The 70,859-nt window shown below is 48.7% G+C and overlaps 1 protein-coding gene and 1 long non-coding RNA gene across 12 annotated transcripts; one reads left to right on the top strand and one right to left on the bottom strand.

The window, feature by feature from the left end:
- Nucleotides 1–16,893: 16,893 nt before the first annotated feature.
- On the bottom strand, nt 16,894–33,732 carry LOC134758069 (uncharacterized). Of its 3 annotated transcripts, none has more exons than XR_010132878.1 (5): nt 33,156–33,732; nt 32,368–32,580; nt 25,863–26,001; nt 18,146–21,187; nt 16,894–17,013 (listed from the first exon to the last, which is right to left on the bottom strand). It is a non-coding gene; the product is annotated as an uncharacterized lncRNA (long non-coding RNA). The 3 variants fall into 3 exon arrangements; XR_010132877.1 differs by lacking the exons at nt 16,894–17,013; nt 18,146–21,187 and adding exons at nt 21,210–24,175; nt 29,652–29,713; XR_010132876.1 differs by lacking the exons at nt 16,894–17,013; nt 18,146–21,187 and adding an exon at nt 21,210–24,175.
- A 621-nt stretch (nt 33,733–34,353) lies between these two features.
- On the top strand, nt 34,354–47,927 carry LOC115934341 (protein-lysine N-methyltransferase EEF2KMT-like). 9 transcript variants are annotated; one of them, XM_063703926.1, is made up of 9 exons: nt 34,354–34,507; nt 36,696–36,758; nt 38,648–38,728; nt 40,323–40,424; nt 41,621–41,754; nt 41,837–42,102; nt 42,930–43,079; nt 43,425–43,500; nt 46,428–46,538. In XM_063703926.1, the coding sequence occupies exons 1-8, from the start codon at nt 34,412–34,414 to the stop codon at nt 43,472–43,474; spliced, it is 942 nt and encodes a 313-aa protein (XP_063559996.1). In that variant the 5' UTR covers nt 34,354–34,411; the 3' UTR covers nt 43,475–43,500; nt 46,428–46,538. The 9 variants fall into 9 exon arrangements, with proteins under 9 accessions (XP_063559996.1, XP_055237156.2, XP_055237157.2 ...); XM_055381181.2 differs by lacking the exons at nt 43,425–43,500; nt 46,428–46,538 and adding an exon at nt 46,782–47,927 and having other exon boundaries at nt 34,355–34,507; XM_031010476.3 differs by lacking the exon at nt 43,425–43,500 and having other exon boundaries at nt 34,358–34,507; nt 46,428–47,927.
- Nucleotides 47,928–70,859: the final 22,932 nt, after the last annotated feature.

The raw sequence follows: 70,859 nt of genomic DNA, 5'->3' as shown, positions 1-70,859 counted from the left end.
TAAGGACACTTGTCTTTAGATGTACAGCCTACCGAAAATACTCCAGGATAATCTCAAGATCCTTAACTTAATTACATCTGCAAAGACTCTTTTTCCAAATAATGTCACCTCCACAGATTCTAGGCACAAGGATCTGGATATATCTTGTGCAAAGCCACCATTCAGCTCACTACACTAGAAAGAGGAAAAACAACGACGTAACAAAAGGCGCAGAAGAAAGAACAGATGCAGCTTGTGTGGCAGTGGCCATCAAGGCAGGCTGAGGTAAAACTGTGTCAACAGAAGCCCCAGGTGGAACTCAAGTGCGGCCGTCGGCTCCCAGCTACTCACAGAGAACATTTCTGTTTCTGACAGCAGAGTAAGAGAAGAGGTGAGAAGAGAGACAGCCCATTCTCTTTTGGCCTAATTCCTAAGGAATCATGCCTCTGCCTTCGGGCCATTCTCAAGTCTTGTCCAAGGATAAAATGATTTATTGATGGCCGTAATTAAAAAGCAATGCCAACGGAAGCAGCGTCAGCATTTTTCATTTGTACTTACACATGAGTGAGAGCAGTTTAGGGAAACGGGTGCCTTCAGGTTGTTTTCTCCATCTAGAAAAGGGCTGCCTTCATGGAATGCTGGTCCTGGGGAGAAGCCTCATTTCTATAGCAGGAATTGATACAGTTTTAAATTCTGATTGGTACACGGAGCTACCCATCCTCATTTCAAGCACTTCTGGTTTGTTCTGGGTTTAGTGGGTGAGCAATGAGTAGAATTCTGGGGAGAAGGATTTGGGGCGAGCGTGGTTTTGATACCCAGAGAGAGCTGTTTTTCCATCAGTGTCTTGACTGTGATTCGGAATGGGCTTCTCCGCTCAAGATGGGAGTACTGAGCTGATTTAAGGCGGGTGATTGACTTATTTTGGTGGCTATTTTTATACTAGCTGGTTAACGAGCTATTTTCTTCATTAGTTTCAGGCATGTGAGCTTAATGAAGCATTGGACCTCCCAAATTACAAGGAAAATAAAGATATAGCTTATATGGTAGGTTAGAAGGAGTTAGTGAACAAACACAGCAGGGCCACAAATTATTGTTAAAGACATGAATGCATGAAAGTGTATCTATGTCCAAATGGACTCTCTGCAACCATACTGTTCCACCTGAAAATTAGTAGATCGAAATTCAGCAAATGCTTGGACAGAGGATACTCTCAGAAGTATTCCAACTAAACAGCTTGGTTTCTTTTCATATCACTAAAGTAATTTCTTCCCAGATTGACTCTGGACTAAATCTTATGATACCTACTTGTTCTGATTGTACTTAGCCACCTGCAAATAAGGTGTGGGTAGTGGTAAGAGGAGCTGTTGAATGAAACTAAACATTTGTTGGATGCCTACTGAGGATAAAGCCCTGTGTTTTGTGCCAGGAAGATTCCAGAATAAATGAGGCACAGACCTACTCTCAGGAAGCTTTTGCAAACTAATGGAGAAAACACATTTGCAGGCAATGACTTATGGTATAAGAGGAAATGGGGCCAGGTACGGTGACTCACACCTGTAATCCCAGCACTTTGGGAGGCCAAGGTAGGTGGATCACTTGAGGTCAGGAGTTCAAGACCAGCCTGGCCAACATGGTGAAACCCTGTCTCTACTAAAAATACAAAAAAAAAAAAAAAAATGAGCCAGGCTTGATGGTGTGCACCCGCAATCCCAGCTACTTGGGAGGCTGAGGTACAAGAATTGCTTAAACCTGGGAGGTGGAAACTGTAGTGAGCTGAGATCCCACCACTGCACTCCAGCCTAGGAGACAGAGTGAGACTCTGTCAAAAAAAAAAAAAGAAAATAAGATTGATGTTGAATGGGAAATCTAAGCAGGATGGAATGGCAGGAGAGCGCCCACTTGCTCAGCTCCAATAACAATTTTGACAGCCATGACAATATTGCAGGGACGCCCATTCCTCATGGTATCTGAAGCCCCATGAAGGCTTGTGTCTGGAGGTTGGTTCAGTCTTGACTTTAAGATCAGGGGGTACAAGGAATGATTTTCATCTATCCCAAGCCAATAGTCCAGCCAAAAATCTAGGTCTGAGATGATGAGAAAAAGCAATCATGAACCATGTCAGCCATTTCATCATCATCATCATCATCATCATCATCATCATCATCATCAAAAACAAAAGACAGACCTGTAACCGTCTTGTGTGCCTGGCTCTTTTCTTAGTTCAAAATATAGAAGTAAATTCTATGGCCAGTGAACAATAACCAAAATAGCTCTCATCACTCTTGTCTGCCACCATGTAAGATGTGCCTTTTGCCTTCCACCATGATTTTAAGGCTTCTTCAGCCAAATGGAACTGTGAGCCCATTAAACCTCTTTTTCTTTATAAATTACCCAGTCTTGAGTAATAAAATAGTGGTTTGCCCACAACATCAATGAACGATGCTGTCACTTGTTACAAACGCGTGTCATTTAAGGGGTTTGGATAAACAACAACCTAAAATAAATAATCACTAAGCAAACTCAGGGCTACATAATCCCTGTGGTGAGGTAACTGACAATGGGTACAACTGGGACAGTTTACTATTAAATCACATCTATCTACATGTGCCCAAGCAGTGAGATACTTGGTTTTAATCCTAAAAAATCATGGTGTGCATTTACTCCTGCCTTCCAACTGGGCTCTAACGTCACCTCCTCAGAGAAGCCCTCTTTTCTGTGCTTCCACTCTGCTTTTTTTCAGCATTTAGTAGAGCATCAGTCACCATCCATATCTGGGAGCAATGATTGTAAGAAACAGAAACCCATTTGCATGAGCTGGAGGGAAAGGAGCACACCTTATCTCTAACAGGAAAACTCATGGGCACGAGAAACAAATGAGAGGCCATGAGAGAATAGAAACTGCAGTTACAGAAACCAAAATGCCTCTTTCTGGCTCTCAGAAGCCCATGGTCTCTTTTCTCTTTTTTTTTTTTTTTTTTTTTTTTTTGAGATGCAGTCTTGCTCTGTCACCCAGGCTGGAGTGTAGTTGTGCGATCTCAGCTTACTGCAAGCTCCACCTCCCGGGGTTCACGCCATTCTCCCACCTCAGCCTCCCAATTAGCTGGGACTACAGGCACCCGCCACCACACCTGGCTAATTTTTTGTATTTTTAGTAGAGATGGGATTTCACCGTGTAAGCCAGGATGGTCTCGATCTCCTGACCTCGTGATCCGCCTGTCTTGGCCTCCCAAAGTGCTGGGATTACAGGCATGAGCCACCATGTCCAGCAGCCCATGGTCTTTCTTATCAGCTCTGTGGACTTTCTTATCTCTGCTTCTCTCACTCACAAACAATTTTCCCCTTTTGCTGGTGGCCCATCATGGCAGCCAGCAGAGCCCACCACCAGCTGATCAGTCAGTTACTGGATATCTTGGAGAGGGAGGGAGGGAGACAGGGAGAGGGAGAGGGAGAGAGAGGGAGAGAGAGAGAGAGAGAATGACAATTGGGCTTCTGGCCAACCAATTGAGTATAGGGAGGGGAAGTACCATGGTACAAATATGGTGCCAAGACCTGCTTTCTAGCATGGCCAATGAGTAGGGAAATTGAGGGAAGGTACATGCAAACACAGCAGACATCTCAGAACATGCTCTCTGTTCTTAGTTCTCTCTCTCCTGCCTTCTCCTAGATTGTAAATATCACAAGACAATCTAGAATAGTACCTGGCTCAAAATATTTGAGAAAGAGAAAAAGGAAGGGATTGGATCAAACTCTAGACTTCATGGTTTCCTAAATTCACTCTGCAAGTTTTTGGGATTTTTGTTTTTTGAGACAGAGTCTCGCTCTGCTGCCCAGGCTGGAGTGCAATGGCATAATCTTGGCTCACTGCAACCTCCACCTCCCAGGTTCAAGCAAATCCCCTACCTCAGCCTCCTGAGTAGCTGGGATTACAGACACACACTGCTACACCAGTTAAGTTTTGTATTTTTAGTAGAGATGGGGTTTCACCATGTTGGCCAGGCTGGCCTTGAACTCTTGACCTCGTGATCCACCCACCTCTGCCTCCCAAAGTGCTGGGATTACAGGTGTGAGCCACCATGCCTGGCTGACTCTGCAAGTATTTAAGTGAATGAATGTCAGTCCCTGAGAATCAGAAGAAAGGCATTAAATCTCCATTAGGTTTAGTCATGGTCGGCAGCTGTGGGGTGTCCTGAGTTTGGGATCAGTGGGATGAGGAACAAGCAGGTTCTCCAAACCACCACGCAGGGAAGGGAGGTGTTAACTAGGCCAAAGATGATGGGCGGGGTACGTGCCTGGGTTTCAAACAGCTTACGCCAGGCTTAAAAACCGACGCTGAAGCAGAAACTGTATTAAGCAAATTGATGACACAATGGAGGGGGTCAAAAAGTTTAATATTGCTAAGAAGAATACAAATATTGATCATGCAATATGATATTGTTTCACACCATCTCCTGCTACACGCCAGGCTTCCTTTACCATGAGATAGAAGAGATTTGTGGATCTGACCTAACCCTCCAAATTGTAAGGTCCCTGAGAGTGGGCTCATGACATTCATGTTTTATAAATGTGGCATAAAGTCTCATGCTGGCTGCCATGTGGCCCAATCCCAGTTCGATGCTGCATTCATAGAACCATCATTCCAGCATGCAAGCATACTTAAAGGCAATTGAAATGTTTATCGCCGTCCCTCAAGACAAACACCAAAGAAATATTATTTTCAAAATGCATAGCAACACTTCTTAAAATCTTATTTTCCCATCTCTTTCTCTCTCTCTACCACATTCCCAGGAGTTTCTCAGGAGCAAAACTGTCATAAAGACCCAGGAGCAAAATGATTAATGATTTCACTATATCTGATTCTGATTTAGTTGGTTTAGAGTGGTGTCCGCGCATATGTATTTTTTAATATCTTGCTGGGCACAGTGGCACACACCTGTAGTCTCAGCTACTCGGGATACTGAGGCAGAAGAATCACTTGAGCCCAGGAGTTTGAGTCCAGCCTGGGCAACATAGAAAGACCCTGTCTCTGAAAAAAAAAAAAAAAAAAAGCAAAAACAAATCTCTCTCAGCTGCAGTCAGGGTTGATAACTAGTTGATCAAATAATTGTGGTAGCCAGCCTTTGCAATGGACCTTAATATTCCCACCTCCTGGTGTTATTCATTGTGGAATCTGTCTTAGCTAGTCCTCAATTGGGTCTGGTATCCAGGTCCCACCTTGAGAGGCTAGTCCCACTTCCTATCCCACACATGGTTTTACGCTTACTTTCAAGACTGGCCTAAAAATGTAAAATGTACTTGTTTTGACCTTGTTTCCAATGAGACAACTATTCTAAACACTCATTTAGGATGGTTTGGGAAATTTGAACACCGGCTAAATATTGAAGATATTTGCTTCAAAATAACCCAGCTTGGTAATGAGATGATGGTGGCTGAGGCTGGCGATAGGCACAGAGGGCTTCATTATCAAATAGAAACAAGTGGAAAAAACAGAATCTTTTCCATAATAAAAATGTAAGGTAAACACAAAAATGTATTGAGTGCATAAAAAGAACCTATGGTCTCACAGACATTAGCTTATAATTTGAACATCAAAAATAAAAGTAACGGCCAAGTGCAGTGGCTGATGCCTGTAATCCCAGCACTTTGGGAGACCGAGATGGATGGATCACTTGAGCCTAGGAATTTGAGACCAGCCTGAGCAACATAGTGAGACCCCCATCTCTAAAATAAATAAATATAAATAAAAGTGACTAGAATTGATTATAGAACACCAACTCTATTTGAGTCTATAAAGATTACTGGTGGAGAGGGGCAATGAGGAGAAGGAGAAAGAGAATATATATGTGACCTATATTATTTTCCTTAGTTTTGAGAGAATCTTCTGGTCTCCTGGGTCTTCTAGCCCAGTATTTATTTTTATTTTATTTATTTATTTATTTATTTATTTATTTATTTATTTATTTAGATGGAGTCTCACTCTGTCACCAGACTGGAGTGCAGTGGTGCGATCTCGGGCCACTGCAACTTCTGCCTCCCAGGTTCAATCGATTCTCCTGTCCCCATGTAGCTGGGACTACAGGTACCTGCCACTGCACCTGGCTAATTTTTGTATCTTTTGTAGAGGTGGTGTTTCACCATGTTGGTCCAGGCTGGTCTCCAACTCCTGACCTCAAGTGATCCATCCACCTTGGCCTCCCAAAATACAAGGATTACAGGCATAAGCCACCACACCCTGCCTATTTTCCTTAGTTTTCAAAGAACCTTTAGGTCCCCTGGGTGTTCTAGCCCAGTATATCTCAAACTTTGCTGCACTGAGGACCTTGTTGAAATGCAGGTTCTCATCTGGGAGGCTCAGTGGGCCAGCAAATCTGCATTGGTTTAGGAAGCTCACCCTGAGTAGCAAGCCTCAGTGAGGACCAGGCAGACCCCTGCCTGCCAACCCCCTCTCAGCTGGGCTTAACTCTGGCTCTCTCCCGCCAGGGTTCCTCCCCTCAAAATAGGAGATATTTTCAAAAAGTCTCTTGGAAAAAAGGCCCTGTTTTAAAATTGGGGTGTTTACCACGGGGTTTTAAGACCTTTGCCCAGACCCCCCGCAACCAACTTAGAACTGACATTTTTACTTTTGAAGGCCCCACTCGACACCGTATTAAATTCATTAAAATCAACCCCCATTACAGGAATATCTCAGGCATCATGCCCTCAGAACGGAGTTGCACCTGACCACTTGACAATGTTGCAAAGCATTAAACATGCATTCATTTCAGCCTTGCAGTTTTCACATTTAGGAGCCAACGGTCTTAGGTCTAAAGCATTCATGTCCAAGCATTGTTATGGGCCCCAGACACTATGCTTCCCAGCCTTCATGGCCTCTGCAATACTGGTTCCTACCGCCCCACCCCTGGGTTCTGGCCGGCTAGCCCACGCCACCTCACTGCTCCCCCACTCAAGTGTGCCTTAGATGTGTGGTTTCCAAACTCATCTACACTTTAGGGTCACATGGGATTTTCTAAGTGTTCCAAAACCCAGGCCACACCCCACCCCAGAATAATTAAACCTCAACCTCTGGAATGGTACATAGCATCTGTTTTTTGTTCTGTTTGGTTTTTGAGACAGAGCCTCACTCTGTTACCCAGGCTGAAGTGCAGTGGCACAATCATAGCTCACTACAGCCTCCAACTCCTGGGCTCAAGCAACCCTCCCACTTCAACCTCCAGGGTAGCTTGGATCACAGGTGGGCACTACTAAGCCTGGCTAATTTTTTAATTTTTTATAGATACAGTATCTCTCTATGTTCTCCAGGCTAGTCTCAAACTCCTGGGATCAGGTGATCCTGCCGCCTCAGCCTCCCAAATTGCTGGGATCACAGGTGTGAGCCACCATGACTGGCCATCAGCATCTGTATTTTTTGAAGCACAGACGAGTTTGGGAACTACTGCCCTAGACTGAGCTCAGTTTCCCAGCCCTGTCTGACGGTAGGATTCTGCTGGGCTGCTTCTGAAAACAGAGCTCCCCAGGCTCCTTCCCAGGTAATTCTGATTCATTAGGTCTGGGGTGGGCCCTGGAATGTGTTTTACCAAGTCCCTCTGGGTGAATCAGGCTAAAGCCAGTTTGGGATCTGAGACCTTGGCGCTCATTCCCCAGCTTCCCTCCTAACCCAGTTCCCAGCTTGGCCCACCTCACCCAGGCTGTGTCATGTCTGACTTCGCAGATTACACCTGAGAGGGAAGCCCCAGGCATCACGATGTGAGAACATGTTACAATGACGAGAAAATGCCAAATACATTTTAAAACTCATTCAGGATTAGCATTCACCTTAAACTTGACAGACTCTGAGAACGGGCTGGCCACGTGCTGTGCACAACCCTTAGTGCTCTTCTGCGACTAATATTTGGATAACTGATTGTTGGAAGCTCAGGAAGACTCTCTCTCTCTCTCTCCGAGGGGTTGAAGTTAACTTCCTTATTTCTGAAGTAGGGAAGAAAATGAGGATGCCCTGCCTTTTGCTAGACTGAATACTGTCCTCCAAAAATTCACATTCACCAGGAATCCCAGAATGTGACCTTATTAGAAAATAGGGGTGGGGCATGGTGGCTCATGCCTGTAATCTTAGCACTTTGGGAGGCTGAGGCAGAAGGATCACTTGAGGTCAGGAGTTCGAGACCAGCCAGGCTAGCATGGCCAAACCCTGTCTGTACTAAAAACACAAAAATTAGCTAGGCATGGTGGCATGCACCTGTAATCCCAGCTACTTCGGAGGCTGAGGCTGAAGAATCACTTGAACCCAGGAGGCAGAGTTGCAGCAAGCTGAGATTGTGCCACTGAACTCCAGCCCGGGCAACAGAGCAAGACTCCATCTCAGAAAAAGAAAAGAATATAGGGTCACTGCAGATCTAATTACAAAGAGGTCATACTGGAATAGTGTGGACCTTAAATGGAGTAATAATGGCTTCCTCATGGGAAGAGAAGAAGAGACAGAGACACACAGGGGAGAAGGCCACATGAGAATGAAGGAAGAGAATGGAATGATGTGGCCACAAGCCAAGGATTGCCAGCAACCAACAGAAGCCAGAAGAGGCGAGGAAGGATTCATCCCTGGAGACTTCAAAGGGAGCATGGCCCTGCCCGTTTCAGACATCAAGCTTCCAGAACTGGAGAGAATGACTTTCTGTTGTCCTGAGCCACCCATTTGGGGAACTTTGTTAGAACAGCCACAGCCAGCTCATGTGCTCCTGAATGTATTTCAGGCATTAATAAGTACTGTCTTGGCCGGGCAGGGTGGCTCACCCCTGTAATCCCAGCACCTTGGGAGGCTGAGATGGGTAGATCACCCGAGGTCAGGAGCTCGAGATCAGCCTGACCAACATGGAGAGACCCCATCTCTACTAAAAATACAAAAATTAGCTGGGCGTGGTGTTATGCACCTGTAATCCCAGCTACTTGGGAGGCTGAGGCAAAAGAATCACTTGAACCCTGGAGGCTGAAGTTGCAGTGAGCTGAGATTGCACCATTGCACTCCAGCCTGGGCAACAAGAGCGAAACTCCATCTCAAAAAAAATAATAAGTACTGTCTTGACTGTGGTCATCAAAAATATTTGGTTAAGGGTTAGCTAGAAAGCCTGATCCTTTCACAGATGGGCAGAAGGGCCAAAAGAAAATAGATTGTTTGCACTGGGGCAAGAAGGATAAGAATCCTATGGAAAAAAAAAAAAAAAAAAAAGAGGGATTGGTTTAGTGACAGCCGGGGAGAGACATTTGTTTTCTGGCTTAAAAAAGAAACACAGGTTGGGTGCGGTGGCTCAAGCCTTAATCCCAGCACTCTGGGACGCCAAGGTGGGTGGATCACCTAAGGTCAGGAGTTCGAGACCAGCCTGGCCAACACTGTGAAACCCCATCTCTACTAAAAAGACAAAAAGAAAAAGAAAGCAATTAGCCAGGCATGGTGGTGGGCGCCTGTAATCCCAGCTACTCGGGAGGCTGAGGCAGAGAATCACTTGAACCTGGGAGGCAGAGGTTGCAGTGAGCCAAGATGGTGTCATTGCTCTCCAGCCTAGGCAACAAGAGTGAAACTCTGTCTCAAACAAAAAAAAGAGAGTAAAAAAACATAGTTTTAAGTCCACTCAGTAGAGTTTAAAAATACATTCCCATTGTGCAGTGTTTTTGGAATCTTTTCTAAACTTCTGTTGCATATGATCTAATTTGATCTTCATAGCAACTCCCTGAGGTGGATAAGGCAGGCCTTTCTGAACACCTATTTTCTAGTTCACATTAAAAGAATGGAATTGGCTGGGACCAGTGGCTCATGCCTATAATCCCAGCACTTTGTGATACAGAAGGGAAGTGCTCGGAAGGGAAGAATGTGGTCCCTTTAAATGATATGGAAGTGAGGAAGGGAAGTACTGGGTAGAGGAGGGTGTGGTCGCTGGCTAGTGCTCCACCCCAGGGCCTGTGCCCAAGGACCTAGGTGAGGACAGGGATTTTTGTTTTCCTGACCAAATTTTCCATTTCCCAAGACCACCCTGGATGCCACACCCCCATTCTGTGCCTATAAAAACCCTGAGACCCTAGAAGGCAGACACACAGGCAGCTAGACTTCGAGAGGAGCACATCAGCAGAGGAACACATGGGCGCTGCATGTCAAGAGGAATGCACCAATGGGCACCGGCACACCGCAGGCCACTTACTGGCGCAACAAGCAGAGTTTGGCTGGGACAGTCAGAGAAGAGTTGGGCCACTCGCCTGACTCCAGGGGAAAACCATCTTCCTTCTGGCTCCCCCATCTGCTGAGAGCTACTTCCACTCAATAAAACCTTGCACTCTCACGCCTGTAATCCCAGCACTTTGGGAGGCCAAGGTGGGTGGATCACGAGGTCAGGAGATCGAGACCATCCTGGCTAACACGGTGAAACCCCATCTTTACTAAAAATACAAAAAAATTAGCTGGGCATGGTGGCGGGCACCTGTAGCCCCAGCCACTCGGGAGGCTGAGGCAGGAGAGAATGGTGTGAACCCGGGAGGCGGAGTTTGCAGTGAGTTGAGATCTCACCACTTCCGGTACACCAAGGCAAGAACCCCGGGACAAAGAGAGCCCTCTGTCTTTGCAATAAGGCGGGGGTCTAATTGAGCCGACTAACACAAGCTACCTACGGATGGCTAAACTAAAAGAGCACCCTGTAACACATGCCCACTGGGGCTTCAACTATAAACATTCACTCCTAGACACTGCCATGGGGCTCCCTGCCTGTCTTCATGCTCCCCTAGAGGTTTGAGCAGTGGGGCACTGATGAAGCGAACCACACCTCCATCGCATGCCCTTTGAGGGGGACAAGGGAACTTTTCCCATTTTATCTGAGAGGCCAAGGCAGGAGGATCACTTAAGCCCACGAGTTTGAGACCAGCCTGCACAACATAGCAAGACCCCATCTCTACAAAAACAAATAAGTAAACAAAAAAAAAACATTAAAAATTAGCCAGGTGTGGTGACACACACCTTTAGTCCCAGCTACTCAGGAGGCTGATGTGGAAGGACTGCTTGAGCCCAGGAGGTTGAGGCTGCAGCGAGCCAAGATTGAACCACTGCATTCCAGCCTGGGCGACAGAGTGACACCCTGTTTCAACAACAACAAAAAGAATTGAACAAAATAAATTCTCAAATAGCTAGCAGAGGCAGATCTGGTATTCAAATGCAGGTTTTCCAGGTTTCAATTCTTGTTTCTAGCAGTATTATGGAGAAACATGATCACTAATACATGAAGGAGAGGAGGTTTCAAGTTCTGATGAAAAGACGGTAAAGAGAGGAGTTAGTTGACTAGGAGTGACTAGGAATGGGGAGAAAACACATGACACTACTTACAGGAAAGAAGAAAAATAAGCATAGAGGTGACTGAGCGGACAGAAAGGACTTCGAAGAAGCGTGTTTGGCCCTGACTCTGCATTTCTTCCCTTGCATTAGTAACTTCCCTGATGACTTGGATGAATCTTCTCTTCCAGGGCATCCAGTGTTCCCTTTCTGTCCACTTCTCCTTTCCCAGGGCCCATACAGTCTGGGAAAGCATGCTATGCAGGCTTCTCATATCTTTCCTTCCTTAATCAGCCCCTAGCATCTCTATGTAACCCATACACACCTGGAGTTCCACATGTCCCAGTCTTTGCACTGCAGTGAATTCAAAGAAAGGTAGACTCTAGCTGGGCGCAGGGACTCACACCTGTAATCCCAGCACTTTGGGAGGCCGAGGCAGGCGGATCACTTGAGCCCAGGAGTTCAAGACCAGGCCTGGCCAACATGGTAAAACCCCATCTCTAGTAAAAACACAAAAATTAACTGGGCTTGGTGGTACATGCCCAGTAGTCCCAGCTACTGGGGAGGCTGAGGCAGAAGAATTGCTGGAACCCAGGAGGCAGAGGTTGCAGTGAGCTAAGATCATGCCACTGCACTCCAGCAGCCTAGACAACAGAAGAAGGCCCAGTCTCAAAAAAACACAAAGACAAAACTAAACCAAACACACACACACACACACACACACACACACAAAGGTTGACTCCAATAGGAAAAATTCAGTCAAAAGCAATTCAAATAATTACTCAGTCAACCCAGTTCTATCTCAGTTCTTTATTATATATATAAACTTATTCTGTCTAGATTCCCTAGTTTTCTTTTTATCTTTTTTGTTTTCTTTTGAGACAGGGCCTCACTCTGCCACCCAGGCAGGAGTATAGTGGCACGATCATGGCTCACTGCAGCCTCAGCCTCCTGGGATGAAGTAGTTCTCCCACCTCAGCCTCCCAAGTAACTGGGACTACAGGTGCATGCCACCATGCTCAGCAACCTTTTGTATTTTTTGTAGAAATGGGGTCTCACTATGTTGGCCAGGCTGGTCTTGAACTGCTGGACTCAAGAAGTCCACCTGCCTCAGCTTCCCAAAGTGCCAAGATCACAAGCATGAGCCACTGCACCTGGCTGAGTCCTTAGTTTTCTTTTTCTCTTTGCCCATTGCCTGGATTCCATAAGCAGAAGGAAAACCCGGGGGCTTTGTAGGCAAGACTCTTTCCTCTTCAAAACGTAAATTGGTTCAACTGGTACCAAAACTGAAACGTGTTTATAACTTAACATCTTTTCTTACTACCCCTTCAATCTCTTGAGCAATGAGAAAAGGCACTGGGCTCTTTCTTTAGTGACACACAGTCTGTGCCCTCAAAGAACACTGACACCCCGGCAACATCCATTCGAAGAGCTTATCCGTACCTCCCCACCTTTATCCCCAAGGTCACTGGGTCAGAGCTCACGGAGTCATTCACAACACGATGTCTAACACCGAGAGGCTCTGGAAGTGCTCCTTCAAGACTCAGAAGAAGACCCATTGCTGAGACAATCGTGTTCTCTCTCTCTCTGGATCACCGCCCAGAGACAAGGACTTCCGGAGACTCTGGCTTCCCCGGCTGCTGCCTCTCATTCCTGCACCTGTGGGATGAGAGTTCGAAGCTGTGCGACCTTGACCAAGTTACTTACCCTCTCTAAGCATATGTTTCCCTAAATGTGAAATAGGGATGATGGTGATGTGTTTATTTCACCGATTTGATAGAAGGATTAAATGAGAGATGCATCAAAAGCAGTGGGCACAGGGTCAATGCTCATTGAGCTTTCTCTTTTCTTATCAATAGACAGGTCTCCATGAGGACAGAGACTGGCTTCATCTCGACTGTAGCCTCAGGGCTGGCCACAGTGTCTGCACCCAGCAGGAATTCAGTAAATATCTGTTTATACACTATCCACAGACTTAGGCATAAAAGCCCTTTGGAAGAAAGTTGACCATTTCATGCACCTTCAGACTATGAAGAGCAGTGATGACAACTTTAGCTTGAGAGGGTCTCAGTGCCCATTCATCACCACTGTGAAAAGGCAGAAACCAGAACTGTGTGCTTAACTCCCAGCCCCAAAACCTGTCGGCTTTGCTTTATCACTATGAGCTTCCAATGGCATCCCTTTAGAATGGGGCCTCTCTCTTCTTCCCCAAGGCACCAGCCTTCGCCCCAGACCTATCCTTATTACCTGGTTCCTCCTCTCTGTACTCTGAGCCCATGCTGTACTCGTCAGATAGCAACATGGGAGAATACAACAGCCCAGAATGCAGGCTGCAGTGTTAGCTCCCTAGAAGAGGATCTCAGCCGGCTCCATCCTTCCTCAGCTGGGCGACCATGGCCAATGACTTGCTCTCTCTGCCTGAGTTGCTCCATCTGGGAAGTTAAGATTGTCATAGTCCCTGCTTCAAAGAGTCACTGAGAGGATTAACTGAGAAAGTGCAGGGAAAGTGCTTGGAACTAAATGCTCAAAAAAAGTCCATCTGGCCAGGTGCAGTGTCTCATGCCTGTAATCCCAGCACTTCGGGAGACCAAGGCAGGCGGATCACTTGAGGTCAGGAATTCAAGACCAGCCTGGTCAACATGGCAAAACCCCGACTCTACTAAAAATACAAAAATTAGCCAGGCATGGTGGCAGGCACCTGTAATTCCAGCTACTTGGGAGGCTGAGGCATGAGAATCACTTGAACCTGGGAGGCAGAGGTTGCAGTGAGCCAAGATGGTGCCACTGCACTCCAGCCTGGGCAACAAGAGTGAAACTCTGTCTCAAAAAAAAAAAAAAAAAAAAAAGTCCATCATTCTTACTAACGGAGGCCAAATCATCTCAGCGCTTCTTTGGCTGATCAGTATGCTCCAAGCCAGTGTTATCCAATAGACCAGAGGTCCCTAGTCCCCAGACCACGGACCAGTAGTGGTCCGTGGCCTGTTAGGAACTGGGTTGCACAGAAGGAGGTGAGCAGCAGGCTAGTGAGTGAAGCTTCATCTGTATTTACAGCTGATCCCCCTGGCTGAGCTCTGTCTCCTATCAGATCAGCAGTGGCATTAGATTCTCATAGGAGCACCAACCCTATTGTGAACTGCATGTGGAAGGGATCCAGGTTGTGTGCTCCTTATGAGAATCTAATGCCTGGTGATCTGTCACTGTCTCCCACCACCCTGAGATGGGATTATCTAGTTGCAGGAAAACAAGTTCAGGGCTCCCACTGATTCTACATTATGGTGAGTTGTATAATGATTTCATTATATATTATAATGTTCATAACAATAGAAATAAAGTACACAAAAAATTTAATGCACTTGAATCATCCCGAAACTTCCCCCCACAAATCCATGGAAACTGGTCCTTGGTGCTAAAAAAAATTGGGGACCACTGCATTAGACTATTCGGTCACGGTCCAATCAAACATTCTGCAATGGCAGACTTGCTCTACTCTGCATTGTCCAATATGGGAGCTGCTAGCCACCCACATGGGCTGTTGAGCCCTTGAAATGTGGCTGGTGAGAATGAAGAGCTGAATTTTCAATTTTCTCTTATTTTAACTAATTTTTTTTTTTTGAGACAGAATCTCACTCTATTCCCCAGGCTGGAGTGCGGTGGCACAACCTTGTCTCACTGCAACCTCCATCTCCCAGATTCAAGCAATTCTCCTGCCTCAGCCTCCTGAGTACCTAGGATTACAGGAACCCGCCATCATGCCCGGCTAATTTTTGTATTTTTGTAGAGACAGGATTTCACCATGTTGGCCAGGCTGATCTTGAACTCCTGACCTCAGGTGATATGCCCACCTTGGCCTCCCAAAGTGCTGGGATTACAGGTGTGAGCCACCATGTCCGGCCTTAATTCATTTCTAAAGCACAAAATCTAAACAACAAGTGGCTAGGAGCTACCATAGTTTACAAGGCAGCTGTAGAATCAGAGGAAATTGTCAATGACCCTGTCCTGCTTCAAGTTGACTTTTCCCCCTCATGGTGACACTCTAGATTCTTTCCTCTTCTCTCACATTTTTTAGATTTTCTGGCTTAGACCATGAAAATAAGTTCTGTCCTTCCAAGAAAATAACGTTCATAACACTTAGTGTATACCAGGCTGATTTCAGTGCTTTACATGTATTAATTTACAACAATTCTGAGGCAAGAGCTGTGATTATGCCCATTTAACAGATGAGAAAACTGAGGCACAAAGTGGTGTTGGAACTTCTCAAAGTCACAAAGGTTGCAGGAGGCAGAACTTGGATTTGAACTCACTTTGGGTTCAGCAACTCACAGCTCTCACTTATGACATAATATTACTTCTGTAGTCAAAACACTTAGACCTGGATTTCGCAGGAATCTTGTGCTTGCCTGGCTGCTAGGGAGGTTTTCATCATCTTCCTTATCTCACAGTTCAAAACCCAGGGCCTCCATGCTCTTGCTATGGTGGCCGTTCACTGGCAGGAGGCTTCTGGGAAGGTTCTTCTTTTCTGTCATTTTTCTTATTCGTGGTTTTTTGTCTCATTGGTGTTTATCTGCAGAACTTTGTTTCCTTCTGCTCAATTAATAATCAGAGTGCTTTTCCTCTTGGCTGAATTCATAAGTGTTTATGCAAAAAGAAGTTGGGCACAGAGCCAGGCGACTGACGACACCCGGCTCCTCTGGCAAGTGGATATCAAATTGTTGTATCTCGCTCTGCCATTTGCGGATCCTGCTGTGGGGCTGGGCCATCTGCCAGCTCTCCAAGGAGCTGGCAGGAAACAGCTGCAATCAGGGAACCCACGGCCCAGGTCAGCCTGCCTCGGCATAGCACTCCAGCTGGCCCCCAGTGCCTTTTGGGGACACACCTGCATTGCCAGGCAGGGCTGTGGGAGGGCCGCCTGCCTCCTGTCCATCACAAGGAAAACCTACCCTTGTCCTGCGTCCCTTCGAGGCAGCCTATGTGGAGATTGCTGCATTAACCTTTAATATGGCTATCATTTACCCTTCAATGACAGTAATGCTGCTAGAACCCATCCAGGTACCCAGGAACTAATGTGCCTTAGCAGATGATGCTGGAAAGATGGGATTCCCGGCAGCCTTTGCATCCCTTGTCCACAGCCCATGAGCATCTCCACCATCCAGCAGGGCTTCTCTCACGGTCAGGGCAGAAAGAGAGAGAGTCTATCTGGAACAGGCTCAGATTTTAAATGAGTGTCCCCAATAATTCAACATGATCAATGGCTGAGGTATTTCACCAAGTTCAGGAGTCCCAGTTCTCAGAGAGAGGCAGCCAGCCATGACTGTAAGACCTGGGCAAACCGTACAAAGAAGACGGCAGGTCTCACCCCTCCCCAGAGAGCTCCAGAGAGTATCAAAGAGTGAAACAGCAGAGGGATGGTCTGGGTGGGGTCATTGTGGCTGACAAGGGTCTGTGACAGCACCTTGTTAGGCTACCCCGAAGAGGAAATTTGGAGAGAGGGTGGGAGGGCAGCTCTCAGTGCAATCCAAGTCTCCTGGAAAATAACTTTCAAACTTGGGAGGATTGTGAGCAAGATGGGACCAGCAACTTCTACCTAAAAGAATGTTAATAGCAAGATAACTCATCCTAATATTGGTCCAAGCTAGGTCTTTATTATGCATCATAAAGGCTCTGAGAATAACAATGTAACCTCCAAAAGGGCTGGGGCTTTGAAGAATCTCAGGCAACTCGCTTCCTTCTGCTCAGTGACTCCCCTGGAGCAAAGCAAAGCAAGGAAACACTTAGAGCCAAGCTTGAGTTTTGAATTTCAAACACAGGGAGTCCATCTCTTTCTACCCAATTGTTCCCTAGAATCAGTAACTAACTCCTTCCCCTTAACGGCACGTACTTCCTACCAAAGCACAAGCACGATGGGCTGTCCATGAGCCTCCCCCAAACATGTGCATCTTGTGACATAAATTCTGTCAGCCAAAGACACCAGACTAAATGCAAAACCAAAGTGGAGCCTTTCCTTGAATTATAGGTTCTAAAGAGTTTTGGGCTCTCTACAAAACCCAAGAGTTAGGAATTGCCTGTAAGAAGCACCAGCCCTTGTTTTAAAGAGGCAATTTAAGAATAATAGCCACGCTGATGCCACACAAGGATAAGGGAGAATAATGAACCTAATAAAACTAGCGATTTTCCAATGCTTTTGCTGTTGGAAACACTGATTATGCTAATTAAAGGGTAGAATAGTAAATACTCACTCTTTTGCATCCAATTAAGTGTTCAGATTATTTCTCAGAAGTGTTTGTTGAAAATAGCACTTCTGATAATCGTGGGTCCCAAATAAACAGTCAATTGTGGTGTGGTACATGTGTGAGTGTGTGTGTGAGTGAGTGTGTGTGCATGTGCACACATGTGTCTTTCTGGAGCTCATTTTATGGAGATCCCGCATAGCTCCCCAAATTCCTATGAGACCAAATAAGAAAAATCACAGTTTCCTAAGACTACAGCTTGGGATATCTTTGGAAAAGGTGTGTATTGAGAACACAGCATACGGAAACTATTTCACATTGGCAATACCTGTGATTTAACATTGCAAACATCAGAAATACAACTGGTTCTTCAGAGCCACCTAAGTCCCTCATAATGGCAATATTAGCTTCTTCTAAATAATAAGTTAGCCAGTGAAACTATGTTCTACAGCATGTTAGAAGTTTCATCCTTCTAGTCAATGTCACATTTCAAGGCAAAGTCGATTGATGTGTAAGTTAACAAAAGTGCTGTCACTAAAAATTGAGAATTACGTCTAATGCCAATCAGAAATGGAATAAATAAGTATTAGAGGATTTGCAAGTAAAAGCAACCATAGAAATGCTTTTATCAGGAAGGAAAATGTATTACCTGCAGAGGTTACAGATAAGACGCTAGAACCCAGAAGAGAAAGCATCTCTGTAAATATTTCCATTAAGTTAATCAAGAGTGGCTGGGTACGGTGGCTCATGCCTGTAATTCCAGGACTTTGGGAGGCCAAAGCAGGCAGATCACGACGTCAGGAGTTCAAGACAAGCCTGCCCAACATGGCGAAACCCTGTCTCTATTAAAAATACAAAAAATTAGCCGGGCGTGGTGGCGTGCAACTGTAATCCCAGCTACCCGGGAGGCTGAGGCAGGAGAATTGCTTTAATCCAGAAGGCAGAGGTTGCAGCGAGACGAGATCGCACCATTGCACTCCAGCCTGGGTGACAGATCATGGCTCCGTTTTGAAAAAAAAAAAAAAAGAAAGAAAGTTAATCAGGAGTGAGAATAGGATGAGTTTTTCACCCACAAAAGGAGATGAGATTCATGCATTCTTTCAACATGCATTCCATCAATAGTGAGCACATGCTCTGAGCTAGGCCCGTTCTAGGTCCCAGGAAATGGGTAACCAACCAGACATGGCCCCTGATTTGGAGCTCACATTTTAGAGCAGCTAAATGGACAGTAAACAAGTAAGCAAATTAAGATCATCTTAAGTTGGGGGAAGTTCTTTACAGAAGCACTTCCACAAAGCTGAATCGCATCATAGACTATGACTGCCAGGTGGTAGGGAAGGTAATATCTCACCTGCCTGTGGATAGCAGAGCTTCTGAGGCCTTGCAAAGTATTTAGTACTAAGATATCTGTCTTAGGTCAAGTTCCCTAAAAACAGAGCCTGAGGCAGGGATTGAGTGTATGTAATTCATTCAGGACTCTCAGTAGATAGGAGTAAGGAAAACAGGATATGGCAGGGAAGGAGCTAAGTGAGATGTGGTCTCAGCTGGAGACTGGCTCCAGTCTGATCTCACAGGGAGTTCCAGAGGATCAGCTGCACCACCATGTTATCGCAGCCTGAGATCTTCTGTTCTCCTGTATCAGCCAGTCCCTGGCCAAGGGCTGCAGACTCTCTTGGGGCCCCAGCAGACTGGAGGAGAAGGAGTATGGTCTGCAGTCTACTCTTTTGTGCACCCCCACCCACCTCTTCCCCAGCTGACACTGCTGGAGGAGGAGAGGGAAGAGGTGTCATCTCCTCCTATGGCAACCTGTGGGATAGCAATGGCCCTTTTCCTGTTGGGTGTAACCTCCTGCCATCTCTTGCTGTCTGCAGCCTGACACAGAAGGGTGAAGGTACCAGATTCCACTGACAGCAGTCATTGTCTCAAGCAGCAACCCTAGGACTGCAGCTCCCTTGCAAGATTCAGCCACATCTCATGACTGTCTGCAACACAACCCATGCCTCTGATGGAAGGAACCCAATGCCTCTTGCTGCACCCATTTCTGCCAGACTGGGATCCCTGATCTCAATTTCCGTCTGCAGTCCCCAACTCTGGGGTCTGCAGACACATTTCAGATCCATCCTTAGTACCTCCCAGGAGGCAGAAGCCAGAGGAAATAATCCTTGCCCCAATGCACCTGACCATGCCACTTCACTGTACGCTCTTTCTCCCTCTCCAGGAAAAATCAAGCTTGTTGAATACTTACCAATGTGCCCACATGCATTTAGTCCCCATAACCACTTAATGGGGCAGCATTATCATCCCCAAGTTACAGATGAGGAAACTGAGGAGAGCATTTATATAACATGCATCTAAGTGGTGGACAAAGGATCTAACCAGGCAGTGCGGCACCAGAGCACACTTTTTTGTTCTTTAGGGAGATGGGGTCTCTCTCTGTGCCTCAAACTGGAGTGCGGTGGCCTGATCATGGCTCACTGCAGCCTTGAACTCCCGGGCTCCAGCAATCTTCCCGCCTCAGCCTCCTGAGTAGCTGGGACTACAGGCATTCACCACCAACCCAGATAATTTTTAAAACATTTTTCTAGAGATAGGGTCTGATCCCAAACTCCTGACTTCAAGCGATCCTCCTGCCTCAGCCTCCCAAAGTGCTGGGATTACAGTCATAAGCTCCCGCGTCCAGCCCAGAGAACACTTTTTTTTTTCTTTTGAGACGGAGTCTCACTCTGTCACCCAGGCTGGAGTGCAGTGGCAAGATCTCAGCCCAGGGCACACTTTTAACCACCATATCATTCTGCCTCTGGGTAGTCAGTCAAGCTCTGTAGCTGATCAGATGTCCGTAGAGAGAAGGAGACATCAGTCTCCCCGTCTTCCAAACACCCCCAAATTTTACAAGTGATTTTCTCAGATCCCTCAGCATCAGGAATGGGGATGAGCAGGGCAGCCTGTCCCCTTCCCAACAGCCCAGCAGCTATCCCAAGATTACATCTCATTGGCTCTGACTAGGACATGAGCCCAAAGCTGAACCAGTTGCTGTAGCCATGCCATGCAGCATCTTCGGTCCTCTGGCCAGGCCAGAGCCACATCCCACCTCTGGATCCTCGAATTGAGTCAATACATCTTGAACCAGGCACGGACTGAAGCTCAAGGGGGAGTCAGAGTAATGTGACCCAGCCCACCATGTAGTGGGTGCTGAGCAGGCAAGCATTCATCACCCACTGCACACACCAGGGAAGGCTTGTTGTGGCTTAGTCCCACCTGAGAGCAAAGAAAAGAGTGCCTGCTCCATGCCAAAATGTGATGCCCAACACTGTATCTTAAAGCTAGCTGGCTTTGTAATCCCAGCTACTTGGAGGCTGAGAGAGGAGAATCACTTGAATCCAGGAGGCAGAGGTTGCAGTGAGCCAAGATCACACCATTGCACTCCAGCCTGGGTGACAAGAGAGAAATTCTGTCTCAAAAAAAAAAAAAAAAAAAAAAAAAAGCGAGTCAGCTTAATCCTCGCAAAGATGCCATCTACTTTTTGGCATTCTACAGGTAGAAACACTGAGACATTGGAAAATTTTAAAACTCACCACAAGCCTGGCATGGTGTCTCACGCCTGTAATCCCAGCACTTTGAGAGGCTGAGGCAGGAGAATTACTTGAACCCAGGAGTTCAGGACCAGCCCGGGCAAATTAGCGAGATCTCATCTCTACAAAAAAAAAAAAAAAAAAAAAAAAAAAAAAAAAATTAGGGCTAGGCGCGGTGGCTCACACATGTAATCCCAGCACTTTGGGAGGCCAAGGCAGGTGGATCACTTCAGCCCAGGGGTTCGAAACCAGCCTGGCCAACACGACAGAACTCTATCTCAACTAAAAATACAAAACTTAGCTGGGCATAGTGGCACGTGTCTATAATCCCAGCTACTTGGGAGACTGAGGCAGGAGAATTGCTTGAACCCAGGAGTCAGAAGTTGCAGTGAGCTGAGATCGTGCCACTGCACTCCAGCCTAGGTGAGAGAGTGACACTGTGTCTCAAAAAAAATATATATATATATAGGTATGGTGGTACATGCCTGTGGCCCCAGCTACTCAAGAGGCTGAGGTGGGAGGATCGCTTAAACCCAGGAGTTCAAGGGTGCAAGGAGCTATGATTGTACCACTGCACCACTATATATACACATATATATGTATATGTATATAGGTATGTCTATATATACACATATATACATGTATATGTGTGTGTATATATATATGTATATATATAAAAAACGCACATGCACAAATTCACCACCAACAACTCAGAAATTACCGTCTCCCTCTATTCTAAGGAATTATTTTTCATTTTGCCATCTCTGAAGTTGGAATTCACCTTACAATCACTGGTAAGTCACGGTCTCGTTGGCAGCATTTTTCTGCTTGGTAGCCCATAAAATAATAGCACATCTTGTAACTAACAGTGTTGTAGATGCTATGAGATCCTGGGGAAGCCCAGAATCTAACTCCACCCTGTCTGACTCCAAAGACCACATATTTTCTATGTCTTTGGACTGGGGCACAGATGTAGACAACTCTAGCTTTGCTGATTGTGAGAAAGGTATGAGAAATGGCCCTGATGGAATTTTCTTCTTGTACTTGCAGGGCAACAAAGCAGCATCATCCCACTATTCCAGGGGAGGTGCTAAATACGAGGGTGAGGCTGTCAAGCAGTCCCTGGTGGAGTCCTACACTCACCCAAACAGCAACGAGACAGAGCGGAGGGCGAACATCGATACAGTCATGAACTGGTTCACCAAGGAAAACTTTGACTTTGTGACTCTGTGCTACAGAGAGCCAGATAACGTGGGACATCGATTCGGGCCAGAGGCAGAGAATAGGAAGTTGATGATTCAGCAAATCGACAGGACCATCGGGTATCTGGTGGGAGCCACTGAGGAGCACAGCCTGCAGAGCATCTCAGCGTCATCATCACATGAGACCATGGGATGACCACCGTGAAGAAGAGACCCAATGTCAACAAGATCCCTTGTCCAACTACATCAAGTTTAGGGACTTGGTCAAGTTTGATATTGTGGGCTACGGTGGCTTTGGGATGCCCCTGCCGAAATTGGGGCAAGAGGAAGCCCTTTACCAGGCACTGAAGAATGGGTACCCTCACCTCCACATCTACAAGAAGGAGGGGTTTCCAGAACACTTCCATCTCGCTAAACATGACCGGGTTCTGCCAATCGTGATGTATGCCAACTCTGGTTACAATATCAATGGGGTAAGTTCATTCTAAAGTGAATAAAGTCACCTTAGATCTAGAAGACAACCATTAGGGAAGGGTGGTTCTGCAAAAATCAAACATAAGAGCACAGCCGGGCATGGTGGCTCACGCCTATAATCCCAGCACTTTGGGAGGCTGAGGCAGGTGTATCACCTGAGGTCAGGAATTTGAGACAAGCCTGGCCAACATGGTGAAACCCCATCTCTACTAGAAATACAAAAATTAGCTGGGCGTGGTGGTGCGCATCTGTAGTTCCAGCTACTCTGCAGGCTGAGGCAGGAGAATCACTTGAACCTGGGAGGCAGAGGTTGCAGTGAGTCAAGATCGTGCTACTGCACTCCAGTCTGGGCAACAGAGTGAGACCCTGTCTCAAAAAAATATATAATATAATATAATATAATATAATATAATATAATATAATATAATGTAATATAATATAATATAATAAAACAAAACAAAACAAAATAAAATAAGTGCACACACTACAAGTTGTAGCCCACAGGGTCCTAAATGTTCCCTAACCCCCGCCCAACCAATGCTGCCCCAAATTACCGTTATACAAGATTAATGACCAATTCAACTTGACAAGGCTGATTTAAATATAAAAATAAGGCTGGCCATGGTGGTTCACACCTGTAATCTCAGTGTTTTGAGAGGCCAAGACAGGAGGATTGCTTAAGGCAAGGAGTTCAAGACCAGCCCGGGCAACATAGGGAGACCCCAACTCTACAAAAAACAAACAAATAAATAAATAGCCAGACATGGCGATGCATGCCTGTAGTCCCAGCTACTCAGGAGGCTGAGGTGACAGGATTTCTTGAGCCCAGGAGGTCAAGGCTGCACTAAGCTGTGATTGCACTACTGCACTCCAGCTTGAGCAACAGACAAGACCCCGTCTCTAAAAAATAAATAAACCAATAATAAAAAATAAACAGCAACTTCATTGTTCAAAATTGTGCATAGCGCTTCACTAAACATTGAATAGCAGTTCTTTCATTTTTGTCTTCCCAACAACCCTATAAAATAGAGGCTCTTAGTTCCACTATTTTAAAGAAGAAATCAAAACCTAGAAAGAAGTGACTTGAGATTAAAAATGTGAGGTTGGGCTGGGTGCAGTGGCTCACACCTGTAATCCCAGCACTTTAGAAGGCTAAGGTAGGTATATTGCTTGAACCCAGGAGTTTGAGACCAGCCTAGGCAACACAGTGAAACACCATCTCTACAAAAAATGCAAAAAATGTAGCTGGGTGTAGTGGCACTTGCCTGTGGTCCCAGCAACTCAGGAGGCTGAGGTGGGAGAACTGCTTGAGCCCGGGGGTGTTGAGTCTGCAGTGCTGAGACATGATCACGCCACTGTGAGATAGGAGGCAGGACTTGACTCCACAGGCGAGGCTTGGACACCAGACCAAATTGAGGACTAGCTAAAACAGGGCTGGGGCAGAAGCAGCTTTCCATCAGACATGCCCACCAGTGTGCTATGTGATTTTACTATTGCCAAGGCAACACCCGGGAGTTACTGCCCCTTTCCATGGCAATGACCCAATGACTCAAAAGTTACTACCCATTTTCTAGAAATTCCTGCATAAACTGCCCTTTAATCTGCATGCAATTAAAAGTGGGTATAAATGTGATTGCATACTCTCTGCCGCTACTCTGTGCCTCCAGGGTAACCCTGCCCTACGGGAGCAGTCACAGGGCTGTAATGCTGCCTCTTCAATAAAGCTGTTTTCTTCTATACCTCCGGCTTGCCCTTGAATTCTTTCCTGGGTAAAGACAAGAACGCTCACGTGCTATTGAGAGGTGAGAGCTTGCCAGCAGCCCTCGAGCTCACTCTCGGTGCCTCCTCTGCCTGAGCTCCCACTTTGGCGGCACTTGAGGAGCCCTTCAGCCCGCCGCTGCACTGTGGGAGCCCCTTCCTGTGCTGGCCGAGGCTGGAGCCGGCTCCCTCAGCTTGCAGGGAGGTGTAGAGGGAGAGGCCTGGGCAGGAACCGTGGCTGGGCGTGGCGCTTGCGGGCCAGCGCGAGTTCCGGGTAGGCATGGGCTCACTGGGCCCCGCACTCAGAGTGGCCCGCCAGCCCCGCTGGACCCAGGCAGTGAGGGGCTTAGCACCTGGGCCAGCAGCTGCTTTGCTCAGTTTCTCGCAGGGCCTTAGCTACTTTCCTGCAGGGCAGGGCTCGGGACATGCAGCCCGCCATGCCTGAGCCTCCCCCGAACCCTCCGTGGGCTCCTGCGCAGCCTGAGCCTCCCCAGTGAGTGCCGAGCCTCCCCAACGAGCACCGCCCCCTGCTCCAGGGTGCCCAGTCCCATCGACCACCCAAGGGCTGAGGAGTGCCAGCACAGGGCGCGGGACTGGCAGGCAGCTCCACCTGCGGCCCCCGTGTGCGATCCACTTGGTGAAGCCAGCTGGTCTCCTGAGTCTGGTGGGGACTTTGAGAACCTTTATGTCTAGCTAAGGGATTGTAAATACACCAGTCGGCACTCTGTATCTAGCTCAAGGTTTGTAAATACACCAATCAGCACCCTGTGTCCAGCTCAGGGTTTGTGAATGCACAAATCGACACTCTGTGTCTAGCTAATCTAGTAGGGACTTGGAGAACTTTTGTATCTAGCTCAGGGATTGTAAATGCACCAATCAGCACCCTGTCAAAACAGACCAATCAGCTCTCTGTAAAACAGACCAATCGGCTCTCTGTGAAATGGACCAATCAGCAGGATGTGGGTGGGGCCAGATAAGGGAATAAAAGCAGGCTGCCCCAGCCAGCAGTGGCAACCCACTGGGGTCCCTTTCCACACTGTGGAAGCTTTGGTCTTTTGCTCTTTGCAATAAATCTTGCTGCTGCTCACTCTTTGGGTCCACATTGCCTTCATGAGCTGTAACACTCACCTCGAAGGTCTGCAGCTTCACTCCTGAAGCCACCGAGACTATGAACCCAACGGGAGGAAGAAACAACTCCAGACATGCTGCCTTAAGAGCTGTAACACTCACTTCGAAGGTCTGCAGCTTCACTCCTGAAGCCAGCGAGACCACAAACCCACCAGAAGGAAGAAACTCTGAACACATCCGAGCATCAGAAGGAACAAACTCCAGACACGCCGCCTTTAAGAACTGTGACACTCACCGCGAGGGTCCACGGCTTCATTCTTGAAGTCAGTGAGACCAAGAACCCACCAGTTCCGGACACACTATGCTCCACTTCGGGGCTCCCCTGCCCTGCGTCAACTGCACTCTGGCCTGGGTGGCAGAGAGAGAGACCCTATCTTAAAAAAAAAGAAAGAAATGTAAGGTTAAGTGCTGCCCCCAAGCCTGAGTGACTGATCATTATACAGAGTACACAAAGATCACCAAAAAAGTCACCACAGAGGCCCCCCGCCGCTGGTTCTCATTTGCCCATATCAAAAAATATGCAAGCCTGTTCATACAAAGACACACACAGATGCTCGTAGCAAAATTATTCATAATTGTCAAAAGTTGGCAACAACACAAATGCCTATCAACAACAGATGAATGGGCAAACAAATACAGTCTACCCGTGTGATGGAACATTAATCAGCCAAAATATGGAATGAACGGCTGATTCATGCTACAACCTGGATACACCTTGAAACCATTAGGCTAAGTGAGAGAAGCCAGACAAATATTAGATGATTATATATATATATATATATGCCCAGAATATGAAAATCCAAAGAAACAGAAAGTAGATTAATGGTTGCCATGAGCCAGGGGTGGGGATACTCGGGGGGAAATAAGGGGTGACTGCTAATGGATACAGGGTTTCTTCTGGGGTAATTAAAATTTCTAAAATTGATGGAGATGATGGCTGCAAAACTCTGTGAATATATTAAAAACCACTGAACTATACACATTATTTATTTATTTAGAGACAGGGTCTGCCTCTGTTGCCCAGGCTGGAGTGCAGTGGTGCAATCTCAACTCACTGCACCATCCACCTCCCGGGCTCTAACCATCTTCCCACTTCAGCATCCTGAGTAGCTGGGACTACAGACACACACCACCATGCCCAGCTAATTTTTTTTTGTATTTTTGGTCAAGACAGGGTTTTGCCATGTTGCTTGGGCTCATCTCAAACTCTTGGGTTCAAGCGATCCTCCCACATCAGCCTCCCAAAGTGCTGGGATTACAAGTGTGAGCCACCATGCCCGGCCAAATGATACACTTTAAATGGGTAAATTGTATGGTATATGAATTATCTTTCAATAAAGCTGTTATTAAAAAGCAGCTTTAAGGGCCAGACATAAGGGCCATGCCTGTAATGCCAGCATTTTGAGAGGCCAAGGCAGGAGGATCACTTGAGCCCAGGAGTTCAAGCCCAGCCTAGACAACATGGCAATACCTGGTCTCTACAAAAAATTTAAAAATTAGGCTTGGCGTGGTGGCTCACGCCTGTAATCCCAGCACTTTGGGAGGCTGAGGTAGGGGGATCACTTGAGGTCAGGAGTTCAAGACCAGGCTGGCCAACATGGTGAAATCCTGTCGCTACTAAAAATATTTTTTAAAAATTAGCCAGGCATGGTGGTGGGTGCTGAGGCTGAGGCAGAAGAATCGCTTGAACCCGAGAGGTGGAGGTTGCAGTGAGCCGAGATTATGCCAGCGCACTCCAACCTGCTGGGCGACAGAGTGAAACTCCATTTCAAAAAAAAAAAAAAAATTAAAAATTAAAAATTAGCCAGCGGTGGTGGCTCGTGTTTGTAGTCCCAGCTACTCAGGAGGCCAAAGTGGGAGGATTGCTTGAGCCCAGGAGGTTGAGGCTGCAGTGAGCCAAGACTGTGTTGCTGCACTCTGGCCTCAGCAACAGAACAAGACCCTGTTTCACAATTTTAAAAACAACTAAAAAACAAGCCTAAAGAAAACACAAAAACCAATGCTAACTGTGAGACATAAAAGAGGTGGTCTATTTTTTGTTAACTACCAACTAACAATTCATGGCAGAAACAAAGTTTAAATGATGCTATAGCCGGGCGCTGTGGCTCACACCAGTAATCCCAACACTTTGGGAGGCTGAGGCGGGTGGATCACCTGAAGTCAGGAGTTTGAGACCAGCCCGGTCAACATGGTGAAACCCTGTCTCTACTAAAAATACAAAAATTAGCCAGGTGTGGTGGTGGGTGCCTATAATCCCAGCTACTCGGGAGGCTGAGACAGGAGAATCGCTTGAACCCCGGGGGTGCGGAGGTTGCAGTGAGCCAAGATCGCACCATTGCACTCCAGCCTGGGTGACAGAGCGAAACACCGTCTCAAAAAATAAATAAATAAATAATTAAATGATGCTATAAACCTCACGTGAGGGAAGACTGCCCCACGTACAGCTTGAAGAACCCTTGCTGTGCATAGGAGCCAAATACGATAATTATGTTTGCAACTTGCTTCATGTCAGCTTGTTGCAACTCCAGAGTGTAACAGGTATGAGAAAACTCATGGAGTTACTGTTTAATGTTGGTGGAAATATTCACATTAAAATACAACAGTTAATCACCTAAGGTATATTTTATCCCTCAAGTGGCCCGGAACACTGTGATTATTGCACACTAATCGCATGCCCATAGCTAAGACCTTGCCAAGGAGAAATTCCACAATCACCTGGCCTATTTGTAAACCTGGTTTATGACGTTTTGTAACAGGATATCTTGACAGTAGCATGAGGACATTTAACGAGACAAGAACATTCCCCACTGACCAACCAGATGGTTTCAGGGAACAGGATGCTGTGCTCAGTTTAATATTCTGCTGGACCGACCATTAGGCAGAAAATCCTTTGGGCCAATGTCTCTCACTGAATCCACTTCTCAGATTCCTGTCCACCTGCCTGCTTTGCAGTGCAGAGTAAAGTGGGCCTTCCTTGACTCTCTTCAGGGACTAATGTGCTTGAGGCCATCATGAGGACATTCATTTTTTTTTTTTTTTTCCTGAGAGACTCTCGCTCTGTCGCCCAGGCTGGAATGCAGTGGTGTGATCTCAGCTCCCCACTGCAACCACTGCCTCCCAAGTTCAAGTGATTCTCCTGCCTCAGCCTCCTGAGTAGCTGGGATTACAGGCACGCATCACCAGGGCCAGCTAATTTTTCTATTTTTTGTAGAGACAGGGTTTCACCATGTTGGCCATGCTGGTGTCGAACTCCTGACTTCAAGTGATCCACCTGCCTCGGCCTCTCAAAGTGCTGGTATTACAGGTGTGAGCCAACGTGCCTGGCCGAGGGCTTTCATTCTTGATGGACTGCTCCATAGCCTCAGAGACAGTCGGACTAGTTTCTTCAACCAGAGCGGAGCAGACAGGCAATTTCTGTATCCACCAGGACAAATATCAGACCAACTCTTCAATGTACAGAGAGCATCACATTTCTTATATGCTAGAATATCTCTTGGTCTAAAATATAAATAAATAGTATTGTAGCCAGCCACAGTGGCTCACACCTATAATTCCAGAGCTTTGTGGGGCTGAGGCAGGAGGTTCACTTGAGGTCAAAGTTCGAGACCAGCCTGGGCAACATAGCGAGACACCACCCCACCGCCACCTTCCATCTCTACAAAAATTAAAATAATTAGCTGGGCACAGTAGTGTGGGCCTGTAGTCCCAACTACTTGGGAAGCTGATGTGGGTGGATCACTTGAGCCCAGGAATTTGAGGCTGCAGTGGGCTATGACTGCATCACTGTACTCCAGCTAGACCTAGTCTCAAAAAAAAAAAAAAAAAAAAAGTGTTGCAATTGACATTACTTTATCATTTGAAAAGAGGGACAGACAAGAAAGGTATTTGGCATTTACCAAGCAATTACCCAGAATCCTCATCTCATCCTACCCCCACCCTTCCCCTAAAAATGTATGTATATGTTTTTATACCATAAAAAATACATCTATTTGGCTCTGGAACCAGATTGTTTGGGTTCAATTACCTGATCTAGCATTTGCTCCTGATGACTCAGTGCAGAAGAGCTCTGTAACTCAGTTTCCCCAGCTGTAAAATGGGGAATGGCGCCTTTACTGGGATGCCATGAGTGTAAGGGAGGTAACATATATTTATAAAGCATTCAGAACAATTCATGATGCATAGTAAGCTCTATATGTTTGACCTTATTATTACTGTCAGTACAATTATCATCATCTTGCTGTTTCCAATGGGTACGCTTTCTACATTCTCTTTCTTAAAGACCTTTAAATCCTTGGTACTCTCTCCACCACCACAGAGAGCAGTGTCCTTGTCGTTTCAATTTTGAAAGACTTCATGGATCCAATAAGCATGACATTAACTAAGGGACAGTTTTCTTTCAGTGGATTAGAATCTAAAATGGCTTTTTTATTGTTATTATTGGCCAGGCTGGTCTCGAACTCCTGACTTCAAATGATACCCCCTACGTCACCCTCCCAAAGTGTGCTGAGATTACAGGCATGAGCCACCATGCCCAGCCCTCATTCTCTTCTTTTATAAGGACACCAGTCATTGCATCTGCCCCCTCACCAGCAGCCCCCAATCCAGGATGACTCATCGTTACTTGATTACATCTAGAAAGACCATATTTCCAAATAAGGTCACATTCCTGGGTACAGAGGATTAAGATTTCCAATTTTTTCCCTGACCCAATTTTTTTTTTTTTTTTTTTTTTGAGTCAGGGCCTCACCCTGTCACCCAGGCTGGAGTACAGTTATGTGATTATAGCTCACTGCAGCCTCAAACTCCTGGGCTCAAGGGATCCCCTGACCTCAGCCTTCCAAGTGGCTGAGACTACAGGTGCACACCATCATGCCCAACTAATTTTTTTGTTTTTTTGTGGTTTTTTTTTTTTTGTACAGGTTAGGTCTCACTCTGTTGACCAGGCTGGTCTGACCTCAAGCGATTCTCTTGCCTTGGCCTCCCAAGGCACTGGGATTACAGGCGTTATCCCGTGCCTGGCCCTCTTTCTACATCTCAATCATTGAATCATTAGCCTGAGCTGCCCATATTCCTTATTCTGCCCATCCCTGAGCAATCTCCTCTTTTAACATAACTTCCATCTCGATATCATGGGGCCTGCTGGGCACTGCAAACAGCCTAAGGAAAGTGGAAACTTTACTTAACCTTAAATTCTATTACAAAGCCCACATTGAACGTAATTTATATTTGAACTATAAAAATTTTCTGTAAGTTGAAACATGACCTATAACGGTCTCTACACCCTGAAGCAATGTTTTAGAAAGAAATCAATTGGTTCTTTTCTACAGAAACCATTAACCATAGGAGAGATAAAAGAAAAACTTCAATGTACTGATTGAACTTCCATGCCCATAGCTTAACTTCTAAAAGGCAACCATTCCATACTGTTAAACTGCCTTAGGTTGTTATTACTATTATCAAAGAGACCCTCAAAGCCAGAAGTTGAATCTTGACTGTAGTTCTTGCACGTACACGCACACTCTTGCAACTGAAACCACTCAGATTGTCCTAATGCTGCTCCCCATAGCAACACCACCCGGAGTTTTACGTTTGTTTTTAAGCATCAGTCGTAGTCTTCACTTGCACCCGAACACACCGCACCTGTGAGAGCCACGTGACATTAAAAAAAATCCCTTCAGTGAGGCCGGGAATGGTGGCTCATGCCTGTAATCCCAGCCCTTTGGGAGGCCAAGGCAGGTGGATCACGATGTCAAGAGATTGAGACCATACTGGCCAACATGGTAAAACCCTGTCCCTACTAAAAATACAAAAATTAGCTGGGCATGGTGACGCGTGCCTGTAGTCCCAGCTACTCGAGAGGCTGAGGCAGGAGATTCGCTTGAGCCCGGGAGGCAGAGGTTGCAGTGAGCTGAGATCGTGCCACTGCACTCCAGCCTGGCAACAGAGGGAGACTGCCTGAAACAAAAAAATCCCTTCAGTGCCTTGATGCTTCCAGATTCAGATCCAAGAGAGATGACATTTGTCCCTCACCAGAGACTGCACACCAAGATAAAGATTTCTTCTGGCCAGGCACGGTGGCTCACGCCTGTAATCCCAGCACTTTGGGAGGCCGAGGCGGGTGGATAACCTGAGGTCAGGAATTTGAGACCAGCCTGGCCAACGTGTTCAAACCCTGTCTCTACTAAAAATACAAAAATGGCCCGGCAGGATGGCTTACGCCTGTAATCCCAGCTACTCGGGAGGCTGAGGCAGGAGAATCGCTTGAACCTGGGAGGTGGAGGTTGCAGTGAGCCAAGATCGCACCATTGCACTCCAGCCTGGGCAACAAGAGAGCAAAACTCCGTCTCCAAAAAAAAAAGAAAAAAAGATTTCTTCTGTGTGCATGGCTCAGCTCTGTGGTCCACTAGCGTCCTTCCTCAATCTGCTTCCAATCTATGGACTCAGGAAAGACTGAACCAACCTAGATTTATTAATATTTTAGCATAACATAATACAGTGTTACTATGGCACTGACCGTATATGCCCTTTTGCTCCTTGGAGGAAAGACAATTAATAGCTATTATGTGAGTTAATAAAATAAGCCCAGGATTTATGAGTATAGCTAACCTGTTCCCATTGGTTTTCCTTGTCTCCTGCAGGCAGAGAGCTGATCAAAACAGCAAAAGCAAAGCAGTGCCCCTGGCCCAGTTCTGAAGCCAACCTTCCTTAATCACCCAGACCCATCCCTGGTTAGGACTTACTGTGGATCCTCAGGTGACTCCATCTCAGGATACAGGGACTGAGAGGGTGTATGCAACATCTCAGACCCAGAAACCGTTGATTCTGTCTAAAAACACAGCAATAACCACATCCCACCTTCTTGATTTAAATGAAAGTGTTTGGGGGAATAAAAGATGCATCTTTTTTTTCTTTGTCAGATCTTGCGCTCATTTGGTTCTGGTGGGGAACAACAGCTATAAGAGAACAAGTGTATTCAATTAGAATTAATTCCCCTCTCTTATTCTCATAGCTGAGCAGGGCTCAAGTGCCTCTCATCTGAAAGAGGTAATAAGATTTTATCTGTCTCCTCATCTACCTTTTGCAAGTATACTTAACAAATTAGCTCTCGGGACTCTTCCAAATGGAGTTTTATGAGGAATTTGCTAAGGTAAACGTTTTAGACTTTGAACACAGTTCAGATTTCGGGGGCAGTACTGAAATCTGAACTGTGTTGCTAACTGCCCTGCCTTTCAACTCAAGACACAATAACTTTGAACTAAAATAATTATATTTTTGTTGTTTTCCACTCTGTCCCCACGTCTATATCACCACCACCCCCAATCCCACCCCGCAGGAGCTAACTCCTCTTTCCTGTCCCTGCAAGATCAAAACTCCTCCTGCAAGCCCCGCTAGCTCTGTCTGCTCATCTTCGTGGCAGATATCGCTATTGTACTTTTATACTCATTTGTGTGATAAGTACTTCAATGTCCACTTCTTCCACGAGCCCCTGAGCCCCTGGAGGGCCTGGACCACACCCAGTCTTTCTCACCGTTACATCTCCCTTGTCAGGCACATGGTAGGCGCTTAATAAGTATTTGGTGAAGGAATGGCTTGTTTGGAGACAGTCCAAAGGCTGGAGGACAGAGGGAAAGCTCCCTCCTTTCGGGCCCCAGACGGGTGGCGCTGATGGAGAGGAGGTTAGGATAAGGCCTCCCGGACCGAAGCGCGCACCTGTAAGGCCCTTGCTAAAAAGACCTTCCTGAAGGCGGAGGTACTGCGAGAGTGTCTACGTTAGCCCAAGGCCTGACCCGACCATCCCAGGGACCCTCGCCCTAACTGGCCCCGCCTACCGGGCCCCAAACCCAGACTTGGCCCCGCCCGAAGCTCCGGATCCTGGGGCCCGCCCCTGGCCCCGCGTCGGCAGACCGTGGGCTCGCTCCTGGGCCTGCCTCAAACCCTCCGCAGGTAACGCCTCCCGAACTTGAGCCACATTCCGATCCCCTCCTCAAACCCCTCCCCGTTTCCCACACCCTGGATCCCTCGCTCCGTCTCGGCCCCTGAGCCCAGCCCCGACCGGCCTCCCAGTCCCTGGGTCCCTCCCGATACCGTCCCCTCCCTAAGCTCCGCCTCCCAGGGCCCGCCTCCTGAGCGCAGCCGGCAGCCTGGACTCGGCCCCGCCTCCCGGACCCTGGGCCCCTCCCCACGTCGGCCCGTCCTAAGCTCCGCCTCCCAGAGTCCGCGCACCGCCTGGCCATGTGCTACGACATAGTCAACACCCCGCCCCGGCCCCGCCTCCTGAGCCCTTCTCTGGGTCTGGCCTTAGCCCCGCCCTAAGACCTGTCTCCTGGGCTCTGCTCTGAGTCCCGCCTCCTGAACCCAATGGCGTTTATCCCCGCCCTAATGCTCGCCTCCAGGACTCTTATCCTGCCCCCACGCAAGGCACCGCCTCCAGGACGCCACCAACCTGGACGCTTCCGAAGCCCAGCTTCCAGGATCACCCTATCCTGACCCCGCCCCAGGACCCGCCAACCTGGACTCTAACCAGGACCTGCCCCAACAACGCTTATCCTGGCCCTACCCCAGGCCTCGCCCTCATGACGCTCAACCTGGCCCCACCCCAGGCCCCGCCCTCCTAACGCTCATCTTGGCCCCGCCCTAGAGTCCGCCCCCAGGACGCTCCTCCTGACCCTACCCCCAGGCCCCGCCCCCTCTCTGCCGCCGCGCACTGCCCTGGGCCCACCCCCTCTTCAGTCCAGGCCCGGCTTCCGTCCGGTCTCCCGGCAACGCTGCGGCCCCGCCCACGTCATGGCGCCCGAGGAGAAAGTGGGGACCGAACTCGTGCTGCAGAGTTTCGAGCGCCGCTTCCTGGTGGCGCGCACACTGCGCTCCTTCCCCTGGCAGGTGGGCGGCGGGGCGAGCGGAGAGGCCCGCGGGGCGAGCGGAGAGGCCCGCGGGGCGAGCGGAGAGGCCCGCGGGGCTCGCGGGAGTCCAGGGGCAGACGGGATGGGTCTCCATGCTGAAACCCGGGTCGCTCCTGCCACGTGAGTTCCTGGGCTCTCCCCAGTCAGGGCCGCGAGACCCGGTCCCCGTCCCTGGGGCCTGGCCAGAGTCGCTCGCACCCCTCCTGCCCCGCGAACTGGCGGCGGAAGCTGGGGGCGTCTCCACCGCCTTGGGGGGGCAGAGGCGTGCTCGGTGTAGGGTACAGTTCACGATCATTTTCATGACTTTTTAAAGGTAGTAATCGTTCTGGTCACTGGGACACAGCTGCCCTCGCCCATTCTAAAAAGTCAGCGCCCTCAGGCCCGCGGGTAACCACTTCCTCCTGAGCGCGGTGACCAGGTCACAGGCTGTCCCTCGTGCCTCAGTGTTCTCATCTGTATGTCGAGCACTGCACAGAATCGGATCAAGCGCTGAGGCTTTCACGCCTGTGATGGAAGAGACAGAGAAGGGGGTGGCCTCTCCTCTCCCTGGGGACCTGCCATTCTCAGCACAGGCGCATGGCAGGCAGCAGCCTCCCTTCTGCCAGCAGAGGGGCTTAATGCACCCCGCTCCATTTGTAATTCATGTGCAGTGAGCTCACTGGGATGAGTCAGTTGGGATATATATTCCTCCCTGGGTCTGCCCCATTTCATGGGGTGTTGCTTAATCATTTGCGTTATTCCATTGACATAAAATATTTAGCACTCAGAGATCATTTCTGGTCAGGAGAAATTTGTGCATTTTTAACCCAAGATAGAAACCTTCATAAAAGCATCATAGGTCTCCATTCAGTATTGACTATAATTGTTCACATGCCCACACTGAATGCTAACTTCGGCTCACCCTCAACACCCACGAGGTGGGTACTATTATTATCACTCACTTTTGACCAGAGAGATTGTTTGATTAGGGTGAAGTAGTTGAGAGTTCAGACCCAGGAGACAGCCTGCCTGCTTTGAATCCTGGCCCAACCCCTGGCCCTCTGTGACCTTGGGCAAGTGACTGCATCTCTCTGTGCTATTGTTTTCTTATTAATAAAATGGGGGATATAATGATACCTACCTCTTAGGGTTGTTGTCAGCATTGAGTACAAAAGCCTGTGGATCAGTGCCTGGCTCATGGTAAATGCATGTCGGTGTTAGCTGGTGTTTTTATTCAGTCTCAAAATGTTTAATAAATGCCTTCCGTGAGCCAGGCACCATGGATCAGCAGTACCCATGATAGATGAGGCTCTGCTTGCATGGGAGAGCCAGATAATAAACAAATAAATGAATAAACAAGAAAAGACCAGATGACAGTGTCTTTAAAGCCAATAAAACAGGGAAATGGTGAATGGAGCAACTGGGGAGTAGAGTCACCAAAGTCGGGGAATCAGGGAAGCCTTCTCCAAAGAGGTGGCATTTGAACTGGGGCCTGAGTGGTGAAGCAGCCAGCCATGGGAAGGGCTTGGGGAACAGGATATGCAAAGGCCCTGTGGTGGAAACAAGCCAGCTATGGTTGAGGAAAAACAGCAAGGCAGCCAGTGTGGCTGGAGTGGAGTGAGCAGGGTGGGTCAGGGGTGAGGGAGAACAGGCCAGAGACAGGGATTAGGACCAGGTCTTGTAGGGCCTTTTATGGCATGGAGTGAGCTCTGAAGCAATGAAGTGCCTTGCCGTGTGTCACATACCAGCCGAGACAGTTTGCCTAACTCAGGAGCCAAAGCTCGCTGCTGGGCTTGAGGCCCCTGTAAGAGGACAATGTAACCCAGGCTGGTATGGGCACATTCTGCATTTCCACTTAAACTCAGATGGCAAGCCCATCAAACCTTGTTGCCATGGCTGCCCTGGTAATTCCTGGCTGACCAGTGCAACCAGGGAGCTGGCCCATGACCCGGGTGGCCGCTAAGTAGCCAGGACTAATGCGGCCAAGAGTCAGCCTTCTTCCTGTGACTCATCCAGTTGCACCCAGCGACATCTGAAGGTCAGGCTTTCAGCCGCTGTGGCTTCCACTTCCAACTGGCTCAAACGTCCCCAGGGAGGGATCACATAGCGCTTTGTCAACACATTCCATTGCGTGTTTTAATGTTCCTGTGAATGCGCCCTTGAGATTTCTCTCTCTCCCGTCCACACAGAGCTTAGAAGCAAAGTTAAGAGACTCGTCAGATTCTGAGCTGCTGCGGGATATTTTGCAGAAGGTAAGAATCCCAGAGTCCCTGGGACTCATGACCCTGCCTCCTGAATCTCTCCAGAAGACCTGAGAGAAGAACCACAGGTGTGCTTGTACCCTTTAAAAACACCCCTGTTCAAAGAACCAAACCATTGAGTCAGCACTGCAGGTGGGTGTCAGCACCTCCAACAGCTCCTGCACTTCCGTTTTCTAAGACTTAGACAAAGACATCAGAATATACAAAAATCTGCAAGAGGGGGAAAATCTAGCGAATGTTTTTTAAACCATCCACAGCAAAAACAGAGATGACAGGTACAAAACAGCTTCTAGCATTTGGTAGATGCTCAGAGACTTTCTTTTTTGCATTCATGAGGCCTGTCCTGCCAACTCTTGTCTCTTCTAGACCTAAATGGGCCCTTGCTTTGCCCAGGGTGGGGTTTGGACTCAAGTGCATCTGCATGCAGGTGAGAGCCAGGATCACCACCCGGCCCAGCTAGAGGCTGACCTTGGCCTTGAGGGCCAAGTGCAGATCACCCTGCATCCTGGGTCTTCACCTTCGAAGGGCCATGAGCCCTTCTGAAAAGACAAAGCAATAGACTCCCTCCCAGAAAGAAGTGCACCAGGAGAATATGTTTTCCATACAAACTCAGGGGAGACAGACATCCTCCACCCCCACCCACCCAGCCCATCCTAGGAGCCCTGGTGAAGAATTCCTGTGCTAGAGGTGAACCAAGATTATCCACGTGGAAAAGATGCAGCCACAGCAGGGAAGACTTTCGGGGCAATACAGTAGGTCAGGGCTTCGATCATGGAGATGCCTGAAGTTATCTCACACACTGCTCTGAGTTTCACCCTAAGCCTCACTCTCGTAGGTGGTGAAGCATGAAATGCAGGGAGAGCTGCTTTAAAACCCAGCACAAGGCTGGGTGCACTGGCTCACACCTGTAATCCCAGGACTCTGGGAGGCTGAGGTGGACGGATCACCTAAGGTCAGGGGTTCAACACCAGCCTAGCCAACATGGCAAAAACCCATCTCTACTAAAAATAAAAAAATTGGCTGGGCTTGGTGGTGCATGCCTATAGTCCCAGCTACTCGGGAGGCTGAGGCAGGAGAATCACTGAACCCAGGAGGCGGAGGCTGCGGTGAGCCAAGATCGGGCCACTGCACTCCAGCCTGGGCAACAGAGCGAGACTCTGTGTCAGAAAAAATGAAAAACCAACACCAGCATGAAGAGCCTGTGTATTGCGTGGTGTACTTTGCTGCCCTTGAGCAGAATCTGCATCCCACCCAGCCAGCAGGCACTGCGGACTGTCTCCTCCCTCTCCCTCCAGGCTCCTGTTTTCCCACCATCCCCACTCCTGCTACACCAGTCCCTCTGCCCTCCTTTCCAAGTGCCAGCCTGTGGCCACCTCAGAGCTTGCACAGACTGTTCCTACTGCCTGGAACTTGCTCATCCTGCACTTGGCTTCTCTCAGCTTTAGCGGGAGTGTCACCCTGAGCGTTCTCTCCCCTCCGTCCTGTCCCCAGGGACACACGCTCCAAGAGAGCAGTTGCTGAGTGGGACTTCCCGCCTCTTCCATAAAGCCAGACAGTTGGCGACTGTCCTTCCAGCAAACCCTGGTTCACACTGGCTCCCCTGGGAGGGAGGTGGTTTGGGCCCACATGCCCTCTGTTCCTGCTCAGAATGGGCATTAGAAATGCTGCCATAGCCTGTGCCACTGCAGTGGAAGCATCTTTAGGAAACGGCTTATATCTTAAGACAAACTTCAGATGCGTGGGGCCAGAATGCCGTGTCCATCTACATCTTTGCTGAGGGATCGGGTAGCCTGGAGTTTGCCCTCTGCTGTGTTGGCTTGAAGCTCACAGGAGACTTAAGATGGGCTCTCGAGCAACCAACGTTCTGTCCTTTGCCATAGACTGTGAAGCATCCTGTGTGTGTGAAGCACCCGCCATCAGTCAAGTATGCCCGGTGCTTTCTCTCAGAACTCATCAAAAAGGTCAGTTATGGGCAGTGTCCGCCCAGTAGCTGGACAGCATAGCCACCTGCGTGCTGGAGACCCCATCCTTCCCAGGCCCTGGGCCTGCTTTGCAAACCCCAGCATGGCAGGGGCCTCCCCAGGCAACTGGCTGCATCTGAGTGTGACCCATGGGAGACAGTGCAGGGCAGGAAGAAGGGGAGGCCAGTGTCTCTCCCTCACTCTGCCTCCTGGGGTTTCCACAGCAGCTGCTTCTGTGGGGCCCCAGCTCCTAGCATATGAATTCTCATTCCTACCAGGCTGGTCCAGCCCACAGCATTGGAACCCTCACTCACACCCTCTGTCCTGCCCGCCGAAGGGTTTGGAGTTTCCTGCTCTTGTCCGTCTCTGGGTTGCCCCACGGGCCCCTTTTGGAAGACTTAGCTCTTGCCATACCTTTGGAACTAGTTCCTCTGGTGAATTCTGTGCTTTGATCCTGCTGGAATGAGCTCTTTCCTGACTGATATAGGATGGATTTTATTTTTTACTTATTTATTTACTTTTTTGAGACAGTCTCACTGTGTTGCCCAGGCTGGATTACCGTGGCACAATCTCTGCTCCCTGAAACCTCTACCTCCTGGGTTCAAGCAATGCTCATGCCTAGCCTTCTAAGAAGCTGGGACTACAGGCACACGCCACCATGCCTGGCTAATTTTTGTATTTTTAGTAGAGACAGAGTTTCACCATGTTGGCCAGGCTGGTCTCGGACTCCTGACCTCAGGTGATCCGCCTGCCTCGGCCTCCCAAAGTGCTGGGATTACAGGCATGAGCCACCGCACCTGGCCTAGGATGGATTTTAAAGATGGGCCTGAACATGCAGGGTTTGACATGAGGATGTCGAGAGGCCATTCCTCAGTAGGCAGTAGCAGACTTGCTGAGTGAAAGGGCCACACTTTTAGCAAATAAACAATCCTCTGCTTCTCCAATACCTGCTTTCTCCCTAGTCCTCCCCAAAAGGGTGCATCTGTGGTCACCAGCAGTTCTGCCCTGTGCCACCAGGAGAGGGCAGCAGTCACCTAGTGTACCCTTCTGCTGCCCTGTGAATCATAGGACAGGGCCAGCTGTGGAAAAGCAGCCTGCTGACAGCCACAGCCAGCAGCATGGGCCGCCCTCACAGTTCTGTCTGGGCTCACTTAAAAGCACCTTTTGTTTTCCTCCTCTCTGTGTTTGATCCAAACACAGAGTTCTCTGTCGTGGTCATGTGGCAGCTCTCACGGAATCCTCGTCTCCTGCCCTAGACTACACCTAACCCTACCCTCTCAACACCTCTTGTTGAAGGCCCTCCTGTCCAGGTTTCCCTTCCAAGTGGAATTATTTTTTTTTAGAGACAAGATCTCTGTTGCCCAGGCTGTCCTGGAACTCCTGGGCTCAAGCAGTCCTCCCATGTCAGCCTCTAGAGTAGCTGGAACCATTTGGCACACACCACCACGCCCAACGAAGTGAATATTTTATATGCCAGCTGGCCGGTATTACACCATTCCATCCCAAATCTCCCCTCCAAACTTGGTGAAAATCATCTGGCCATTTTTACAGATTAGAACAAAAGCAAACAAGCTCTCACTCTGTCTGCCCCCAGCACGAGGCTGTCCACATGGAGGCTTTGGACGAGCTGTGTGAGGCGCTGGTGGAGACCCTGATGGCCAAGGAGTCCACCCAGGGCCACCGGAGCTATTTGCTGGTATGAGAAGGGCACCCTCCTCCCCCTCACACCCCGGTTACCCTTCCTGCACAGACAAAGTGAAAATGCGGGTGTGGGTTCAAATTCTGACTCACCCATTCTGCAGTCTTAGACATGAAGTCCATTAACCTTCTTTAGCCTGTTTCCCTGTCTGTAAATCAAGCACTTCAACAACAACAGCATGTCTCATGGGGTTGTTGGGCATTTGTCCAATAGGTGACACACACTACCTGCTTCACAAGGACCTGGTGCCCAGTCCTCAAAGAATACTTGACAGGGCTGGACATGGTGGCTCATGCCTGTAATCCCAGCACTTTGGGAGGCCGAGGAAGGTGGATCTGAGGTCAGGAGTTTGAGACCAGCCTGGCCAATATGGTGAAACCCTATCTCTAATAAAAATACAAAAATTAGGCCAGGCGTGGTGGCTCATGCCTGTAATCCCAGCACATTGGGAGGCTGAGGCAGGGGGATCACCTGAGGTCAGGAGTTTGAGACCAGCTTGGTCAACATGGTGAAACTCCATCTTTACTAAAAATACAAAAATTAGCGGGGTGTGGTAGCTGAGGCAGGAGAATCTCTTGAACCTGGGAGGTGGAGGTTGTAGTGAGCTGAGATCGTGCTATTGCACTCCGGCCTCTGCAATGAGAGCGAATCTCTCTCAAAAAAAGTACAAAAATTAGCCGGACATGGTGGCACACAACTGTAGTCACAGCTACTTGGGCGGCTGAGGCAGGAGAATTGCTTGAACCCAGGAGGCAGAGGTTGCCATGAGCCAAGATCGTGCTACTGACTCCAGCCCGGGTGACAGAGCTCAAAAAAAAAAAAAATAAGATAAAACATAGATACAGAAAACCACAAAGGAAAAACATAGCATATTGAATCATCACAAGGCAGCCACCCCTTCATAGCCACACCTGGCCCCTGGCCACCACTGACCTGTGCTCCATCGCCAGAATTCCATTGTCTCAGGAATGTTCGATGAATGGAATCCTGGGTGGCCTGAGTGTCTTTCATGCCATGTGACACCCTTGAGACCCGTGCAAGCTGTTGGTATGTCAATAGTTAGCTGCTTCTCATTGCTGAGTGGCGATTGGTCCTGTCATGGTTTATTCAGCCACATGGTGGATGGCTACTTGTCTTCTAAGCCACTTGCCTTCTGATCGCTGGACTTACTCTCTCGCCCTCTCTTGGTGCAGCCCTTGGGAGGCTTGGTCACACTCTCCGAGAGCACAGCCATCATCTCCCACGGTACCACAGGCCTGGTCATATGGGACGCCGCCCTCTACCTTGCAGAATGGGCCATCAAGAACCCAGCAGCCTTCACTAACAGGTGACCTTGGGGCACAGGGCAGGGCACTGAGGCAGGCTTACCCTGGTGCAGTTGAAGACACGGTCCCCTTTCCTCCCACCAGGACTGTCCTAGAGCTTGGCAGTGGTGCCGGCCTCACAGGCCTGGCCATCTGCAAGATGTACCGCCCCCTGGCATACATCTTCAGCGACTGTCACAGCCAGGTCCTCGAGCAGCTCCGAGGGAATGTCCTTCTCAATAGCCTCTCATTAGAGGCAGACATCACTGCCAACTTAGACAGCCCCAGGGTGACAGTGGCCCAGCTGGACTGGGACGTAGCGACGGTCCATCAGCCCTCTGCCTTCCAGCCAGATGTTGTCATTGCAGCAGGTAATGCCCAGCCCCAGGCATCCTGTGCAGGCGGTGTCCTTGCAGCTCTACCCAGCCCTCGGCTCTGGGAAAAGGGAACAATGGACGCTGTCAGGAATGGACATGATGGGGCTTCCAGAAGAGGTACTCTGGGCCTCCAGGGTGACATCAAAGGACAGGCGTGCCTCTTAAGGTGACCTTCAAGCCACAGACCTCTTGTTGGAGACAGGCATACTCCCGTTTCAGTCATCACCACATGGCTCTGTCCCAGAGCCATGCCCTGTGTCCTTCAGAGACCACAGGAGGAAAACAACCACTTCTGGGATGAGGACAGGGCCCTTGAGAGAAGGTGGTGTTTGGCTGGGCCACCGAAAACCCCTCACCCCTGCCAGCACACTCAGTCCCCTCTCTGGTGGAACAGAGCTCTGTCTGTGGTCCTGGGTCCAAGCCCTGAAACCCAGAGGTCCAGCGCTGGCCAGGGGCACAGGCCCAACCCCTCAAGCCAGCAGACCAATCGGCAGACACCTGAAACACGAAGTTCATAGCAGGGTCAGGCTTTCTGTCATTCAAAGCCCTCTAGATAGGCCGAGAACCAGAGCTGGTTTTTTAAGGAACACCAGTGAGTCTGGAGATTTTTTTCTTTTGCTTCGGTCTTTTGCAGCTTTCTCTACTAAGGGTTCTCCTTTTTCACCCAAGTAATTGCCTTTCCATCTAATGGCCCAAATGGTCAAATGGCATCTAATAGTCTCATATGACCGCTGCCTCTCTGGCCTCGCCCTGCTGCTGAGGTCAGTATGAACTGGAACTTTCCACTTGTCCCTTTCAGTAACCTGAAGCTTTCACCGTAGACGTGCTGCATTGCCCAGAAGCCATCGTGTCACTGGTCGGGATCCTGCGGAGGCTGGCTGCCTGCCAGGAGCAGCAGCGGGCTCCTGAGGTCTACGTGGCCTTTACCGTCCGCAACCCAGAGACGTGCCAGCTGTTCACCACCGATCTAGGTGAGCCCCCACGCCCACCTGGGCCTGCATGGTCCCCAAGCTGTCCCTGCGGGACTCCAGTGGAAGTGAAAGAACTGGGCGCCGGGGAAAAGCTAGGATGCCCCACACTCCCACACCATGCGGTGAACTCGGGCAGAGGCCGGTGAGCAGGGTGGGCTTGGGGTGTAGGGGGCTTGCGGCAGGAGGAGGGCGGCTCAGCACAGGGAGGGAGGGTCTGAGCCCAGCAGCCCTACTATGTGCTTCAGAGCAGGGTTCCCTAAGCCCTTGGGCCTTGGTTTCATCTATAAAATGGAGGTGGTGGGAGGGGCACTCGGGGTCAGGGCTGGACACAGCTGTGGCCTGCAGGACGCTGGAGCACAGGCTGTACAGGCGGATCCACCACGCCACTGTCCTGAGCACCCAGTTGATGGAAGACGAGCAGGTGACTATAGAGAAGGGGAACTTCTCAGTGGGCCAGCCACTGTCCTCAGACCTGACGTTTGTCAGCCCCCAGCACCTGTGAGGGTGTGCTGTCATTGTCCCATCTCACCGACAAAGACACTAGGACACACAGAGGCCAAGCGACCCTCGAGCTCCTGCAGACTACAGCCCAGCCACCAGGCTCTCGTGCCTCCACACTACACCCAAGCCTCCCAATGCCACCAGCCTCTGCCCCAGCTCCCCCTGAGCACAGTCCCTCCTGGCAGCCATGTGCACAGATGCACCCGCAGCAGCCTCTGCCTGCACACAGAGACACAGACAACCCAGTGCCTGTCCACGTGGGGCAGCCCGTTAACTACAGAGCCAACAAACAAGCCAGCACATGAAGGCATACCGGGTTCCACTACAGAGTCCCGCACAACCTCGCACAGGAGGCTGGCTGGGCGCGGGGCTCAGGCCTGTCATCCCGGCACTTTAGGAGGCTAAGGAAGGAAGACTACTTGACCCCAGTGGTTCAAGAAAAACCTGGGCCACATAGTGGGACCCTATCTTCACAAAACATACAGAAACTAGCCAGATGTGGTTGCACACGCCTGTAGTCCCAGCTACTCAGGAGGCTGAGGTGGGAGGATGGCTTGAGCCCACGAGGTGGAGGCTGCAGTGAGCCCTGATCTCACCACTGCACTCCAGCGTGGGCAACAGAGCAAGACCCTGTCTCAAAAAAGCAAAAAGAAAAAAAAAAAAAGGAAGTCTTTCTTCAGATACTTACGTGAAAAAAAACCTGCAGTATCTTTTAAGTGAAAAAAAAACAGTGCCAAGCAGCACACATAGTATAAGCCCCCGCCCACCTTTTTTTTTTTTTTTTTGTTTTTGAGACAGAGTCTGGCTTTGTATTGCCCAGGCTGGAGTGCAGTGGTGCCGTCTCAGCCCACTGCAACCTCCCACCTCCCAGGTTCAAGCTATCCTCCCATCTCAGCCTCCTGAATAGCTGGGACTACAGGCGCGTGCTACCATGCCTGGCTAATTTTTGTATTGTTTGTAGAGTTGAGGTTTCACCATGTTGACCAGGCTGATCTTGAACTCCTGACCTCAAGCGATCTGCTGTCTCAGCCTCCCAAAGTGTTAGGAATACAGGCGTGAGCTACTGCGCCCAGCCCCAGTTTTGTTTAAAAACTAATAATAATCACCCACACATGGTTATGAGTACCTATATTCCAACTACTCAGGAGGCTGAGGCGGGAGGATGGCTTAAGCCCAGGAGTTTGTGGCCACCTTGAGTAACATAGCAAGACTTCATCTCATAAAAAATTTATCACAATAATCATTTTCACATAAGTATACCTATAGGGGAAAACCTAGAACATATATATAGCAGGCTTGTCCAACCTGTGGCCCAACACAAATCTGTAAACTTTCTTAAAACAATATGAGGTTTTTTTGTGATTTTTTTTTTATTTTAGCTCAACAGCTATTCTAGCTTTAGTGTATTTTATGTGTGGCCCAAGGCGATTCTTCTTCTTCCAATGTGGCGCAGGGAGGCCAAAAGATTGGACATCCATGATATACACGTTAACAGGTGCCATCCTTGGATGACAGGATTATAGAGATTTCTACACGTTCATATCTGTACTACGTCATTTTTATAAATACGCATTTTCCACTTGTAACAAAAAAACGTGATTGAAAATCATCCCGGGTCACAGTATCTCATGCCTGTAATCCCAACACTGTAAGAGGCTGAGGCTTTGGGAGGCTGAGGTGAGCAGATCACCTGAGGTCAAGAGTTCAAGACCAGCCTGGCCAACACGGTGAAACCCTATCTCTACTAAAAACACAAAAATTATCCAGGCGTGGTGGTGCATGCCTATAATACCAGCTACTTGGGAGGCTGAGGCAGGAGAATCACTTGAACCTGGGAGGCGTTGCAGTGAGCTGAGATTGCACCACTGCACTCCAGCCTGGGGAACAGAGTAAAACTCCATCTAAAAAAAAATAATAAAAGAGGCTGAGGCAGGAGCATCACTTGAGGCCATGCGTTCAGGACCCCATCTCTACAAAATAAAAAAATTACTGGCATAGTGGCATGCATCTGTCATCCCAGCTACTCAGGAAGTGGGAGGATTGCTAGAGCCCAGGAGTCAAGGCTGTAGTGAGCAATGACTGTGCCACTGCACTCCAGTCTGGGTGACAGAAGAAGATTGTATCAAAAAAAAAAAAAAAAAAAGAATCATTCTGGCTAATGGCTCTTCAGACATCTGTGCTTATGAGAACACCAGCCACTTCTAAGCTTTGTGTGTGTGTGTGTGTTTTGAGATGGAGTCTCACTCTGTCACTCAGGCTGGAGTGCAGTGGCACAATCTCGGCTCACTGCAACCTCCGCCTCCTGGGTTCAAGCAGTTCTCCTGCCTCAGCCTCCCAAGTAGCTGGGACTACAGGCACCCGCCATCGTGCCTGGCTAATTTTTGTATTTTTGTAGAGATGGGGTTTCACCATGTTGGCCAGGCTGGTCTCGAACTCCTGATGACAAGTGATCCGCCCGCGTAGGCCTCTCAAAGTTTTGGGATTACAGGCATAAGCCACTGTGCCTGGACACTTTCTAAGCTTTGTGAAGAGTGAGTTGACTGAGCAGCCAGGTAGATGTGGGTTCAGATCTCTGCTTCTGTCCTGCTGTGCCAAGTGCTGGGGCAGACGCGGGCAGAGAGTGGACAGCGGCATGGTGCCTGCTGCTAGCCATTTCTATGTAAAACCAGATTTCTGGTCCCATCCTGGTGGCCAATTCTAGGTACCTGGCTGGGCCTGGGAACCTGTGAAACAAGTAAACTGACTTAGACACCCCCTACCCCGCCAGGCCTGTCCTAGCAGCCCCACACAAACGCTCACGTCCTGTCCCCAAACACCGCCATCCTCAAGCACGTGCTCTGTTTCCAGGCTGGGCTGGTATCATATGGGAAGCGGAAGCTCATCATGACCAGAAACTGTTTCCCTATGGAGAGCACTTGGAGATGGCAATGCTGAACCTCACACTGTAGGACTCACACAGGACTCCAACGGGACTGTGAGAATCAAGTCACTCTCGTGGGAAGAATTTTTATATGGGAAAGCGGATAAAACTTTCATTGTACTGGAATGTTTGGAGAATGTTAAATTCCAAATCAGAAACCACAAACTGCCCTCTAATAAGACATCGGCTATCTAAGCGTGTGGGTGCCCCCTTTCTGCCAGCAGTTCTGGTTCTTACAAAAATCACCATAAATCAGACATGAAAATTCTGGCTTTTTGCAGATAAAAACGTGTGTATCAAGTATGACGTTCCCCCAACGTGGACACACTTGGTTCCTCAGAAAACCAAGCCCACTGCAGCTGCCACATCCCTGGACACACTTGGTTCCTCACAAAGCCAAGCCCTCTGCAGCTGCCACATCCCTGGACACACTCGGTTCCTCACAAAGCCAAGCCCGCTGCAGCTGCCACATCCCTGGGCCTATGGTGCAGCAGGTGCTTTTTTCAAGGCAGGGATCAAAGTGTTAGGAACACAGCAGAAAAGTGACACCTGGAGACCAAATGCAGGATGAGGAGTACTGCAGAGGTCACAGGGAAGTCACAGAACAGTAATACGCTAACAGGGGCATGGGGCGTGAAGAACAGAAGAAGACAGGAAGCGTTTCAGAGACTCCAAAGAAGAAATCAGGGCCAACCACAGCTTCCCGGGTCATTCACCAGGTGGCACCACTGCCGTCATTTCAGCTTCTGGCCACTGGGAGGCGCTGCTCGAAAGGGTTTGCCCTGACACTCCAAGAAGCTGCGGGAAGGACAGCAGGGGCCCTGGGGTTTTAGCCTCTGGCCCAGGAGTTATGTGTCCATAACCAAAGGGAGCACAGTCTGCACCCAGCTCTCATCCCATCAGAGCTGCTGCGACTCCTGCAGGTTCTTCCGGAACTGGTTTAGCTTGCCTGCAGGATCAGGAAAGTTTGAGAAAAGCATCTGCAAAATACTAAAGAGCAGAGCTTACCTCATTGCCTGTGCCCCCCCCATCCCAGGTCACCACCTGGCTGACACCTGGCTCCCCGACCCAACAACAACCCCTCCCAAGTCCCTAACTCCCTCACTTGGACTTGAGACCCTTCACACCCCAGCAGCGCTCCGCCTCCAACTTGACATCATGCTTTCTGGAAACTTCCCTGTATGCCCCACTTTCCCACACTTGGTGCGCTGGAGCACCTTCCGGCCTCTACATGCTGTGCGTTCCCCTGTGAGCACCCTCCTCTCGGCCTCTGGCCAACACAGTCCCACCCATCTGTGGGTAACAAGGGGGTGTGGGTGTTCTTTTCAGCCTTGCTAAACTGTCTGAATCAAGGATCACAAACTACAGCCTGCAGGCGAAATCCAGCCCACAGCCTGTGTTTGTAAATAAAGCTTTATTGGAACAAAGCCACACCCCTTAATCTACAGATGATCTGTGGCTACTTTCACACCACAACAGAGTACCATGGTTGTGACAGAGACTGAGGGACCCAGTCTAAATGACTTCTGACCTGGACCTTTACTGAAAATCCTCCCAATCATTCTGTTGACAAGAATGATGTATTACTTTTTGCAATAAGAAACAAGTAACCTTTGCAGAATTCCACCCATCTTTCAAGGCTGGTCCCAGAAGTTCCCTTAGCCCACGCACCTACCTGATCCTGATCACTTCCTAAACTGCAGCCTGGCCCACCCGGCTCCAGCATCATTTGTGGAGTGTCAGCTCCATAAATCCAGAGGGCAGGTGGCATTGTGTCTTAACTTTCCCGAGCCTACTGTACTGAAACAGGACAGCAGAGTAGGCCAGCCTCTGTGACTTCTGCTCCCTCCCTAGCTTTTCCACCAGACCCCCCATGGTCCCACCCTGGCTGTGGGAAGCAGGGATCAGGGAGTGTGGCTCGGGGCCAGTCTCCAGAACCCTGCCCACCCTGGCGTGGTGGCAGACATGGCTACCTGCAGCTGAGCTGCCAGTTCCTCTGAGTCCTCAAAGACCAGGCCATTTTCTTCATGTTTCACTGCTCATGTAAACCGCAGAGAGAACCAAGGGAGCCTGAGAGCTGCCTGGAGAAGACACCAGACCCCTGGGGTGCCCAGCTGGGCCCCCACCCACCCCACGCTCAAGCCAGGCTGGGGGTTGGAACAGGGGGTGTGGTTTCTGGGAGCTGGTTCTTAGATTTGGCATCTGAAGGGTATAAAGGCCTGGGGGGGTGCACATCAAAATGGCCAAACCGATTTGAGGAGGGAGCCTTAAGGAGGGTTTGTACCTTCTGTGCTGGATGCTCTTCAAGGACTGAAGAATTATTTTTGCATGTTTTTCTAAATTCCATGGCCATGGAACAAGTAAAGGCAACTCCCTGGGGACTGGTTCAGCACATAAAAGATGACTTTTCTAGGACACCAGATTTGATCCCGACATTCCCTGAGCTCAGCTCACACGAGGGGCTCGCATCCCTGAATCCCATCCAGAGGCCGGCTCCTGAGCAGGGGCCAAGGGCTCAACTTGTGCTGGGGTTACTGCTTCTAGAATCTCCTCTAACGCCACCCTTCCAAACACTCGTCTATGCTGGGTGGAGTGAGGCCACAGCTTGACACTCATTTAACTGATTCAAACCCAGCACGTGAGCTTGACCAAAAGGGACATGGTGGGAGAGAAAAACAAAGAAAACCATGTAAGCCTGGAGGCAATTCCCGCCAATTCTACTCTAGGAGCAAAAGCCCCGAGTGGAGTTCTAGTATTTAAGGTGCTTTTTTTTTTCATATTAGGTTGGTGCAAGAGTAATTGCCATTTTTAATGGCAAAAACCGTAATTACTTTTGTACCAACCTAAATATAACATGAGTTCTAAATGGAAGCAACTACTTCAGTGAGGCTCAGCCCAGGCACAGTAACCGCAGGGCTCCTCCTCATGGCCTCCAGTGTGTGCTAGACTGACCGAGGGGCAGGGCCTCACTGTGGGCAGCTCACTCTGCACTGCTTCCCCCTCAGCGGTGGATCTGTGAAGCTATCGCCAGAAAGATTCGGGTTCTGCTCCTACCACTTGAAGTTCACGGCACACGCAGGCAAACAGCCCCTGAACATGTCCACCACCTTCATGGGCAGGTCCAGGCCACTGGAGGACGTGTGCAGACAGACACCCAGGTCCACCAACCCTGCTAGGCAAGAGGGGTGGGTCAGAGCGCTGGTCTCTGCCCTGGGAACACATATCCTCCCAGCACAGTGAGACAACATCCCCCAAGGGGAGTGAAAATTGGATAAGACCCCCGACAGCCCCAAGCACAAGCGGCTTAAGCTGGCCAAGCAGCCACACGGCCTGGCTGGGACATCTGAAAATGTAAGCTGACACTTCTTATACGTAACCACAATTTGTTTTTTGTTGTTGTTGTTGTTGTTGTTTTGTTTTGTTTTGAGACAGAGTCTCACTCTGTCACCCAGGCTGGAGTGCAGTGGCACAATCTCAGCTCACTGCAACCTCCACCTCCCAGGTTCACCTCCCGCCTGTAATCCCAGCATTTTGGGAGGCCAAGGCGGGTGGATCACCTGAGGTCAGGAGTTCAAGACCAGCCTGGCCAACATGGTGAAACACCATCTCTACTAAAAAAAATACAAAATTAGCGAAGCGTCATGGCAGGTGCCTGTAATCCCAGCTACTCAGGAGGCTGAGGCAGGAGAATCGCTTGAACCCGGGAAGGCAGAGGTTGCAGTGAGCCAAGATCACGCCATTGCACTCCAGCCTGGGCTACAAGAGCGAAACTACGTCTCAAAATAATAATAATAATAATAATAATAATAATAATAATAATAATAAACCACAGCACATCCACCACAAACCAGCTGTCAGTGTGAAAATAAAGCCAAATAGCTTAACATTTCTAAAGACTAGCTGGGGCCAGGCATGATGGCTCACGCCTGGAATCCCAGCACTTGAGAGGCCAAGGCAAGAGGATCACTTGAGGTCAGGAGTTCAAGACCAGCCTGGCCAACATGGTGAAACCCTGTCTCTACTAAAAATACAAAAATAAGCCAGGTGTTGTGGCGGGCTCCTGTAATCCTGTAATCTAGTTGGGAGGCTGAAGTGGAAGAATCGCTTGAACCCAGGAGGCAGAGTTTGCATGAACTGAGATCGTGCACTCCAGCCTAGGCAACGGAACAAGACTATCTAAAACAAAGACTAGCTGGAGAATCCTGCCAGGGAAAGGCCCTCAGCCTCCAACTGCTCTGCTCACTCGAAGCTGGAAGATGCGGCTCTAGAGACCCATCAGGACGAAGCCACGACTCCCCACTTGGAGAAATCAACGGGGAAAGAGATGGAGGCAAAGGAGAACCATCTCACTGGGAGAGGCGACGCTGTTTGACACATCGTCCCTGTACCTCCCAAAGCCACTGCCCTCCCACACCTGGGCAACAGTGGCCCCAACCCCAGGCACAGCCCTCCTGCAGGAAGGAAGAGGACTGAATGGAGGGCGTGGCCGACTGAAAGGACGTGGCCTCCTCAAACCCCTTGGTAAAGGGCCTCTGGGGCCACCTGGCAGGGAGGGGCTGGCACACCAGGAAGTACCCTCCACCCGGGAGTTCAGCCAGAGCCCAGGTCCTGTCCGCAAGTGGCCTCCAGAGCCACCTTTTCAGAAAATGTACATCCCGCCCACACCTGCTCCCCCTGCTTAAGGCCCCGCCTCCTCCCTGAGCCTCCTGCTGGCCTCTCACCTAGAAGCGGGGTTAGTCCTTGGCCCTCCAGCCAGGGGGTGCAGACCTGGATGTGCTGGAAATGCTTCTGGTGGATGAGGTGGCTGTAATACTCCCTCAGAGGCCCTTTGCCTTCACAGAGAAGAGCAGACACTGCCGTGGACCCGTCTCTGTCCCTGCCACATGGCCCCAGGCCCAAGACACTCCCCGCTAGGAGGGATCCCTTTCCCAGAAACTCCACCCCTCAGCAGCTCCAGTCAGGCCCTATCTGGGCCCTTCCAGAAGCAACCCAGGAGCCCGGAGACCTGCAGGGGTGTGTGCACCCTGACCCCTGACACATAGCCCTGCACCTGCAACCAGCTGGCCTCGGGCTGCAAACAAGGCGGGGTAAGCACTAGCCTGGCACCCGACCGCCCACTGGGTGAGCCCAGCCTTCTGTCCGTGTTGTGCGCAGGGGACACGAGGACTCCCCCTGCCCTGGCACAGCCCTCAGAGCACATGGCGCAGGTTCCAAGCTGCCCCTGCCCTGCCACAGCCCCCAGAGCACATGGCGCGGGTTCCAAGCCGCCCCTGCCCTGCCACAGCCTCCAGAGCACATGGCGCGGATTCCGAACCACTCCTGGAAGCCTAGAGGCCAGAGGAGGGAGAAGAGCAGGACCAGCAGCTGGCCCAGACCCCGCCTCTTCCCACACCGCTTCCACTTTTCTCCCTCTTCACTGAGTCAACTTGAAAGGGCTTAGCAACAGTAACTGTGGGACAGGGGCTCTTCCGTTTGAAAAATTAAAAAAGGCTTGGTTAAGGCACCAATGACATGGCCGGGCACAGTGGTTCATATCTATAATTCCAGCATATTGGGAGGCCAAGGCGGGTGGATCACCTGAGGTCAGGAGTTCAAGACCAGCCTGGCCAACATGGTGAAAACCTGTTTCTACTAAAAATACAAAAATAAGCTGGATGTGGTGGGCAACTGTAGTCCCAGCTACTCGGGAGGCTGAGGCATGAGAATTGCTTGAATGTGAGACGCGGAGGTTGCAGTGAGCTGAGATCGCACCGCTGCACCCCAGCCTGGGCAACAGAGACTTTGTCTCAAAAAAAAAAAAAAAAAAAAAAAGACACCAATGACGTAACAACAAAAAAAAAGATGCTTGGAAACTACTGAAAAAGTAGAAAGCTTGGTATCCACAGATTCAAATCTGGGCTCCCTGCCCTGCTGTGAAACCCTCTGAGCCTCAGTTTCCCACATGTCAAGCAGTATAAGACCCTATGGCAGAGAGCTGCAGTGAGGATTAAGGAGACAAGATCGTGGGAAGCACAGGGTAAACGCTGCGTATCCCTCCCCCTCTGCCATCCCCCAACCAAACAGACACCCAGGGTCCCAGGCGGTACCTGTTATCACACAGATGAGAGAAGGAAGGTTGTGTCCGTGAAGAGTCAGTTGTTCAAACTCTGTGTGTAAAAAAAGAAACAATTCTACATGGAATTTCTGATAGAATTTTTTTTTTTTTTCAGACAGACTCTTGCTCTGTCACCCAGGCTGGAATCCAATAGCGTGATCTCAGCTCACTGCAGCCTCTGCCTCCCGGGTTCAACTAATTCTCATGCATCAGCCTCCCAAGTAGCTGGGATTACAAGCGCCCACCACCATACCTAGCTAATTTTTGTATTTTTAGTAGAGACAGTTTTCATCATGTTGGCCAGGTTGGTCTCGAACTCCTGACCTCAGGTGATCTGCCTGCCTCGGCCTCCCAGAGTTCTAGGATTACAGGTGTGAGCCACCATCCCCATTCAGAAAAAAATTTTTAAATAAACAATAACCAGAGTCACCTGGTCAGGTGGAGAAAGTGCACTGCTCTGGCAGGGAGTCCCCCAGCCTCTGTGAGATACTCTCCTGGAGGGGGCATTTCAGCCTGAGCGCCTGGTCACTCAATGACCCAAATGGGGATTCAGGGAGGCCCACCTCCACCACCCCTACTGTCCCCAGGCTGCCCCACCCAGTAGCCTGGGACAGGAACATGTTGCAGGCCAGGCAAGCAGCTCACAGTTCAGTGGCCCCGACAAGCCCAGCACTCCTCACCGCAGCCACACAACTACTTTCTAAAGCTTCCAGCAGGACAGAGAAGTCTTCGTCCTCTATGAGAAGAGAATTCAATATCAGTGGCCTGTTTCTAGACAGCACTCTTCCAGCTCACACACCCTCCCCTTCTCATTGAGACCATGGTGGGGTGGGGGCATGAAGGACTGGCAGGAGTGAGGAGAACACAGGTTGGCCAGGTGCCCGTCACACCAACCCTAAGTGCCCCAGGGGTCGTGCAGAGCTGTCCAGCTTGTGCTGCTGACCGGCAGAGCTGGCCGCTCATGGAGACGTGTCACCAGCCTGCTCCCAGCATCCCGCTCTGTGAAGGCCGACCGCTCTGTGGATGGGTCCTCAGGTTCTGAGCTGAAGGAGCAGAAAAAAACCCTGTGAGAGGCCACAGAGCAGGCCCAGGACCCAGAACGGGCATCTCCTGCCATGGCGAGTCCTGCAGACTCCCAACGGTTGGGGTGCCCGGCCACATCAGCAGCACCAGTCCACCCCTGCCATCCGGGGCCTGGGCTTGCTTTCTCTAATATTGTTGCTGGGTGCTAAGGTTACAACAGCAAAGAAGACTGACTCATTCCTTTTCTCCACGGGACTTACTGTCTTATCATCCCCTGGACTCAAGATGAGCATGCTAGGACGCCTTCCCACACCACCCCAGCTTACCCAGGTGCCCACCTCAGGGTGTGTGGACCTGCACAAAGGTCCCCTTCTTAGCCCCGTGAGACACCCCAGGGGACACACAGGTCCACAGATCCTGCCGCAGGCCTGGGAATCCACTGGCAGGAGAGTAAGACAGTGCAGGGGTCCACAAACATTTCCTAAAAGGCCAGAGAGTAAATACTTCAGGCTTTGCGGGCCACAGGTTCTCTGTTGCAAAACGCAATTCTGCTATTGTAGCTCAAAGGCGGCTGTAGACAACTCAGAAGGCAATGAGTGTGTTGTGTCCCAATGAAACTTGATTTACAAAAGCAGGAGACTGGCCTGTAGCCTTAGTTTGCCAACCCCTGGATGAGTGGGTTCCCAGGTCTGCAGTGAGAAGGGGAGAGGCCAGGGCAGTGGTGAGCAGGAGAGAAGGCAGCTGAGGATGGCAGGCCTACCGGGCCCTGAACGGAGAGTGCATGCCGCCCAGCTTCATGAAAAGCCGGTGCTGCAGGTCCAGAGGTGTCTCTTTAAAGAAAGATGCCGGCTTGTCATAGACGGTCACAGCCCTGCAATGAAATCATGGCAGGTCTATTGGGAGGGCTGAAGAAAGGCCTCAGGAATAGAGGACTCAGAGGCTCCAGGAAAAGAAGGACGCTTGGGGAATCCAGACGATGACAAGAAGAAGCCTTGCAATCACTTGGGAATGCACAGAGAGACGTCTTAGGACCAAAACTGCCTGGACCCCCTGGCTGGCTGGGAAAGAAACTCTGCCCTCTCCTCTCCCGGCTTCCCCAAATTTTCCCATAATGTTGCCAAGCATTAGTCCAGCGTGGAGGCTACTTTCTGCTCAAACCACTCATTTGGGTCCCGCGCCCAGCATCACCCATCCTCAGTAAAACAACCTTTATTTCCTTCTTCCTGGTTTCCAGAAAGTTCCCCTAAAGCCCTGAGGAATCACCGAATGAAAGGGGCTTTTTACAAACAGGAAACTCAAGTGGAGTGCCAATACACAACATGGATTGCACCAGGCTAGGTCTAAGATAAAGCCAGACTGTGGACAACAGGACAGATAAGACCCAACGTGGCTCTGCACTGCCTGGGACTGTTATTGTGTGGAGGAATGTCTTAGTCTGTTGCTCCTGTGGATGTAGCTAAAGCACGAACCAGGAGTTTTCATCCTTTTTTTTTTTGAGATGGAGTCTCTCTCTGTCACCCAGGCTGGAGTGCAGTGGTGAGATCTCGGCTCACTGCAAGCCCCGCCTCCCGGGTTCATGCCATTCTCCTGCCTCAGCCTCTGGAGGAGCTGGGACTACAGGCGCCAACCACCACGCCTGGCTAATTTTTTGTATTTTTAGTAGAGACGAGGTTTCCCTGTGTTAGCCAGGATGGTCTCGATCTCCTGAGCTCGTGATCCGCCCGTCTTGGCCTCCCAAAGTGCTGGGATTTTAGGCGTGAGCCACCGCGCCCGGCCCTCTTCATCCTTAGAAAGCAGTTAGAAAGACACCTGAGAACCAATCCCAAACTGCAGCCTTCCACAGAACCTTCTGGAACCTTCTGGAATGCAACTAATTATTGCCAGAGGGTCTTTGATGAGAGTCTACTCTCCACCATTTGTCTTCAAAGAGAATACCCACATATTCTCTTTCCGTGGAAAGGTAAGTTATTGGAGTTTATGCAGTATGGTATATTAATTGAGAGCTTTACTTCAAAGAATGTCACGTTTACGATTCAGTCTCACAGACTGGGTTAAAAAGGCAGTGTTGACTATTAAGTTGTAAATTACTATGATGATCATTATTATTGAAGCAAGCTGTGAGAAATGAGCATTATCTTACAATATCTGCATTTTAGTGAACCTGAAGGAAGAGTGTATTTGCTGGAATTACAGAAGCCTGAGAACCACAGGGGAATTCTCACTGCGGGGTATTCAGGGTCCAAAGCTGATTCTATTTTGCATGCTCAATCCTTCCTCAATTTATCTTTATTACTTTCTTTATTTTTTGAGACAGGGTCTTACTCTGTCGCCAAGGCTGGAGTGCCTTGGTGCTATCTCAGCTCACTGCAACCTCGCCTCCCGGGTTCAAGTGATTCTCCTGCCTCAGCCTCCGGCGTAGCTGGGATTTCAGGCACCCACCACAAAGCCCAGCTAATTTTTGTATTTTTAGTAGAGACGGGATTTCACCATGTTGGCCAGGCTGGTCTCGAACTCCTGACCTCAGGTAACCCTCCTGCCTCGGCCTCCCAAAATGCTAGGATTATAGGCATGAGTCACCGTGCCCGGTCCTCAATTTTATTTTTCTATTTATTTATTTATTTATTTATTTATTTATTTAGAGATGGATTTTCACTCTTGTCCCCCAGGCTGGAGTGCAGTGGCGTGATCTTGGCTCACTGCTACTTCTGCCTCCAGGATTCAAGCAATTCTCCTACCTCAGCCTCCCGCGTAGCTGGAATTATAGTCACGCACCCCTAAGCCTGGCTAATTTTTGTATTTTTAAGTAGAGACAGGGTTTCACCATGTTGGCCGGGCTGGTCTCAAACTCCTGACCTCAGGGGATCCACCTGCCTCGGCCTCCCAAAATGCTGAGATTACAGGTGTTAGTCACTGCACCTGGCCCTTCAATTTAATTTTAATAAAATTATCAAGGAAATAAGCCACAAAAGGACAATGTGCAGACTTTAGAACAGAGCTGTCCAATAGAAGTATAATGTAATCCACATGTGTAACATTAAATAATTTAGTCACCACATTAGAAAAAGTAAAAGGGGTGAAATGAATTATCCTAGTAAACTTTAACCAATAAATTCAAAATATTATTATTTCAACATTAATGAATACTTAAAAATTCTTAATGAATATTTTATGGTTTTTTTTTTTTTTTTTTTTTTTTTTTTTGCTTATGAAGGCTTGGAAATCTAGTGTATATTTTACACTAACAGCATATCTCAATTGAGATGGCCACATCTCATGTGCCCAGTAGCCACGTGTGGCCTGAGGCCATGACTCTGGGCAATACAGCTTTAGGTGAGTCTAGGGCAGGGCAGAGGGCGGCACCTGGGATCAGGTGTGGAGCCTGGGGCCTTGTTTAGCCCCCTCTGGTGAGGGCACTTTCTTTCCATAAAACCCAGGTCAAGCATGCCTCACAAAGGGGACAGTGGAGGTGCTTCAGTTTACTTGGGAGCTTGGCCTCTCCAGCTTGCCTTCCTACTGCCTGGAAGAAGATTGGTGTCCTCTTGCCTTCTCTAGCCCCTTTCACAAGAACCCTCCCAGAATTTAGTCCTATGAAGGGCCAGGGGTGGAAGGAGTCACCCACACAATGACAGGACCCACCAGCAATACCAGAAGTTGGCCAGCCCTACTCATCCAAATTCCTTTCTGCCAGCTGGACATCACAAGGATTTCAGACTGCCATCCTGTGGCAACTCCATTTTGGGGTCTGGGGATGTAAGGGTTACTGTATTAGTCCATTCTCACTCTGCTAATAAAGACATACCTGAGGCTGGGTAATTTATAAAGAAAAAGAGGTTTCATGGACTCACAGATCCATATGATGGGGGAGGCCTCATGATTATGGCAGAAGGTGGAGAAGGAGCAAAATCACATCTTACATAGCAGCAGGCAAGAGAGTTGTGCAGGGGAGCTCCCCTTTATAAAACCATTAGATCAGGCAGGGCACAGTGACTCACATCTCTAATCACAGCACTTTGGGAAGCCAAGGTGGGTGGATCACCTGAGATCAGGAGTTTGAGACCAGCCTGACCAACATGTTGAAACCCCATCCCTAATAAAAATACAAAAATTAGCCAGGCGTGATGGCTCATGCCTGATGTCCCAGATTCTCGGGAGGCTAAGGCACGAAAATTGCTTAAATCCAGGAGGCAGAGCTTGCAGTGAGCTGAGATCCTGCCACTACACTCCAGCCTGGGCAACAGAGTGAGACTCGGTCTCAAAAAAAGAAAAAAAGAATTAGATCTTGTGAGACTTATTCAATGCCATGGGAACAGCTGGGGAAAGACCCACCCCATGATTTAGTTACTTCCCACTAGGGCCCTCCCACAGCATGTGGTGATTATGGGAACTACAATTAGTGATTTTGGTGGGGACACAGCCACACCATATCAGTTACTGAGCTGGGCATCTTCTTCCTTGAATGCATATTGGCCTCTGAGGCACTTCCTGGTTAACCTCATTCCACAGCTGAGAAAACCCAGGCTTGGCACAGGCAAGGGATCTGACCCAACGTCTCCCATCTTATTAGTGGAAGGACCAAGACTGGACCCACAACTGTGCTCCTGTTTTGAGTCACCATGCTGCCCCCAAGATCAGATCTCAAAACAAGCAGACATGGGGGCTCAGAAAGTCCCCAGCCTAGAACTTTCCTGTCAACCGAATGACACTAAAGGCTAAGCTGGCTGCTTATTATTCTGGATTCACACTAGAATGACCTTGGGGTGTGTTTCACACATGCCGATGTCTGGAGTTTCACCCCCAGCTAACTGACTATGAATCTCTGGGTTGGGGCCTGGGCACTGATATTCATGCAGAGCTTCTGAGATAGTCCTATTGCATTGCCAAGGTCGACACCTGAAGAAACATTGCACACTTTTTCATTCATTTAGTTATTAAATAGGTAATATTTATTATTATTTTTCCAGACATGGAAGCGTTGCAAGAATAGTACAAAGACATCCTTTATACCCTTCGCTGAGATTCCCCAGTGCTACCATTTTACCCCATTTGCTTTATTATTTTCTAAGTGGCAGATGAGTTATCCTTTACCCCTAAATATTCCTATGTATTCCTTCATAACAAGGACTTTCTCTTATCTAACCAATGCAATGATCAAAATCAGGAAACTAACCCTGCTACAATACGGTTTTCTAATGTATGGACCTCATTCAGATTTCGCCAGTTAACCCAATGATGTACATTGGAGCAAACGATCATCCCAGATCATGCATTATTTTCAGTTGTTGTGTCTCTGTAGGTCCCTTTCAACCTGGAACAGCTCCTCAGTTTTTCTTTATCTTTCATGGTATTGGCATTCTTGAAGAACGCAAGATGGTTATTTGTTAGAATGTCCCTTACTTTGGATTTGGCTGATGTTTCTTGGCGGTGATGGGACTATCACAGCAATGGTGTCATGTTGTCTGTGCATCGCATCAGGAGGGACATGCTGATGGTTTACCCCATTACACCAAAGTGAATGTTGATCGTTCAGTGAAGGTGGGCGCAGGTTCATTGCATTATATTTCAGAAGCCATCATCAGCCATACTCGCTCTGATTAACCGATCATCTTATGTAGCCATTTATCTAACAAGGCTGTAAGGGTCTTGAACTCAGGGTAAGCAAGCCTTAAAGCAGAAGAGAAGAAAGAAAGGAAGGCACTGGAACCTGGAGCTTTGGCAAAGGGGGCAGGTGTGCGGAACACACCAAAATGTTGCTCCTGGCATTAGGATGAAGAGGAAGGAGAACATTCTATCTAGAAGGGGTTTGAGGTTAGCCAGAAGGGTGTGGGAGAGTCAGAGTCTGCCCACTTGCAGTTTTGCTGAGGGCTACACTGTGGTAGACAGGTCTTTCATTGCTGCTTTTGAAAATTTTGTTTCACAATCCTTCATCTAAAACAGAGCAATTCCCTTTATCTAAGTTTTGGCCCCACTTTGCTTCATCTGTCTTCTCTTCTCTTATTTTTAGAGACAGGGCCTTGCTCTGTTGCGCAGGCAGGAGTGCAGTGATGTGATCATAGGTCACTGCAGCCTTGACCTCCTGGGCTCAAGCAATCCTCCTGCCTTAGCCTCCTGGGTAGCAGGGACTACAGGGGTGCACCACTGCACCTGGCTAATTTATTTTATTTAGTTTAGTTATTGTAGAGACGAGGTCTCACTTTGTTGCCCAGGCTGATCTTGGACTCTTGGCTTCAAGGGATCCGAGGCGGGTGTTGAGATGACAGGCATGAGCCACATGCCCACCTCTGTCTTTTCTCTTGGGATTAATGACTTCCACATTAGCTCCAGGAATAATTTTTGTTAAGGTGATGCCTGGCTTAACACTTCTGGTAACTCCAGTTGTTTATCTATTGCTTATCTCCAGAACCCATTTGATGCTTCCTACTTCAAAGTGCACTAGCGTCTGTCAGCTTGAAGGCATCCCCTGAGCTGCTGGCAAACAAGGCCTTTTTACCCACAGATTAACCTCTTATTTGTTTTAATAAATGATCAAAAGTTGGTTTGCCTCATGTGCGTATGTTGGTTGGGGCCAAGAGGGGATCGTGGTGATTTCTGTCCACCTGGGACCTCAGGCCTCCTGGTGGCCCCTGAACAAAAGTGAGGCAGGCAGAGCAATGAGCAGTGTTCCCTGTCTGCCTCGCTGCCATCAGTACTTCTGCCTGTGGTTGTCTTTGGCACGTTATCAGGATGTGTCACTCCCTCATCTTTGTTCCCTCTCCTTCTCGTATTTACCTTCACCTGGGCTGCTAAGTGCTGCGGGAGAAATATCGGGTTGTTGGGGAGGTTGTGGCCACAACAAATTTAGGTTCCCCACCCTCAGGTTGTCCCTCACTGGTCTCTTCCTCATACCTTTGAAGAAAACAACTCGTGGAGGTCATCTTATTCATAAAGGTGAACATTTCACAGAGCAGGGCACTGTTGTGGGTTGAATTGCATCCCCTCTCCCACAAAAGACTTCTTGGAGTCCTGACGCCCAGTACCTCAAAATGTGACATATTTGGAGATAGTCATTACAAAGGTAGTCAAGTTAAAATCAGGTTGATAGAGTGGGCTTTATCCAGTATAATGGGTGTCCTTATGGAAAGGGGAAATTGGCCAGGTGCGGTGGCTCATGCCTGTAATCCTAGCACTTTGGGAGGCTGAGGCAAGAGGATCACTTGAGGCCAAGGTTCAAGACCAACCTGGCCAACATAGGGAGACTCCTATCTCTATTAAAAAGATAATAAATAAAATAGGCCGAGCACTGTGACTCATGCCTGTAATCCTAGTACTTTGGGAGACTGAGGCAGGAGGATCACTTGAGGCCAAGGTTCAAGAACAACCTGGCCAACATAGAAAGATCCCCATCTCTATTAAAAAATAATAAAAGAGGCCAGGCACGGTGGCTCACACCTGTAATCTTAGCAGTTTGGGAGGCCGAGGCGAGTGGATCACTTGAGGTCAGGAGTTCAAGACCAGACTGGCCAACATAGTGAAATCTGTCTCTACTAAAAATACAAAAAAATTAGCTAGGCACAGTGGTGGGCAACTAGTCCCAGCTACTCGGGAGGCTGAGGAAGGATAATTGCTTGAACCCGGGAGGCAGAGGTGGCAGTGAGCCAAGATTGCACCACTGCACTCCAGCCTGGGTGACAGAGCAGTATTCTGTCTCTAAATAAATAAATAAATAAATAAAATTATATATATCTATATATACACACTACATATATGTGTATTTGTGTGTGTAGATATAGACATAGATATAGATATATGGAAAGGGGAAATTTTGGACACAGATGCACACAGAGAGAAGGCCACGTGAAGATTGGACTTCTGCTGCCACAAGCTAAGGAGCTGGCGGAAGCTGGGAGGGAGATCCTTCCCTAGCATCTTCAGAGGGAGCATGGCCCTGACAATGCCTTCATCTCAGCCTTCTGGCCTGCAGGTGTGAGACAATGCATTTCTGTAGTTCTAAGCCATCCAGCTTGTGGTACCTTGTTATAGCAGCCTGAGGCATTTAATACAGCAGCAGTCTGAGCCCTTCCCATATAAACTCTTCATTTAATCTTCACCACAACCGCCCCGCCCATAAGTGCTGTTGTTATTGTCTTCATTTCATCTTCGTTTTATCCATGATGTCTGCAGCACAGACAGGTTCAGTCATTTGCTCATGGTCACTTGAGATAATAAAACCCCACTCTAGGGAACCTCTCATGCCTGCTTCTGGCTGTCACCTTCCCTCTCCACTTTCCTCCTGTCCCCTTCCTCTCCATCTCCTTTATGAGGCCTTCTTTGCTGTCCCATCTCTTCTTTGTATTTTTACTTTTTATTAATTTTTTTTGTTGGGGGTGGAAATGGGGTCTCGCTATGTTGTGCAGGCTGATCTTGAACTCCTGGCCTCGAGCTATCCTACTGTCTCAGCCTGAGTAGCTGGGATTACAGGTGTGAGCCACCATACCCAGCTGTTGTCTCATCTCCTAAATGTCTGCCTTCTCCAGCATCCCTGCCCACAGTTCCTGCCTCGGTAGCCCCTCCTGAGCCTCAGTCACCACCTGTGCTGATGAATTGCTGTTCGCCCTCCTCCCAGACAGGATGCCCCATGGCCACTGCAGGCTCAGCCCATCCACAAAAGATTCACAAAGCCGGTCTTTCAATGCTGGATTTCCTAGATTTCTCAGCCAACAGTACCACCAGCTTAAAACCCTGCAGCCATGCCTAAATCCTCTATCTTCCTGTACCCCACTTCCCCACGACCAACCCTTGCTGATTTTATGGCTAAATCCCTCTCTTGACAGTCAGGACCAGCTGCAGAATTTGCAAGGCCCAGTGCAAGATGAAAACACGGGCCTCCTTATTCAAAAATCAGAGGAAAAGCACTGCTGAAGTATTACCATATAAAGCATTTTCTTTCTTCTGTGGTCCCTGTGTCTCAATTTATCATGATGCTTTCATTTGTTATTTAATGTCCAAGTAAAAAAAAATTAACATTTTAAATTATTAGCATGGATTATACTGTTCCTCTTTACATTGTGCAATGCCAGATTTAAATAGGAACATTGGACTCAAATGTGGAATCACAGAAATGACATAATTTGTACTTTGCATGTGGGATTCTTTTGCCTCACAGAAACAGTGAGACATTGCAGGAAACTAATTCAGCTGTTTTTGTTTGTTTGTTTGTTTGTTTTTGCTTTTTTCCCTGAGACAGAGTCTTGCTCTCTTGCCCAGGCTGGAGTGTAGTGGTGAGATCTCGGCTCACTGCAACCTCTGCCTCCTGGGTTCAGGCCATTCTCCTGCCTTAGTCTCCTGAGTAGCTGGGATTACAGGAGCCTGCCACCATACCCGACTAATTTTTGTACTTTTAATAGAGACGGGGTTTCGCCATGTTGGCCAGGCTGGTCTCGAACTCCTGACCTTGTGATCCACCCACCTCGGCCCCCCAACATGCTGGGATTACAGACATGAACCACCACACCCTGCCATTCATCTGTTTTTACTTCACTTTTTCAATCTACCACCACTCTCTACCTTTGGCTTACTGATGTGTATGGAAGAAATGAAAGGAAAAATAACTCTGACTCTGCTATCTTTGCTTCTCCTATGTCATCATTTCCAGTGGAAGTGGTTGGCTACTACAGGGAATCAGATAAGTAGAAAAGGCTGGGAGAGGGTTCCTTGTTTGTTCCTGTTTCTTAGAATGCCATTGACTTGGTTTTCAATTCTGATTCTATAATAAAAGAAAGTGCGACCTCTTGGTGCTGTCAGCATCTCTCGCAGACTCTGTTGTGGACATAGTAGGCTTCCCTTATGCTCACTTGGAGCCTTGCTGGGCTCCCATGCACTGCGGACCCCAAGATTCTATGCTCAGGGCATGGCAGACACGCCATGGGGAGTGAGGTGGCAAGGGACGGGGGTAACTCATATTGTTGGTGTCTCATCTGCCCACGCACATGTTCTATTGCCCCATTGGATTTCACTGATAAAACATAGATTCAGACTGGGTGCAGTGGCTCATGCCTGTAATTCCAGCACTTTGGGAGGCTGAGGTGGGCAGATCACTTGAGGTCAGGAGTTCAAGACCAGCCTGGCCAATATGGTGAAACCCACTCTCTACTAAAAATACAAAAATTAGCCGGGCGTGGTGGCAGGTGGCTGTAGTCCCAGCTACTTGGGAGGCTGAGGGAGGAGAATCACTTGAGCCTGGGAGGTGGCGGTCACAGTGAGCTGAGATGGTGCCAGTGCACTCCAGCCTGGGTGACAGAGTGAGACTCTTTCTCAAAACAAAACAAAACATAGATTCAAACATAAAATGAGGAGGAATTTTAAGACAGTGACAGCAGAGCATTAAGCCAAGCTCGGGGTCCCTTTCAGCATGGGGCCCTGTGTGACTGCACAGGCCAAACACCCATGAATTCATCTCAATTTCCATCCCTCTCACACTCTTCCCCACTGCTGTGGTCTCAGTTGACACCTTCCTCATTTCTACTCCGGAGGACTGCCTGTACCCTGATTTCTTCAAGGGTCTCTCCAGTCTATCAGACACAGGCCAACCCAGGGTTTCTCTGCATTGCAATCCAACCAGCATCACCCCCCTGCTTACCAGCCTGCAGTAGCTCCCATGTCCCTTCAGGTTAAAATTCAGACTTCTTAGCAAGGCACTGCTTATTTCTCCAGCCTCTGTGACAGCCTCACACCCTACAATCGAGCTCTGCTGATCCTGGAGAAGCTCCCTCTGAGCCTTTGCACACCTGTCTCTGCTACTTGAGGGTGATTTCCACCTGGTTACCTCCTTGTGTCACCTCCCACCTGGAAGCCTTCCTCATCTCTGGGGTGGGTCAGATGTAGCCGTTTTTGCCCTCTCCCTACACACCGTGTGTTTCCTCTCTCCCAGCATTCATCTTGTGACGTACAATAAGCAATTGATTAACTTGTCCTTAAGGCCAGGGCCATACCGGGTCTTCTTGTTGACAAATGAGAGAGCAGCGAGCACTTTTGCCCTCTAATGGCATCTGTGGATCACTAGCTGGAGGCCTTGGGACTCTAAGAGCCAAGCTATTCAAGTGCTACAAATAACACCGCATGGCCCCCAGTCTTTCCTGTTTCCTCCCTGCATCTATCAAGAAGGAGCAGCTGTTTTGTGAAGCCCTGCTTTCCTTCCCACGGCTTTGCTCACCCCCACCCTGCTTGGCCTCCAAACTCAGAGCTTTAACTTTCCTATAAATACAGTTTCTCTCCAAGTCAACTTGATTCATTCATGCAGGGTCCTAGTTCTCTCTCTCGGCCATTCTAATTCTCCTGTTTCCACTACATTTAAGACAACCCAGGCTGGGCGTGGTGGCTCACACCTGTAATCCCAGCACTTTGAGAGGCCAGGGCAGGTGGATCACCTGAGGTCAGGAGTTTGAGACCAGCCTGGCCAATATGGCGAAACCCCATCTCTACTAAAAAACAAAAATTAGCTGTGTGTGGTGGCACATGCCTGTAGTCCCAGCTACTCGGGAGGCTGAGGCAGGAGAATCACTTGAACCTGAGAGGCAGAGGTTGCAGTCACACCACTGCACTCCAGCTTGGGTGACAGAGTGAGGCTCTGTCTCAAAAAAAACCCCAAAACCACCAAGAAAAGGGCATTCATTTATGGTATAAGAGCGGAAACCAAAAGGCAGAGGTTCCTCGATGGAACTCTGCTGGGATCGTGCTGATCAGCCATTCAACCTCTTCACCACCCGGCGCACATCCAGAAAAGCCCCGCTGGGATTGATTTAGGGGCTATAAGTAAACATTATCAAGTAGGTGAATTTGCAGCTACAGAATCTGCAGGTAATGAGGATTGATTGTAGACGCACCAATGAACTGGAGGTCAGATATTCAACTTAACCGTCCAGGAGATGGCCAGCACCCAAGAGCTAGAAAAAAGGATTCCTGGAGGGTGGTGAAGAAAATAGAAGTCTCAGAGGCTCAGAGACAGATGAATGTAATCCCTCAGCTGCCACCTGAGATGTGGCTATAAAATGTGGCAACAGATTAAGAATAGTAAGCATAAGATTGAGGCCAGGCTCGGTAGCACACGCCTGTAATCCCAGCACTTTGGGAGGCCAAGGCAGGTGGATCATCTGAGGTTGGGAGTTAGAAACCAGCCTGGCCAACATGGTGAAACTATGTCTCTACTAAAAATACAAAAAAAATTAGCCAGGCGTGGTGGCACATGCCTGTAATCTCAGCTACTCGGGAGGCCAAGGCGGGAGAATCACTTGAACTGGGGAGGCGGAGGTTGCAGTGAGCTGAGATTTCACCACAGCACTCCAGCCTGGGCAACAGAGCGAGACTACATCTCAAAAAAAAAAAAAAAAAAAAAAAGATTGGGGCTGTCAGAAGCGACCACCGCCAGCAAAGGAAGGATGAGGGGGAGTGAATAAAGGGTCTACAGGAGAATTAAGAAAGTGTGGGCCCTTGGGTCCATTCTGTGAAGTGGAGCCAGGTCACTGGCGAGTGTGCCAGGGAATCAATTAAGGATGAATATGAAGCTTGAGGCCAGGCCAGCATAAGTGCCATGTGGGCGCCTGTATTTCTTTACATTTGCTGACTGTCAATCCAGCCACCTGTGTTTCTGTGAAATACAAAGGAAGAAATGCCGTGACTTTCTCTCACTCTAAGGTGAAACCAAAGAAGGGGAAACTGAGAGACCTGTCCGAAATCCTCCACCGAGCCACTCGGGAGCCTGGAATAGATACAGCCGGTCAACTGACCTGTTCTCTAGGCACAGCTTTTTGGATTTGCCACTTGCATCTGCTTCAAGTTTTAGAAACTTCCAGACTCTGGCTTTTTTGCTGCTTTGGGGAACAAAGCATGTTCAGTCAAGTGTACAGCAAACCTGTCCTGCTCCTAAATCCAGTCATCTTCAAAATAGATTTTTGAGGTTTACAGTGCTAGTCTCCAAATGTCATTATCATCCCTAAAGTGAAAAAAAAAGGTTTAATTATTGTGAGCGGTGAAATTACCATATAATCTTCCAATTAACTGAATAAGGCACCAAATAAGTGCCCTCAAGCCTTAATTTCTACCTTGAAGTTAAGATAGGTATCATGCTTACCTTGATCATCCTACACATCCTGAAAGTGGGTGGAGTTGCAAGGCTGTCTAAGCGGGTGGGGTGGAAGTGCACCGCCTTCCACCCCACTGTCTGTTTGTTGAGCCTCTGTTGGTCCTTCTGATTGGTTAGCGACCCTGAGTGTTTTTGAGAGCCTTTTGTTGTATACCGGGGCAGAACCACTAATTTGGCCAATTCCAAGCAGAAAAGATCAAGTATAGATTTCATATCTGAGTTTTAAGTGCTAGTAAAAAGTTGCATTAAGTTATCAAATGCACTGTGATCCTGGCTTCATTGCCAAGTGGCTCTGTAGTTTGAAGATTATGCTGCATCCCGAAGAAAAGAAAAGAAAATTGTTCCGTTTAGATGCTTGGGGTAAAGGGGGATTGATCCAGTTACTTTTCAATTAATCTAAGTCAGACGGTGTTCACTGCATAACTTTCTAAGGTTGGTACTTGGTCAAAGAACAAAGTGTGAATTTTTATTTTATTTTTTTGAGACGGAGTCTCGCTCTGTCGCCCAGGCCGGAGTGCTGTGGCGCAATTTCGGCTCACTGCAAGCTACACCTCCTGGGTTCATGCCATGCTCCTGCCTCAGCCTCCCAAGTAGCTGGGACCACGGGCGCCCGCCACCACACCCGGCTAATTTTTTGTATTTTTAGGGGTTTCACCATATTGAAGGTCTTTGGTTGAAAAGGCATGAAGAAGTTTCTACCAGTCCTGTTTGAAATAAAATAATACTGTAATCTAAAGATTGTAATACAAGACCAACACAGCACATTTAGAGTAACTTTTTAAAATTGATTGACTGATGTGCTTCTCTCTCTCTCTTTCCGTAGACATGTGTGTAGCATATTACATAGAGAAATCTATAAGCTCTGGGTTATGTTGGTTGCTGATGATGATTAATCAGAAGTTACTACTCACTTATTCACCTTTGATCTGCTCTTGTTCTGGTAGTCTTCTTCATTGTGTCATTCATTCAAGAACTGTTCATTGGGCTGGGTGCGGTGGTTCACACCTGTAATCCCAGCACTTTGGGAGGCTGAGGCGTGTGGATCATGAGGTCAGGAGTTTGAGACCAACCTGGCCAACATGGTGAAACCCCACCTCTACTAAAAATACAAAAATTAGCTGGGACTGATGGCATGTGCCTGCAATGCCAGCCACTTGGGAGGCTGAGAGAGGAGAATTGCTTGAACCCGGGAGGCAGAGGTTGCAGTGAGCTGAGATTGTGCCACTGCACTCCAGCCTGGGTGACAGAGCAAGACTCCATCTCGGGAAAAAAAAAAAAAAATTTCATGGTCATGTCAGCATCCTCCCCACGCCCCCTTCCCCAGATCAACCAAAAAAATGGAGAAAAATCTGGAAGGCCACTCCTTTAGACCATTAATGCTAAGTATGATTGCACACTCACAAAGCGTGCAAGCCAGCTATATTAGTTCATTCTTGCATGGCTATAAAGAAATATCTGAGACTGGGTAATTTATACTTGATCTTAGCCAAAAGGCTGAGAAGCAATGGGATTGGGTAATTTATAAGGAAAGAGGTTGAATTGGCTCACTCTTCTGCAGACTGTACGGGAAGCATAGCAGCTTCTGCTTCTGGTGAGGCCTCAGGAAGCTTCTAATCATGGCAGAAGATGAATGAGGAGCAGTCCTCCTACATGGCAGGAGCAGGAGCCAGAGACAATGACGGGGAGGTGCCGTGCACTTTTTTTTTTTTTTTTGAGACAGAGTCTTGCTCTGTCATCCAAGCTGGAGAGCAATGGTGTGATCTTGGCTCATTGCATCCTCTGCCTCCTGAGCTCAAGTGATTCTCCTGCCTCAGCCTCCCAAGCAGCTGGGATTACAGGCGCCCGCCGTCATGCTGGCTACTTTTTGTATTTTTATGAGAGACTGGGTTTTCCCATGTTGGCCAGGCTGGTCTTGAACTCCTGATCTCAGGTGATCCACCCACCTCAGCCTTTCAAAGTGCTGGGATTACAGGTGTGAGCCACCACGCCTGGCCCCACACACTTTTAAACAATCAGATCTCATGAGAACACACTCACTATCGTGAGTACAATACCAAAGAGAATAGTGCTAAACCATTCATGGGAAACCTGCCCTCATGATCCAATTGCCTCCCACCAGGCCCCAGCTCCAACACTGGGGATTACAATTCAACACACAATTGGGCGGAGATACAGATCCAAACTCTATCACCAGCCCTCGTGCTTTCACCTCCCCCGTTTTAGACAACCAGCGTTTGAATTGCCTCTTCCACTTCTGTGCCAAATTATGACTCTGAAGTGGATGCCTCTCTGCCCATTGTTGGACATTATGGGCTGTACAGAGTGCTCCTTTTTCTGAAGCAATGACGTTGGCCATCAAGATTCATGCAGTATCTCCTGTTCTGTTTTTTTTTTCCCCCTTTTCTTTTCTTTTTTTTCTTTTCTTTTTTTTTTTTTTTTTTTGAGACAGAGTCTCCCTCTGTCTCCCAGGCTGGAGTGCAATGGCACGATCTCGGCTCACTGCAACCTCCGCCTCCTGGGTTCAGGTGATTCTTCTGCCTCAGCCTCCCGAGTAGCTGGGATTGGCTAATTTTTTTGTATTTTTGTAGTGACGGGGTGTCACCATGTTTGCCAGGCTGGTCTTGAACCCCTGACCTCAGGTGATCTGCCCGCCTCAGCCTCCCAAAGTGTTGGGATTACAGGCATGAGCCACCGTGCCTGGCCTTTTTTTTTTTTTTAATGGCACTCTGAGTATTTGCATCTTCTACCATGCAAACAAAGCCCAGTCCAGAGAGATCGTCTATTCCTGTCAAGACCTAGATGTAGCCTCCCAGGGCTGCCAGCATCCATCTCACTTGCCAGTTATGCTAAGAGCTTTCCCACCAGGGAATGTGCCTCACAGCCATGGGCAGTCTCTTTTCTCTTGCTGGCAGACAGAACAGTTCTTTTTTTTTTTCTTTTTTTTTTTTTTTTTTTGAGAGGTTGTTCCACTCTTGTTGCCCAGGCCAGAGTCCAATGGCGTCATCTCGGCTCACCGCAACCTCCACCTCCTGGGTACAAGCAATTCTCCTGCCTCAGCTGGGATTATAGGCATGCACCACCATGCCCCAGTAATTTTGTATTTTTAGTAGAGATGGGGTTTCTCTATGTTGGTCAGGCTGGCCTCGAACTCCCAACCTCAGGTGATCCATTCACCTCGGCCTCCCAAAGTGCTGGAACTACAGGCTTGAGCCACCACACCCAGCGACAGAATAGTTATTGGCATTTTGAGCCCGAGGGTCATGGCTAGATTCAGCCCATCTCTGCACTGCTGCAGAGCCACATTGTTCACTCATTTCATGGACCCAGGCGACCACCTCACAGGAGCACACAAAAAAATCTCACTTGGTGACCCCAGCCACCTCCTGAGCCTGGAAGGGAGTTTTTCTGATGGGCATGAACCTGTTCTACTTCAAGGCATCTTTCCCATCTCCACAGGGCTGTGCCCTATATGGATATCCCATTAATAAGCCAGGTGGCTATTGCCCTCTTGCCTGAGTGTATAGCCAAGACACTGGTCACTGCCCAGGAGTCAGTAAAAACCCAAACACGGGGCTTCTACCACTGTTCAACTGATCAAATATATATTTCACAATATCACACTCCTGTAGAACACTTTGGAACACACACCATGATTCTTTGAAAATCAGTTATTGATATCATTCTAGTATAAATCAGCAGCAAGGAAAACAGCATGCAATTCAACTCATTGAGCTGACTGATTTTTATCATCTTTAGCCAGAGTAGCAGCCCTCCAAACAGGATGTTGTTTGTTCACCTCGAAATTATCATCCATAGACCAAACAGCTGGGGGTGAGTGAGTTGAGAGCTGGTTATATAAGGCATTGTCGAACTGCTGATAGAATCCAGCAGCTCCTCACTGTTCCAGTCAGTCGTAGGAGAAAAGAGGTTCCCTCCTTGGGAATATCTCATCCCTGCATTCCCCACATAGCATGATGCTGTATAAACCATTTCTGTTTTATTATGTTTCCTTCTTTTTTTTTTTTTTTCTGAGATGGAGTCTTGCTCTTGTCGCCCAGGCTGGAGTGCAATGGTGCGATCTTGGCTCACTGCAACCTCTGCCTCCCAGGTTCAAGCTATTCTCCTCCCTCA

The sequence above is a fragment of the Gorilla gorilla genome, chromosome 2, assembly GCF_029281585.2.
Source record: "Gorilla gorilla gorilla isolate KB3781 chromosome 2, NHGRI_mGorGor1-v2.1_pri, whole genome shotgun sequence".
In the NCBI taxonomy this organism is placed as follows: Eukaryota; Metazoa; Chordata; class Mammalia; order Primates; family Hominidae; genus Gorilla; species Gorilla gorilla.
This window is presented reverse-complemented; position numbering and strand designations above follow the sequence as displayed.

Bases quoted from the DNA above. Each gene is read 5' to 3' on its own strand.
- LOC115934341 (XM_055381181.2), top strand. From the start codon at position 34,412: ATGGCGCCCGAGGAGAAAGTGGGGACCGAACTCGTGCTGCAGAGTTTC. The intron at 36,759-38,647 runs GTAAGAATCCCA...CCTTTGCCATAG, and splicing joins TGCGGGATATTTTGCAGAAG to ACTGTGAAGCATCCTGTGTG. The intron at 42,103-42,929 runs GTAATGCCCAGC...CTTTCACCGTAG, and splicing joins AGATGTTGTCATTGCAGCAG to ACGTGCTGCATTGCCCAGAA.